The sequence below is a fragment of the Tinamus guttatus genome, unplaced genomic scaffold, assembly GCF_059628265.1.
Source record: "Tinamus guttatus ecotype Peru unplaced genomic scaffold, ASM5962826v1 Tinamus_guttatus_pri_ptg000227l, whole genome shotgun sequence".
NCBI classification, from domain to species: Eukaryota; Metazoa; Chordata; class Aves; order Tinamiformes; family Tinamidae; genus Tinamus; species Tinamus guttatus.
The window spans coordinates 4,360,231-4,432,319 of record NW_028288761.1 but is presented as its reverse complement, the minus strand read 5'-3'; the positions used below and the strand labels follow the sequence as shown (position 1 = coordinate 4,432,319).

The following is a 72,089-nucleotide window of genomic DNA, read 5'->3' as shown; positions in this document are numbered from 1 at the left end:
ATAAAAACACTTTTCTTGGACATTTGCCCTAAATTCATAATATATGGGTGAATGCACATTTGCACCATCAGTGGGCTTTAATAAAGAGGATAAAGAAAATATTTGATAATACAGTTATTTAATTTAATTGTTATCTAAACAACTATGGTAAAACAGCATTTTTCACACCTCTCCTCATCTAATTCCTTTGAAGTGTTAGCTGTAGATGATATAACAGCATTTAAGCAACTATCCTTACTAGGTAAGGATATAAAAAAGTAAAAATAGTGTTACTAGACCTTCATACAAGTTAGCAGGATAAACTATGGTACTAGATGTGTTAAACTCCAAATTCTGACTTCGTACTCAGTGTCTACAAGAAAATCGAAAATATGTTGCCGTTCTGCTGTTCACCCTTAAAATATTGCTTTTGCAATAGAATGAAACTGCATGAAATAATATTAGTAAAAGATTATTTAATGTTCTGTTTTGGTGCTAATTCATCTAATCCAGCTGTACATATCACTCATAACACTGGAATGCCTGCAACCCTGGTTGCTTCAGGAAGACTTTTTTTTTCATGTGGAAAAAGGTTGCGATCATAATATCTCAGACTCGAATAACGTCAAGATACAAAAATCATCCAAAAATTATCCTTTTCTAGAGAACTTCTACTATTGAATATGCATTTTTTACGTACTTCAATAATTCTGAGTTTAAAAAAGAGAATTCATCTTAGCTGATAAAGTGTTCTTAGTTTATGCAGCATACCATAAAACAATTTCTAAAGAAGCCAGCTAACTTCACTACAGACTGTTTTGATCCAAAATATCAAAACATTTTGCAAATGAACAGGCTATCCATTGGTTATTATCTATTTAATGATTCAAATCATTTCACAACAGTAGGATTTAAATCACAGATATACCATTGGATAAAATATATATGAATACCGTAATACAGTATTTAATTTGCAGTTGTTGTTCCTCAAGATTATCTTGTGTTGTGGAGCCAAGTAATTTTGAATTATGAGTTTGCTGCCTGTACTTGAGTTGATAATGTTGCTTGTGAGCAAGTGGCTGAGACATGATTAACAGTGAGAGAGGAATGTATATTAAAAAGACAGCTGCAATGGGAAGGAAGACAACTCTTGTTCCTTAAACTAAGTTTGGAATGGATTGGGATCAAAACTTGGGAGTTCTGAACAGCCCCAAACTTTTTGGAAGAGTAAAATTGAATTATATTTTGTAGCTGAGACCCATCTTTCAAGTATATGCTCCCTGCAGAGAGCATCAGCTATTCCCCTTGATGGAAAATGCAACTATAAACCCAACCATGAGCTACAGCTTTTCATTACTCTTTTTCAAGTAAGAGGCCTGTTTTCTGTGAAATTCGGATAGCCTGTGCACGTGAGCAAACTTATCTGGTCAAGATGTTTGTAAAATATTCCTTATTTTTTGTGCAGTTATACTATGGTCCAGACTGTATAACCTGTCCAGCAGCAAGGACAAACTCTGGTCCTGAGAGGACTCAGTGAAGAGAATGTGTAGGTAAAGATCAGGAGTCATACATGAAATTAGGATAATTGGATAATGGACAAAAAAATGGGTGAACATAAGGTGACTGTCAAAGCAGGACATAACATATTAGCAGTAATAAATAACTCTGAAATCTAACTTCATGGAAACAAACCAGTGTAAACACTGAAGACAGCCAACACTAAACACTAATTGGGTATAATTGCATTTTCAATACGATTTAGCAGATCAGAGAACCATGCTCTGGCAGTACCCTCCTAGAGACTTGGACAGACACCATCAATTTGCCCTCAGACCAGCAGGACTTTGTAAAATGTGCCTGAGGAACCAGAAGCTATTTCAGGGATGCAAGGAGAAAGGAAATCCTTAGTGAGGTGCAGACATCAGAAGCACACATTGCACTCCAGAGACTTCCTTTAGCCCCATGTTGGGGTCCCCCATATCCTTCGTGGTCCTGCATGGCAGTATCCGGAGAGCTGTGTGCACGTGGGAGGTGTAATACCACTGAGCAAGAGCAGAGGTTGTGATTTCATTAGGTTATTACAGATCAATGTCCTGCGCAATAATATAAATGCAGGGATGTTGCTGGGTGGTAGGACACAGGCTATGTCAGGGCTGCAGAATCTTTGATATTCACCCAGAAATCTTCACCTTAGAGAGTAGACAATGGGCTCCTTAATCTGATCCAGATCTGTTCTGGGACATTTTTCCTCCTTTCTCCTCCACAGACAAGATTTTGTACCCCTTTTGTGGCCATTGTGGCTTTTTGATTTTTCAAAAATATGATGTGTAAAAGAAATACCGAAAAGAGATGAATAATTACGAAATGGCTTTGACTGCTTTCACTGTGTTTTTCTATTTGCTACCTCCACCGCCCTGTTGAGTTTGGCTTTATAGTTGTAGAATTCAAAACGGTTTAGTAATGTTTCCTTAGAAGATACTGATCAAAAACTTTAGAAGGCATTTGGGGAATAACAGGAACAAAATACTATGCTTTAATGCAAAGAAATGCATGACATCTCCACAGACCACAAATGAATGAATCACCTTTCATTAGAAGACCCCAGTATAGAAATTACCATTCTAGAAAATGTTACTGAACTAAGTAACTATTTTGAATAATAATTAGAACTAGCATATACAGATAGCTCACATATCATGCATGTTTACAGGATTTCTTGCCAGTGGTGAAAATTAGTAACTTCAGTAATTATTGGAGAACACTGGTCAAAACTGGTAGTCAGGGGAATAAGTGTTCCCTCCTCATTTCCAAGGAGAAATACATTTGTGGGCCTCATGATCCATGCCTAGACACAGAAAAGGAGAGAAACAATAACAGGGAATAAGAGTGAAGGCAGTTAGGGAGCTAATATTGCCTCTCTAGCCCAGTAGGGAATTTCACTACCAGCCTTTATGTAGTGCCTGGTGATTCTCTCATTTGATGGCTTATATCCAAGGGTTGATCCAAATCTTTAGATTTGGTACCTACTGAACACAAACAAAGACAACTACCTATGAAGCAGGAAAAAAGGCCATTCAGCAAAAGAATAGTTACTGCAAAAAGATTTTTTCCCTTTTTTCTGTCTACATGATTAAAAGTAAAAACACTTTTTAGTGCTCTGTAGGGACTATTTTTTTCAGTATCCTAATGTTAATAATACATTAAATGTTTAAGTCTGCTGATCACTGTTTAGGGGATGTCTGCAAATTTGAGGTATGGTCACTGTAAACATGGTGGGCTAGCACTGTGCAGGATGAGAAACAAGAGAAGATTTCACCCTTAAATGTTTTCCTCTGGAATTTCAGGCAGCTGAAACAAGTTGCTGATGTGATTGCTGATTTTGGCCTTGAATGTTATAATTTAAAATAATTAATCCTACTTCTGGCTGTCTCAGTTTCTTGCACAAACAGTTAGCAGTTGAAAGCGTAAGAGGTCCAACAGGGGAGCATTTGGTTCTTGTTTTTTTTTTTTTTTCTTTCTATCTTATGACAAGCAAGTACCTAGCTGAAGGCAGGAGACTAGAAATGACATAGTGAAATGTCAAGATTTGTCACCCATAAGCAATCACCTTCAGGCAGTTGTTATCTGAACACAGCAGCTCATGGCCTCTCCTACATGGCTGCTTGCCATCGTTAGCATCAATAATGTCTCCCACCTGTATAGTCTTCTCTGTCTCTGAGCGGATCAGTCTCGAGTAGACCAAATTCCCTGTCCTCTCATCCTAGCGCCCCACTGTTCATGATCAGGCATCAGTAATGTTTATTTTCTGCCAATCATTTGATAGCCAAGAGGTGTGTTAGTCTCATATCTCGAAGGACTTTGGTCCCTCAGTGCTGGGTGTTTAAAATGGGCAAGTTCATTGTCAATAGCACAACATAAATCATGATGCAACAAACAAAGAGGGGCATATCCAGACTTTCTGTCCTCTTTTCATAGCCTACTGTCAGGGCCCTTCACCACAGTGGCTTCATTACAAACCTTCATATAGCCATAATCCAACAGACTAGGATAAATCCCCTTAATTTGAGGGTTTCATGGCTCAGGTCTCACTGTGTGGATAAGAACATACTTATAGCCTTATTTAGATAAAAGTACAGAATAAATAGCAATGATTGAATGGAAGGTAATAAGGTACAGAAATTCAGTGGACCAAAAGGTGCAGTAGTGAAAGGTCACAAGATTCTTTTTTTTAAATCTGTCTTTTGAATTGTACCTTTGTTTTGATAGAGGTGAAATGGATTTTGAAACAAAGTTTCTGAGCACCCACAAGTACTTGTCACCCTCACAGTGAGGGTGACAGAGCGCTGGAACAGGCTGCCCAGAGAGGTTCTGGAGTCTCCTTCTCTGGAGATCTTCAAACCCTGCCTGGATGCAGTCCTGTGCCACGTGCTCAGGTGTCCCTACTGGAGCGGGGCGGGGTGGACTAGATGACCTCTAGAGATCCCTTCCAACCTTAAGAATTTTATGATTCTATGATTCTATGAATTATGCCACTAATAGCTAAAGTGAAGTCTACCATTCGTAGCAAGTGAGAGCTTTCAAGTATCTTATGTCTACCTTTCATAGGAAATACAAATTTGACTTTCTATTTGGAATGAAAATCTGGAAGCTGTTTACTTGTGTGTTTCTTAGAGCATCTGGTCAAAAACGCTGATGTTTTTCAGTGCTCTGCTGAGCAAAAGGCCTCTGTGTTTGCTCTGCACAGTGTAGAGGTGGCGGCAGCTTGAGGTGTGTGAAGGTGGCCACAACACAATACCGCTTCTTGAGACAGGGTTGCCATGAAAGGAAAGGCATGAGGCCATCAGCAGAGAGCAGCACCATGGCCTGATCCAGGGCCTGGTCCTGCTTGGTGCCAGGGAGTAAGGGAAGAAAGGACTATGAGACAGGAAGGCTGGGCAAAACAAGGGTTCGTTTGTCCTGTGCTGAGAATTAGGCTGTGCGTAGTGCTCTCAAGAACCCAGCTCTCCTCTGTGGGTGCCTACATACAACCTCCCACCTCGAGGTACCTGCACAAAATCCTATAAAAACAGCAAGGCTGCAAGGTGCTAAATATTTGAAGCTTAACTAATGCGCTCAGGGATAATAATAACTGACGTATTAGCAGAGAAGAAATCCTTAAAGTTCAGTGGTTGTAAATGGATAATATATTAACATTTCAGTATGTTTATTAAATACTTAACAACGTAATTTTTAGAAGGCTATCCTAGAACTGCTATCTTTTTGCATGTGCTTAGTTACCATTTTAAATAACTACAAAACAGTGACATGTGGTACTGGAGATTTCCTAAGCATCCCAAAGCAATATATGTGTGTGATATATGACATCCTTCCATAAATCCTAAATTTACACAGTATGCTAATGCTTGATTCCATAATTTCTTTTAAAAATGATTATACCCTGCTGCTAAGAGCAAAGGCATACTAAAATCAGTTTTCTATGCTTTTCCAACAATGAAATGCAAGCCAGCACACCACATAACCAATACTTACCATATGTTAGAAGATAATCCAGTAGGCTTCAGACACTGACATGATTTGCTTAAATAAAAATCCCCTTTTTTAAAGCAGTAACAACAATCTACCATTTTTATTATTCCTTTAGTGACCTACTATAGGAACACTAATATTAAATATAAATATTTTTATTGTAAAACAATCTAGCCTATTTTCCTTGCCTTTAATGTGGGATGACTCTGGCTTAGTTGCTAGACTAGAGGAAAAAGCCTGCAATTAAATGATGGGTTGTTCGAAGAAATTCTCAAAAACATAGAAAATATTCACCAGATCAAAAGAAGTCTGAAGAGCAGCTTCAGGATTTCTCTCATGCATTGCAGAAGAGATGAAACAGTTCAATTTGGCATTAAAATAATTAAAGGTAGTCTAGAAAAACAGCTATAAAATATATCTGTAGAGCACTGATGTCTCTTAAGTATAGTTCACTCCTTTCCCATTCTGTATCAAATGAGACTTAATATTAAGCACATGCTTAAGTGTTTGCAAATTTGGGGTATAAGGAAAGAAAATGTGAAACGCAATTTTTTTATAGTGAAAGGAATGAATTCTTCTGACAGGTTAAGATTAAGGCTCTGTGCGCTAATGTGGCATCTTTCATTGTTACAGAATGATAAGAAAATAGAAAAATTGTATGTAGAAGGTAGCAAATATATGAATTCCTTTTTTTTAACTTTTTTTCAGATTCACCAGGGAAAACATGCTTGAACTGCTTATAGGTGGAAAATAAAAATTTTTAAAGCTGAGATGCTTTCAATTTTTTTCCAAATCATTAGGACATCAGCTTTGAACTCTTGGCCCCTCTGAACTCAGTGATAGATGAATTAGTGGAAAATACAGGTCTAAAAGAAATTTATAGCTATTATCACTAGACTGTTTCTCTCACATCATACTTTTAAATACTGTTATTATTTCAAGTCATGTCAATATGTGATCCTTAGTAAAACAAATTTGCACCTGTGAGGCAGTGCTTTATATTTTCTTCTCATGCAAAAATTACATAATAAATCTCTGCATACTGGATTTATTAACAGCCTAGTTTCTTCAGCATGATGTGTCTGAATTTCTGATGCCCTGTTTTTCGGACCAGATTATTGCAGCTGGACTAGTGGCTAGTGTTATGGAGTAATGGACTGAGCAAAACCAGTAGTTATGGAGATACAAGAAGTATGCCCAATGGGAGTATTTGGCAGTGTATCAAAATATTTGTAATATGAGGATCTGGCACGGCTCCAGCATCTGTAAAAAAATGCAGAGTCCTCTTTTACTTCCAAAATATGTAAGGGGTTTAGAGCCGAGAAGAGAAATGTGGGAACTCCACATCTTGACACATTGATCCACTCCCAAATTGCTCACAACTGCCTACGTGCTTTGGAACACACTCTGTAAACCCCAACATTTGGATTAAGTATTTGTTAGCTCTTTTTTTTTAATTAATAGCAGAGTGGATTATTTTGCTCATTATGTAGTTTGCTCTTTATTGGGCCAGATCTTCAGCTGGTATTAATCAGCTAACTCTTGATCTTGATGAAACTACCTGACATATCAGTCATAGTTACAGACATTTTACTTCATGTAATTTTATAAAAATACACTGGAAATTACAAATAGAAACATATATTTAAATATTTATGATTATATACTTAAATTCCAAAATTTGATGAGTACAATCAATTATACACAGACATTACATTTGGACTAGATTTTATAGGAGCAAAATATGATTCATTCTTTCAGCTGCTGGGGTCATTGTGTGCAAACATATTTAAAATCACTGAGTCAAGTCTTTTGTGGCATAATCCCATGGAAATTAATAGCTACATTATGCAACTCTAACTAACCAACCAATACCTTTTTTTGACATTTGGAAAATATTGCAGGTTATCTTAACCTTCTGTTCTGTCAAATCTTGTATGTTTATTTTGCTATAATGTACTTTATTTAAAGATGTAGATACTATGTCTTTCTCAGTAGTACTGAAAATTAAATCATGTTAATTATTCATAACTTCTTAGATTGCTAATGTATGCCTTGGGAAAATGGATACAGAAAATGATGCAAATGTCCAATGTTATTATATTGTTGACACTTTTTCTAGTGATTATTCTGTAAGGATGCCAGTCCCCACTTCATAGGGACTGCTGTAAAATTGCCCATAGTACATTCACATGCTAGCAGGGCCAGGTTTTGATTTTCTATGACAGAAGGCTGTCATGAGTGATCTTGGAGCATTAACCCTTAAAAAACATCTCTGAGGACTTCTGTTACTTAAAGGAGGGACCACCTCATTGAAAATTAACTACAACAGAAAGCGTTCCTTCCACATTGTCATCTAATTTCTCTCCCTAAAGTTCTCTCTAGAGAGCTTCAGGACGGTTAAGGCTTTCTGTACAACCTGAGGACCTCTGTATGGACTGTCTGAAATGGGGCTGCACTGTGTGCTCTTTGGGAGCATCTGAGGTAGCTTTCTTATATGCCAGTGTCACAATGTCACTTTCCAAAAAAAAAAAAAAAAAAACCTTACAACATTACAACACAGTAAAATGTAAGTGTATCCCTCAGAGTCACCTGTGTCATGCTGTCAGTGATAAGAATGATTAGTCGCAAAGACTCAGAGGCATATTACTAGCAAACATGTATCCTTGCATTTTAGTCAGACAAGATTTACTCTTCCAGCTGCTTTTAATACAAATCGCATGGCTAAATCCTAGGCTGTTCTTTAAGATCTTTATATGTAACCAATAATTATGCTAACAGCTAAAGCATTGTCTCAGAGAGCTGTAAGTCAGAGGTGATCAGTTAGATACTGTGTCATTCCCAATCCATAAGCAGGAGGCTATCCTCTAATGAGGAAGCTAGAAGGTTGATTTTAAGTATGGCATAAATAAGTTGTCAATAACGTTTAATTACAGGGGTTAAATAAACTAAAATCAAACCTTTCAAAATGGCACACGTCTAATGTTCCTTATATCACTTTTCTCATCTTTCTGTTTGTACCATGATATTTATCCTTGCTTTAGAAAGAGTTTATCACTGAATTACAGTGATACACAGTGCTATAAAATGCACTGTGTAAGTACAGATTCCTCTCGGTATCCTTAGGCCCTGATCCTGCAATCCTTTGTGCGGCCAAACACTGGGAAGAGGCTCCTGAGAATTTTGAGGGACCCTCTACATGCAAAAAATAGCAACTTCCGAAGCTTAGTACATACAGGGAAACAAACTATGGTGTATACAGAGACAGCATCCAACAGTTTATGGTATTCAGTATCAAGTTGCAAACACATTGCAATCACCTGTATCACTTGAGGATTATTTTTTCTCTGCTTCTTATTTCTAGACTAGACTACAGAAACTCTGAAATCTACTGATCTGATAGATGAGTAGGCATCATTAGTCCAAATTCAGAGTTCATTTGGACTATTTTAATTTCTGGGATGAATGTTGTATCCACTGTGACTGTAGAGGAACAACAAAAGTATCTTCTATGAGAGGAAACTCATTTCTGCAGAAGGCAGAAATTTCTTGAGAATCAGTTCAAGGCTTAGTCTACTCTTAAAATGTTTGTTGCAGCAGCTTTATCAGCAGACCTTCCTCAGGTAGATTCACTGTATACCAGAAAAAAATGTCCTTTTGTCAGCATAATTTATGCTAGTTCCCCAAGTGGAAAAAACTGCTGACAAAAGGACTTTTTTTGACAACAGGAATGTTTACCAGTATAGTACCACCTGTCTGATGGCGATACTGTGCAAAACATTAAGACAAAATATCTAAAGTTTCTTGTGAGCTCATACTGGAAATACAAAGCTTCACAAATCTGCCTTCCCTTCCAAGAACAAGAAGTAGCTCTTTCCTAGTCTTTGTTCCTGAACACTTGGCCATGTAAAATCAGAGCAAAAGCATCCAACCCAAAATCCCACACCTCACTTGGTCCTTTCCCTGTGGGAGAGGGCAGGACGGAGCAGAGCCAGCTGATATAGACCCTTGTCCATGTTACAGTGCATGAAGCTCCTTGAATGTTACTTTAAGGAGGGTGTTGAAAGACATATATGGAAGAGTAGGACCTGGGAGTCACTGACATCCAGAATGTTAACTCTTCTCTTTGAGATATCTGCGGTCAGCCTGACACAGGCCCATTTAAATTCTTCAATTTATATTTTGTTAAATCATTGAAAAGAAATCTGTCCCTTCCTGGCTTGGGCTGAGATGCAATAACCCTGGCACAGGCTACTTTAACCAGGCCTCATAAAATAACAAGCTTTCTTATAGGAGCAAATGGCTTGTTTGCTTTTCTACACAAAACCTTTTCCTCTCACATATATTATTTTACCTATAGTTATGTTAAAGATGCATCTTAGCTGTATTCTGACACAGCTTTCTCATTAAGCACCATATAAGTCATTACAGTCCCAGAGAGGGTTTTTTTTTTTTTCCCCATATTTCATCCTACTGTCACATAAGAAACTGAACTGCTAAGTATGGTAGCCACACTTCAGTTGGCATGCTTTGAACATGTGATTGCCATCATTTCACATAAAGCCAGGCAATCAGCAGGAGTTCTAATCATTACGAGATAGTTTATTTTCACACTATTTTTCATATAGGGCTTTATTTTGAAATTCATATTGCTGAATGGGTGAGTAAAGATCAAATTAGACAACATAATGATAATCAAGACATTGTGCTGACTGTAGAAGTAGTAACTTGATTCTTTAAGAATTTGGTGGGGCGAGAACAAAAACTAAAAGTTTACAGTAACTGTGAAACTGGGGCAGTGAAAGAAGACTGTTAAAGGCATACCTTTATTCAACTGAAAAGGGATTCATAAAAAAAAAGAAAGAAAAAAAAGGAAGTTTGAAAATTAAAAGTAAAAATGGCCAAAATTTATTTTTTAATTAAAAAAGGTTAAATCAAATAATCTTAATTCTATATGGAAACAGAAGCAGTCCTGATTGCTTACAAGAATAGGCAGAGGGCTAAAATTAAACAGAAAAAGTAACAATAAAGTAAATAGAATTAGTAAAATAAAAGAGTGAAAAAAGCCTTGGCAAAGAAATTAGTGCACTCTGGATTTGGCATTAGTGCTTTAAGGAAGCTCCAGCTGCCTGTCAGAGCCCCACTGGAATCAATGGGTTACTGTAGGGGTGTGGATATCAACCAGTTCTGTGCAGTTTGCAGGCTCTTGGCTAAGATGTGAAGCTATCATCACCTTAACCACTGTGCTTGTATGCTATATCACATTTCCCCATCTGGATTTTTTTTTTTTTTCTTCTTAAGCTAGCAGCTCCTTGGAGCAGGGACTGTCTCTTCTGGATAATCAGCATTTATCACAATGAAACCTTGATCCTGACTGCAACTTAGAAGAACAATAATTATTTCTAATGATATCAGACAAAAAAAAATCAAAGCAAAGAATAAATTCAATTGCAAATAATCCTGGACCGGCAAATATGATTTGGGGCTTTTCTATTCATTCTACTTGATTATTTACAGCTTTTGCAAATATTTGTGAATACTTATGTGAAACCCAAATGTTTCAGAAATGGTGCTGTCAGTTTATGAAGTTACATTTGAAAGTTTTGATGTATAGAACTGTGATTTTAACCCTTCAGACAGATTTTAATCAACCACTCATGGGGTAGATATGATACTACATGAATTAGGACTGTTTTGGCTTTTCTTCACAGAAAGCCAACAACGAATATGAACAGCACTGTGTGTGCAATCCATAGACTATGTGCAAAACCCCTAGCACTGCTGCTTATGAATGCTAGGAAGATTGAATACATTTCAAAAAGTCAGAACTGGTTTGTAATCTTATGACTTTTCCCAAGACTGTAAAATAATGATTAAAGTTGGTGTTCCTGATCATCCCCCATGATCCTGAAGTTCTGGGGTGGCCAAGCTAAGATCCATTTAAGGGCTTTGAGAGGAAACATTTTTTTAGCCCTCTAAGGGCTAAACTACTGAACACTACTTGCTTTTGCAAATGTTGACCTAAATTTAGCACAATGGTTAAATACCAGTTCAGCAAGTTCACACTGGGAAATAAACATGTGAAAATGTGATCTTCACTGGATCATTATATGCATTTATATACTTCCATAGATCCTTTATTTCATATTGTATAAGCAATAACAATATTTTCATCACCTTTTTATCCCTGAGCAATGGCACTCTTCTGACATTAAACATTAACATTAAACATTATCTCTCAATATATTGCAGAGCCCTTTTGGAATAGAATGAATGATTTAGTTAAGAGTCCCAACAGGTACAGAGAAAGCATCCTTGTGACTTTTAAAGACGTTTAGAGAAGTTTATAGGGGCCCTGAACTGCACTCATTTCACATTTATGACAACATCTTTTTCACTTTGAAGTCAACAACAGAAAGTTGACTGAGTTAACAGGCAAAAGGTTAAATGTTATTTCAATACTATCTGTGCTACTTTTATGATTTTATGGAATCTGTACATTCAATTGCTGTTATACAGTGACATCTAAACAGCACCTAACAATGTCACCTAAAAAATAAACCACATAGCATCCATTTTCATGGTCATAGCATTGTTAAGCTTGGGTAGGCAGGGTAACTTAAGGTTAGGTACAAAACTATACCTAAAAAGTACAATGGTGACTTTTTCTGGCCAGCAGCAGTGTTGCTTTATTGCATATCTTTCAAATACTGCCATGTCCCTTCAGATTTCTACAGCTGGAGAAGGGTACAAGATAGGTCTGCTTTGCTTTAATACATAGATATGAGTTTTAAGATGCTTCACATGGGCACAAAACAGAGTGACTCAACAATGTATAAATTATGAGATCATGATATTTCTGTCATTCAAGATGTGGTACACAGGTAATCCTAGAAAGCTGAAGATTGACAAAAACCATATGGGTAAATCTTACAAGTGTTGGTTATTAACAGGAGAAACATGGTAAGCCACTGGGACATGGCTGAATTTACATTTTTGCAGAACTGTTGAAGATATGTATCTGGACACACTGCAACAAAACCACACACAAAAACCCAGTATATTCACACATGCAGACTAAAATTTTCAAATGTTTAAGAAGAAAACTATATCCTAAATTGACATTATGTTTTCTAATTATGAATGGCTATGTACCCAACACTCAAAATTCTCTGCTGCAGTCAGTTTCCATTTGATCTCTGTCTGTGAACACTCGATCAGTTTTATATAGAAGTCTGAGTTTGGCTATACTAGCCCTACTTATCTTAGATATCTATGATAGCGTTTATTTTATCTGCGTGTTTCTCTGTATGAAAAGTTAAGCTTTCTAATTTATATTGTAATAAGATTTGGCTTTCTTATTTAAAGGCTCTCTTGTCTTATCCAGAGAGCTGACTATAAGAAACAGATCTAGACAAGGCCACCTCAAAGCTCTGGCTAACCTGAGGTTTTCTTGCAGGGAACAGTATATTTTTTCTAGCTGTAGTCATATATGAAATAATACAAGTTGCTATCTATTGGACATGCTGTCCTTCAATTATTTGTGCCTATCAAAGACTGTCTGAATTTGTCTGTTGTAAAAACTAACAAAAAACTAACAGGTCTGCATAGAGTTTTACACAATGACTTTTTCTCTTTTTTTTTCATGATTAAGGAGTAGATGTTGTGGGCCACACAGGTCAAATTATACTCCATCGCATATGGAAATCCAGAGTAACTCTCTTTATGTTTTGCTGGAGCTGGTTCAAATTCACTGTGGTCCACATATGAAGAGCAGAACTTGATAATTGCTGTACTGTGTCAGGAAACACAGTCAGCTCTGTGAGTGCTAATAGGCACGAAGGAATAGGACACGCCACTGTGCCTGTGTCATCAGCTCTGTGACTGGCCCCCGCGTGAAAGTCCCTCCTTGCTCACTGCAATAGCAGCAGAGCTACTGAATTGCTGTGATCTTTGTACATGGGTGGGGGATGCTGGCAAATGAAGTTTCTAATGTAGAAGGACCATAAATTAGTGAGATCAGGTCTGGAGAAAAAAAGAAGTAATATTGTTTATTAAACTGAATGACAGCATGAGGAAAGACAGGCATTTCTGTTCTTCTGTGAGAAATGAAAAAGGCTTGTGTAACAGTGGCCTGCCAGCCTTAATCAGCTTTAATCAACTACACTGGATTGACAAAAAGAGGATTAGTGTCCTTCCTTTTCCTAGTTCATATCCTTAAACCATCATCCTAGCCCACAGTACCCTGTAGGTGCTGTGTAGCAACAACAAGTAGGTGGTGGCTATTCAGATGACAAGAAGTCAGGTATGAATGGCTGTGGATGTGTGCGGATGCCAGTGTCTCTGCAGTCAGGACTGTGCTTCTTTGCTCAGAACAAGCTCTGTGTCCTCTGGAGTTTGTGCACAGTGAACTGCAGGGGTGCAAGGCAGACAGGAGGATGCTCCCGGGATGCTAGAGACCGTGCTCGTGTGCTGCAGGAAGGAGCGCGGTGTGACACGCTGCCCTCCCGCCCAAGTGCTTTAGAAGCTCTGCCTCCCTTGAGCAGCCCATCAGCCCCGCAGTGCAAGGTGCTGCAGCCAGGGTGAGTAGCTTTTACAATCTGGAAGACACTGATGTATGTTTCTTTTATGTGTGAGAGTTAGCAGGGCCGGCTCATTTCTCAAATATCAGAATTCACCAAAAGGGACCAAAACCCCTCCAAACCTTCGAAAACCAAATGAACAGCAAATACCTTTCTTCACTGGGAGGATATTTCATAAAATGATTTCCCCATGTAATTGTCTAACTCTACATATTAAGCCACATTTTTTTTTCCTATTGTGCAAACATTCAGGTAGATTTATATTAGGAGCATTATAGAAAGTGGAAATGGGTAGTAAAGATTATATTGATGTGCATAAGATAGAAGACAACAACACATGGAGAAAAAAGATATATGACTGGCTGGAAGCACTGCAAGCTAACACTTTGCTAACTTGCCACATGTGTAGATCACATAAACAGATGAAAATATTTAATAGTGAAGGCTTGCACATCTACAGTGCATTCCGTTTAAGGGGAGGTTTATGCAGCTGTTATAGATTTAAGTATTATTTTCTTTTCTTGTTAGTGACACTGAAGCAACTGAGCACCTATACCTGAAAGGTTATATGTTAAAGAGAGAATCTAATGAGGCATAATATGGAAGGTAAAATCTGTGTAGTGACAAAGAAAAATACTGAATTTTCTGAAAGTATATAGTATTGGGTTTTAACTCCAGATGATCTCTCTCTCTCTGAATTTCCTTATTGAAGTACTTGTTCAGGAGGTTTTCCCAAATCAGGCTACCTAGTTATAAAATTGCATTTATAATATTTACAATAAGTACATTGAGAAGGTACAAATTATATTCTGTATACCAAAAAATTAAAGTGTGGTTTTTCTTTCTTTCTTTTTTTTTTTTAATACAGGGTTGGCTAAAAAATAAGTTTTACTGCTTATGATGTCCTCAGTGTCCTCAGAGCTTGCTTGCTATAGTCTCTTAATTTTCCTTACAATCAGAATCTAATTTACTTATATAAAAGCATCCTCCGTGAAAAGTAGCGCAAAATGCTTTGCAGAGAGGCAGATAAAGAAAAGAAGGAATGTTCTACACAGATTGCCACAGTGACTCTCAAAGAGGCAAAAATGAAAGAAAATCAGAAATAAGGAAGAAATACCAAAAAAATTATTCTTTAAACCTAGATTCAGTGTAAAGGCTAGAAAGGAAGAGAAAAAAGAAAAGAATGAAAAGGAAATGAGTTGTGTATCAAGGAAAAAGGGAAAGGGAATTGAAAACTTTTCAGCTGAGATTTAAAAACAGAAGTGTTTCAGAAAAAGAGCGATAATGTGGGTGTACAGACAAAGGGAAGAACATTTTTATGGTATAGGATATCACAAAGGAAAGAAGAATAATCTAGTTTATCGTCAACAAACTGAAGACTTAAGAAAGCTAATTTCAGCTCTCTGTGTGCTCTTGGGCAAATCACTTGCTCTCTCTGGACTTTGCTACTTTTAAAATGGAAAATTTCTTAACAGAAAGTGAGAAGATGAGGCATGAAGGTCCAGATGTAAAAGAATTCTGAGTGAAGAGGCTGAAAGGGACCATGGAGCATATGAATAGAGGTCAGTAAAAGTAGGGTAAGGCCACAATCCTGCTCACTTTCCCCAGGGAGATACAAATGCTGAAATGTTCTTTAAAGTTGGTTGGCAGCAAAGGAAAAGGAGTAGGAAATGGCTGTGACCAAGTCAAGAAAGATAGAGAGGAGGACATGGGAAAATTAGAGCATATAAAGAATATATATACTATCCTGAAGATAGAATAAGAAACCATGGAGGGAGAACAGAGAACAATGAATTTTAAAGATGAAAACTTCCTTCAAGACAGAAACAAGGGGACTCGACAAATCTTCCTGCTCTAACTGGAAGAAAAGCCCCACAAAGACACCGTCTAAATGAGGCCTTGTGCTCTGCCAGGTTTTACCATCTTTCTCCAGAATGGAGCTGTATAAGAGAGGTGCCCCATAGCCTGGTCTATATTGCTTGAAAATGAAAGGATGATGCTGGAGAGAGATGTACCTGAGATGGTCAGAACCAATGAAATACAATGAGTTACAAATGATGAGGAAAGAATGAGAAGCAACAATTGGACTCCTCAAGTTCTAGAGGTTACTTTCTCCTCCTGTCATGGTGGATTGCTCAGAACAGGGCAGTCCTGCCCTAGTGATTGCACAGGACCATGCCAGCCACCTCAAATACAGTAAACTGTGCGATACTTTTGTGATATACAGTGCAGTGATGTAATTTGTACCATGTAACTAGCAATAGGGATGAATCAAATGAAAAGACTTTCTCTGCAAGTTATTAAAATGTACAGACAGATGATACTGGAGCTATCTAAAAGAGCAGCTAGAATAAAAGAGGTAAAGCAGAGTGAAGGCTGTGCGATCAAAGAAAATACATCACCAAATGTTCAGGGATGAACAAGCTTTCTTAAGATCACTCCTTATGCTATACTTATTCTGTACCGATTAAATAAAATTAATTTTGGCCTGAACTGCCATTTAAATGTTACCTAGTGTGATAAAATCTATTGTACTCAGGTAATTCCATCATAGTTCACACAGTGCTGGATCCTTTCTGAGGACTTTTCAAACTTGCAATGCCTAACAGAATGCAACATTTGCTGCTCTTCACTTCATGACATTTTACAACCACCTTATTTCCCTTAAAATGTTTCTTTCCTCTTCTTTTCTACTCTATGTTTTATTTTACTTAAAAACCTGAGATGCCTCACATTTAATGGAGTCCATATGCTGTGTGGATGAGAGAGAGAAATGTGGCAGTTATCTCTGTGCCATTGCTCTGTCCCTACTCTTTGAATAAGTCCAGACAATGACACTTGAATGAAAGCCTAAGTAAATTCTGGTTGATAACTGCATGGAACAAATGTGGAACAAAGGAGCTATGTTCTACTCTTTATATGTCAGAAGAATGAACTTGCTGCTGCTTGATCAATTCCTTGTCCTTCACTAGTACTTGAGTTCCTTCTTTTGCTGAAAGAGCATGGAACATTGCAGTTCAGGGTTGTGTTATATTTCCTGACCTTTGACACTTTTTATTTTGCAGAGATTTAAAGGAGTTAATATGGGAAGCAGTTTTTGTCTCGCTTTGGCTTTTAAATAGCAGAGTCTATTTACTCCTCATTCAGTGAGCCTCAATTATTTGTTTGTAAAAAATCATTTGGTAACAGGATTAATTCATCCTTCATGTAACTACACTGGAAGACAATAACGTTACACAAGAGATGAATTTGCCAAATATATAACTCTTGGAGGGACAAAAGGAATTCTTTCTAGAGCTGTGCGAAAGGTTTATGATACATGCCTGACTTAGTATATTGCTGCAAACTTTAATCTTAGAGCCCATTTGCCTTTATTCAAAAGTACTTAATGTGAAACCAGACCCAGGTGTTAGACCATCAAGACGATTTTAAGGAAAAGTGATTTGATTATGCATGCGCTGAGGGTGTGCCAAGGTTTTCTTGCTCCTGCTAAGTGCTTCTTCTTGATATTTGTAAGGAAACACCACGCTGGGTAAATGCATCCAGATCCAGTCCAGGAGGAATATTTGGCAGATACCAGTGATGTGAATGTGTTTGGTTCTGCACAAGTTCTTGAGTCTGAGCGTAGCTGTGGTACGGGTCGGGGGACAGCCAATGGCCAAAGCCCTGTGCCATGAGGGTGTGTTGCATCAACCAGTGGAAATGGAGGAGGTGGGCTACCATCTTTTCAGCTCAGCAGTAAATCTGTCCCTGTTCTCACTGCCTGCTTTTTACCTTACTGTCTGTCTGATTTCCATTGAATGCACCAAACACCCGTCGCATCTGTAGCGTGCTGCTTGTTCTCTTCTCTCCCATGAGTAAGCATAAGGAAATTTCTTGCTTTTCAAAAGGTTTTTGCTCTTCTTAACTCTGCACCCATGCAAAGTAGGGGCTCCTTAAATTCAAACCTTGTCTGTGGCCATTATATGTTGGGGACATGGTATTTCTGGTTTCTGCATTGAGGAGGTTATGCCTCACACTACAGAAACCAACAATACATGACTCAGGACCCAAGTCTTCTAATCCTGGCTGTGCTGTCAACCTGCTTGGACCTAGGTAAATCACTTGACCCAGATCCCTGCAGACAGATAAGCACTTAAGATCTTCTTTAAATGCTGATGTCCAGGACAAACTTATCAGGACTGCTGAGTGCAACCCAGAGGCAATCACGTGATGAGGTAGCAGCTGGGTGACTGGGCAGCTTTCTCTCCTGTGTTTTTCTCTCCTACATTTATTTCCATATCTGTGCTTCCTCCAAGTCCATCATTTCAGCTACAACTAAATCCTTTAATAATACATCTTCCAAAAGGCATATAAATTTCTGTTGTGAATGTGGAAAAATGATATAATTCCACTATGGCTGGGGACTGGAAGCCCTGAAGGAGAACCTCCAGATAGACTCCTCACTGCCTTCATAACCTGGGGTTCAAGGCTGTGTCTGTATTTGAGGCTGCGGCTGTCGTGTCTGTGTGTCTTGGATGAGCTACATCTGTGACTTCCCAGCTCTTTGTCATCTCAGGGACAGGTATTTGTGTGTGGGTGTCCCCAGGCAAAGCAGAGCAAAAGAACTGGATGTCGAGGCGGAACAGGGAGAGAATTCCAGCATGAGCTGAGCCATTTGTTAGGGCAATGCCATGGGACACAGGAACACAGGGATGCCAGGCTCCTTGGAAAATCTTGGTAAGAATTTGCACGTGACACATGAAATAATGATTCATGTCATTCAGCTCTTGCCTTGTTCTTACAAGTTCTGCAAGTGTGCCAGGGTAGTTAGTGGTCACAGTTTCGGATGACAGCTGAAGTGGAGAAAGCATTCAGAACTCCTCAGTGGGGTAGAGAAGCCTGGTAGAGCACAAGATGGAGCCCATGGATGCTAACAAATACGTGTTTTATGGCTCAGTCTGAGAGAGAAACAGCTGACTGCCTCCTTCAGTGTAGACTTTTGTACATGGTCGTAGGGTAACTGGGAATCCATGAATCCACACTGACATCTGCACACTTAGAATCACAATGCTGCAGGCCCAAAGCATATATTTAGTCTGCATCTACAAACCTCAGAGAAAAACATTAAATCAGCAAAATGAAAAAAAAAAAAAAAACAACCAAACAAAAAAGAGACATAAAAATGAGTTGGCTACTCTAAAACACAGATACAGTAATTATTTCAGTCTTTTGCTTAGGGGTGTACCAACTGTTTACAATTTACTGTTTGGCAAGCTGGGTGTTCTCATTTCCCTCATGGTTCAGGAGTCAAAAACATATGCTACCTTTAGTAATGAACTCTTCTAAGATTTGAAACTATCCATATTCATGTCACAAGAAATGTTTACACAAGAGCAAAATGCTCCAACATCAAAATAAATCAGTAACATCTCAGAGTTTATATTTCCATATGCTTCTTTGGCATAATAAAGCAGAGGAAGGGCTGCTGTTGTAAAATGGAGTTTAATTAAAAACAAAAGAAAAAAAACTTTATCAGAAATCACAGCCCTCCAAAAATCATGCAGACTAATGCACAGTTTGAACATATTCTAAAGATTTATCATCTATCAATAGAAACAAGAAAATGTAATATAATCATATCCTCTACACACCTTGCATATTTTCCATCCTCTGTGCATAAATTATACATTCATTTTCATAATTATAGTAACACTCTAGTTTTCACATAAACTACTATTACTCCTGGGTACCAGTAAGTTTACATCTACCAAGGCTACACGCTAATTACATTTTCTTTTTATAATGTTATCTATTTATCAAATTTAGTTTCATGATGGAAATTAATTGATTAGGTCTATGCAGAAAAAAAAAAACCAAAACAACAACAAAAGATAATACATGGATATTTAGGTATATTTTTCTCCTTTCATTTTATTCAAGAGTTAAAGTCCTTAGGAAGTGAGCATGGTGCATAATGGTTTAGATAAAGTACATCCAAGAGATGGTAGGGAAGGAGTTAATTTTCTCCCTTTTGCTAGAAGGAGGGCCACAGCTGCCTGAACCCAGTGCAGGGATTTTCAGGGTAGCCAGCTGTGGGGATTTAATTGATTCACCCGCCAGTCTATAAAGGGGGGTACCACAGGGTAGCTCTAAATCCTGTAGTGATTCAGGGAGGGGGAGGAAAGTTGGGGCAGTTCTGAGAAGACCTAAACAGAGGTAACTAGCTGAAAAGAATAAATACTTAATATTCCTGTTTTCTTCTGAACATTGAGTGAGAAAAGCAAGGCCTTTTATATTTCTCTTGAGAAGCAGGGTGCTTTTTCTATTTCTTTTATTCCTTTTACATTTAATAGAACCTCACTATGCTCTCCCCTGGCAATGTGATCTTTACTCAGGGCAGTAGGAAAGCTTATCTAGTTGGACTGAAAAGGGAAAAGAGTGAATGGAGGATGTGCTTTAGCCAAGCACAACAGATCAAGTTCAGTGGAGGGATGTGGGATGCCAGAGGAATTCTTATTTTCTATATATGCAGGAGAGCAGGCTTGATTATTAAATAAGGATTCTCTCATATCTGCAATGTACTTTTTTTAAAAACAAACAAACATATTTTTCATTTGAATGCAGTTTGGAAGTAGGACTGCTTACTTTTCCTAGACACCTGAATGTATTTAAGAAGGTTTATTGGTGTTTGGCTTATTGTCAGAGTGGACTTGTTGCCTCTATCTCTGAATCAGAGAATTCATGTCGAAATTCTGTGTGATTAAAAACCAAAAGTTATTCCACATGGACAACATTGATGTTTTAGTACCTTCTATAAGAACAAGTGCTGACCGCATTGATTTGAGCCTCGGACATCTTTTTCTCTCATCAGTTTTGGCTTGCTGATATATGCCCTAGGGTTTTCCAGGCTTCACCATGATAACTTATCTGAAGATGCGGGCATTGGTCTGGATAACAAGTTCTACATAAATGTAAAATACTAACACAAAGCAGCACCTCATTCTGAATGTTGCAGTATATTTAGTTGTTGCATGTTCTGCTTCTCATGTACTTTAGAAATTGTCTGCATATTTCAGCCATTATTTACATACGCTCCTTTTTCTTCTGGCAGTAACTCTCCTATTGTTGCAATATGAATCAGCTCTTTACCATGCTCCACAGAGAAGATGTCATAGCTTTCGTTCAGCAGTGTCCCTTCAAATAGCACCCTTTGTGTGAGGCAGGCTTGCTTATATAAAAAGAATTGGCTTGCTTTATAAAAAAAAAAAGGGCGTTCTGTTTAGTACCTCATTCTAGTAGCGATGTGCTCCTTGACTAAGTAATAAGAGATCTCTCTGATGCTTCGCATAAATGTAGAAAAGCCTTACCTGTGTTCTGCCTATTTAGAGGCTGGTACAGTATGTCATACTTGAATAGCTTCCAGTTAGCACTTTTTTTTTTTTTTTGCTTAACAGGTGCGTATTGCCATGAAGGTCTGCATATGTTTATCTAGTTACAGCAACACCCACTCCAAGCCTGTTCTGTGTGTGTGTCAAAGAAGGGCATACAAGTTATGTAGTGGTATTAGTGGTATTTTGCCATCTCTCACAGAGGATTTTTGTAAAAAGTTCTGCTTCTGCAGAGACAATGTGTTACTCAGGATACTGTCATGGTTGAAGACTTCCCAGTCTGCTTTTTTCCCCTTAAGATTTGAAAAGCTCACTTATCTTTTGCCCTCATTAAGGTCAGCTATTGCCTATGAAATACCCTATGTATTCAAAATACTCAGTGAAGTGTTAATCATTGACATAGGAGATGTTCCAAGTGTTGTGCGTGTTGTACGCAAGCCAAAGTCTCATCATCCCATGAAATCTGTTCCAGATTCTCTGACTATAATTTATTGCTGGATTATTCTTTATTAATCCCTGACAGGGTGCCTTGCTAATGTATGTAATGAGAAAGGGAGATGGTACTTGCTCACTTAAGAGGCAAACATTGAGAAAAGACAAGGCTCTTGATGTTGACCTATATTTGTTTATTGGTCAAAATTTTAAAGGAGTTACTCCCAGCACCTTATTACACTGGTATCTCTTGGATGTGCTTTTAAGGACATAGGGTAAGTGGAGCCTCAGACCTTCCCCCTCAGGGTCAAGGATTGCTCACCTAGATTCAATATGTTTCTGAATGATCCTGAGCATAATACATTACAAAATTGAGAGTCTGCCTTAAAGTATGTAAAGCCCAAATTGGATCTAATGTGCAGGAGTGGTTTAGGTAAGCAGTCTTGTACATGTGACATTATCTCTAAACCGATTTATATTCTGAGTTTGCCTCCTCCTATCAAAGTCTTAGTTGTCCTTGAATTATAGAACAGCCTGAACACAGAGTCTCACACTTGTTCCTTTCTCTGCTTGTGATTATGCTCTTTAAAGACATGACATTGCTCAGAAACATGCCATGTCTTGTATATTTTGGTTAAAATGTTCAGAAAGAATTTCTTAAGAGCAGCTGTACTATTTTGGGCTGAGGGCTTGTTTAGCCAGGGCTCTGTTTCCAAGAGTGGCAAGAACTGGATGTCAATGGAAGATATACACAAAGCAAATGTATAAATTATTTCCACTGGTCTCTAACCTCAGGGACTCTGAGTCCATTGTGTACTGTCTGTTTAGTAACTATCTGTAGATCTCCCTTCCAAGTACTTATCAGGCCTGCCCTTGAACTCGGTAAGTTTTGCTTCTACAACACCTTTTGGCAAGACTTTGTATAATTCTGCTGTATGTGAATGAGGAACCACATATTGATTTTGAACTTGGATCAGCTAGCTTCATCTAATGGCCTCTGTTTCTTGTATTGGAAAAGGCAATGAACAGCCAGTACTGCCATCATAACTACTCGTGGTTTTGCAGTCCTCTGTCATTTTTCCCTGAACACTCTCTTTTCTATGATGAAAAGTCCTAGCCTGCTCAGCTGTTTCTAATATGGAAACCATTCTTCCTCAGTGCCTTTCTCTGAATCTTTTCCAATTTTAAAACAATTTTTTGAAGTGGAGAATTTAAAAGTGCACACAGGTGTACAAGGTGTAGGAGAAGCGTGGATTTTCACTGTGGCATGATAGATGTCTTCTACTTTTGTTTTACATTGCATTCTTGATTATTCCTAACATTTGAATGAACATTTTGACTAAGACCAAGCATTGAGCTGATGTTTTCATGGAACTATCATAATTCCAAGATTTCAAGTCAGAGTGGCAGTGGCTTAAAGCCAATCATTTTATATAGAGAGCTAGGATTTTTTTTTTTCCTGGCATGCATTTGTTTGCCTCTGTCTACATATTAGCAATGCAGTTTCATGACAGCTGCTAGTTACTTTTCCTGAAGTATTATCCTGACATTCATTCTTTGTCTTTCATTTTCAGTGTATCACACAAGTTGAGTAGTTCTAACATTTCTTGTTTTAAACTGTTCATCAAGCCCAGTTCTCACCAACAGACACCAAAAAACTTTCCACCACCTAGTCCTCTTAAGTATACATCTAATCCTTTATCCTAAGATTTGAAAAGTATGTATTTTTTAACAGAAATAATTCAGCAAAGAAAGGGTAGTTGGGGCTCAAGAGCTGGAAGAGTTTTTTCTGTGTAAAAGTGGCAGCATTTAAAAAAATCATGAGAGAAGGTTATGAAGAAGCATTAGGAAGAGCAGTATAAGAGCACAGCCAGCGGGAGGTTTACTGTGAGGAAAGGAGGGCTGACACACAGGAAGGACTGGTGGAGTGCAGTGCCTTGAAGTAAAGATGAAATACTAGAATAGGATACAAAAGGTGAAGGGGAAGCCGTTGAAGGAACTTGAAGAGGAATTTGTATGCTGAAAAGTGGGGAAAGATGACGTAATAGTTCTTGGTTTGATCAGGGAGCAGGTTTAGGATAATTTTTCAGGTATTTTCCAAGCCTTCCAAAGCATAGATAAGAGCATAAATATGCAGTGTGCCTCATTGCGTGGGGTCCATCAACACTTCTAGGATAATATTAATGCTGATGCTTAGGTTAGGCCATAGAAATCTGAAGAGAACAGAAAAATGTTATCTGCTAGTAAAGACAGGGATTTTAGAAAGTCCAACCAATGAGCTGGGCACTACTGGAAGGGCGGGAAAACATCTGACAATGTTTCAGAGAGTTGTAGAGAGCTATCATCTGTCTTCCTCATGAGGATACATCAGAACTGGTACTCATCCTCATCACTCATTAACAGAGCCCCATGGGAGATATTCTTTCTTCCTGTCTTTACTTTCTCCTTGGAGAGGTTTCCCTGACTTGAGTTGTTTCCTTTGTGATACTTGGCTCACATCCTATATATATGGAGCTTTTCTTAGCATTCATTCTCATCTGATGACTCCCAGTTATGCTTTTATTTAGAAAAGTTAAAGGGTATCTGAGATTTCGGCTAATGTACATTGACGTAAGAAGGTCATCTTTATCATATCTGTGTCTTGGTTCCTCTATTAGAGGATATGGGAATGATGACACCACCTGTAAAATGCTTTGATGAAAAATGCTCACAAGAGGTTAGTATTTTATTATTACGACAGGTTTTTCTAGCTGGTAATATCTATGAGTGTTCCAGGCACTTTACCTATTGAAAATGGGTGAAGATTTGAGATATGAGGAAGGAAGAAATAATTTATTTCCGAGCCTGGGTCATTCCTACTTAATAAGGATATACAAAGTACTAGACTTCTTAACAAAGTATAAATGGAGAAGAAACATATTTTTACCAGATGCAAAGGATACAAGCCAAGATATGACTGAGATGATATTACTGAAAAAATAATTTGTGACAGTAAATGGATATTCGAGGCTCTTGCTTTTCCGTTTTAGAAACTTTCCTGCATGAGGTGACACTGAAATGTCTGTGGGGCTAACTAAATATTTTTTTTAGAAATGATTTCAGATTGCTAAAATTGTATCTGATTAATCAGGGTTATACTACCCTGTTTATGCGTTGGTAATAACACAGGTGGTTAGTGAAGTGTGAATACAGGCGAATATAATATTGTTCTCCTATATTTTGATAAAACTGTCTGCAAAATTGTTTTTTAGTTTTAGTTTTTTGTTTTTGCTTATGATGTTGTATTATCATGCTCTTAAAATAGATTGGTGTTATTGCCTGTATAGTAGTTGAAAAAAATCAAACTACAACTGATCTTTCTTGTAATGTTATTACATAGAAATGGCACAGAAAAAAATTAGCAGAGCTTTACATTTGAAATAAAATATTAACAGCTAAAGTGCCTGAATAATTGTGAATGTACTAAAAAGGGAGTCAACCTGAAGAAAGGGAATATCTTATAAATTATTGAAAGCCTACAGCTCATAGATCCTGCATGAGCACAGTGTACATAGCTATGTTTCTGTACTGACTGGGCACAGTAGACCAAAATGTTTATATCCTTGGCTGCTTTTTGAAAGCGTATGTGGCATTAGGCCTTAACCTTATCACAGTTATTTTAATGATGATGTTTTTATGTTTAATTTAACGGTAAATCATGTTAGCAGAGTTTTGACTGCTGTGTCAGAGAGCTTAAAAACTGAGCTGAAGTTATTTTCAAAAGCTGAGAATTTGTCTAGCCTGTGATGTTTAGTCAATATGATCCACTCAAGTGTGGAGCTGTCAGAAAGGACACCAGCGGATGGTACTTAATCTTTTCAGTTTTGAAGAGAAGTTGGACTCTTAGTATGAAGTTAAATTTTTGATCTATCTTGGTTACAGTTAAGTAGCCAATTTATGAATTTGTTAAGGGCATTAAGGGAGACATAATGGCCTATAAAACATTATGTGCTATGCCATGGTATATCTTCTAGTCAGATATCCATGTAGTATGTATTTTTGCTGTATGGGAAACTATTTTTTTTCAGTTTAGTTCATTCCCTCAGTGATGTCTCATACAGAACTGAGTAAATAGTTCAAAAAGCATGCTGACCAGTGTTGGTTCAGATGAAGCCTGCACATATGTGTTGGCTATCATGATGCTTTTTTTTTTTTTTTTTTCCCCTCACAAACATTCAGACACATGCAGTTTTTGTATGTGCCCACTGACATAAATCCCGAATGGCTCTGTGGTTTTTTTCTTCAGCTTTACTGCAAATGCAAGGTCCCCTTTGCCTTTTTGCACCTGCTGATGTGCTCGTGATCTCCCATATTTCCCTGGGGACACATAAATTCCTTGGAAGGTCTGAAAAGATATAGGATCATTGCAATGAGAAGATCTTTACTTGCCTGTGTATGGTTATTTTCTCCCTGAGCAACATCTCACCCCACACACAGGCATTTTTTTTTTTTTTTGCCTTATTGGTTATAAATATGCAAGCTGATGCACCATGCTAACGATGAGGAAGGCACGCAGGGCATCGTTGGCATTGGAGGTGCCCATTTTGCTGCTCATGTTCTTTCTTGATTTTGCAGGAAGAGAGTCTGATTAGACTGTGCTTGTGCCCATGTTATGGCTTTGAGAAGTTCAGCTTTCAGTCAGATTGTTTCCTTCACTATTCAGCTGTTTTGGACAGTGCTCCTGAAGGTGTTGAGACATAACCATTGATAGATCTTAGAGGAGAATAAGGAAAGTATGTTCCCTGCCTTTTTACAATAAGCGATTAAAAAAACCTTGAATTTAAAACTCAGTGAGTTGGGAGGTGTAATGAGCCCCATTATTGTCTCCCCAGTCGCCCCCTGAAAACTACTCAGACTTTTGAAAAACAGCCAGCTCTGAAATTGAAGCTGTGCAACAGCAATGCCTCATGTACTGGCTACAAATGATGTTTCACCCCAAATCTTGGTGTTTGCTGGAAAATTGGGTTTGGAAGCTGTTTTTTTTTTTGTGTGTGTGTGTTCCAGCAAACAGGATTTTCACTGTAAGCTCTGTAAATAAAGAGCATCTGCCAGAGACCTGTTGGACCATTGAACTGAGTTTGTACCTGTAGGAAACAGCTAGTCAAGGCCCTTTGTATTAGCAAACAGTTCAGCCCAATACCACTTAGTAAACATGCAGGTACATGCATTCAATGAGGAGGAGAGAGCGCATGAGCATACTAAAAGACTCAATTCTGCGAGTACTCATAGTGGTGGACCTCTCAACCATCCAAAATTAAATCTGAGCACACAAGTGTCTGAAGATTCTTGCATTTACAGCACTTTGACTTAAAACCTTTTTTGCCTGAAGGTTTTGGAAAGTTTGCTCAATATGTTTTTACTTTTTTTTCATTTTGATTCATGAATATTATTACAAGTTTTTAAACTGAAATTTGGAGCTACCAGGATAAGTTTCCTGTCTTTCCCTCTTAGCATTGTTTGTATTTCTTCTCAATGTTTGTATGCTACATGACATTGTCTAGGAAAAAGTATGTGGGATCTTAATTGCTGGGTTTGTTTTTTTTTTTCAGAAAGAAACTGGTAGAACATTTATAGTAATTAACATTTTCTCTGTTCTTCTCATTTTGTTAATGATATCTTTCTGAAGGATGTGCAGTAATTAATGCCCACAGAGGTACATAGTCTGAAATAAATTAATGACCAATGACCTATAATGATTATAGATGTAATTATCTATTATGAATTATGGGGGAAAAAAAAAACCTGTTAAACTGTGCTGTTCAGCAATGCTAAAATTGCTTTAGCAGTTGATCAGAAAAATCTACAGTAAGTTATTTTCTAGCTATAAGCTAAATTAATCATTTTTTGTTTTTTAATTTCCAAAATTTCTTTGTCTGCTACACTAGGCAGTAAAAACCCTACACAACCTTTTTTTTTTTTGAGAAAATCTACTACACAACCTTTTTTTTTTTTTTTGAGAAAATCTACTTTAAAGATGTTATACCTTCTTGTTAAATTATTTTTTCTTTTAAAGAAGAATTTTGAAACCAAAATTAGAACTTAAATTTGATTTATTGCAAGCATGAGTTTGAGAGGCTTAAATCCAGAATTCTTTTGGTCCATTTCACTGTGTAAAGCAAAGTATTGTAGATGAACCCCCCTACTCCTCCCCTGATTTCTGTCTAATTTAGGCAATGTAAGATTGATGTTTGTAGACAGAGCAAAAAGGAGGTATGTTTCTGTATATGAATATGCTTTTGCTGCTCTAACTAAGCATAAAAAGCATTAATTTTTTAAAAGGTTTTGCTGGAGAGAGCAATTTAGCTTTAAAAATAGAAAAAAAAAAACAGTAAAAATTTCTTACTTGCTAAACCTATAGTATTTTTTTTTAAACAGTGTAGTTTAGGGAAAGTCATGTGGAAACTCAATGGGAAAGGAACCAGGACTTTTCTCTCTTGTTCTTTTCCTTTTTCCCCTCCTAAAACATCCGACTGTACCCCAAAAGACATCTTAAAATTAAAACACTTGTTTGCCCTTTTAATGTATATTTTCTCTTTAGAAAACGGCAACCTTCTCTGCAGTTTAACTGAAAATCCATACTGTCCTTGCACTTCTATGGCCATCCTGATTTCAAGAAATGTAGCTTCTGAAAATAAGCTCCCCAGGAGGAGTCCTGTGGCTCACTGTACCACAAAGCAATGGGCAGGGCAAGAACAACCCTTTCCTTAAACCTTCAGTATTTCAGTACTTTCCTCAGTATTTTTCTTTCCTTTTTTTATTACAAAAAAAAAAGAATTTTTGGGTAAAATCGGAGACATCTACCATTTGAATTTTGACTTGGTATCTGAAAGTTGCTTGAATTTATCTAAAATGATGGATTGGGTTCTACTTGTAGCCTTGGTAAGACGCAGGATCTTACAGTGCGTTAGATTCTGATTTTACATTTCAGGTTAACACCAGTGTAAACGGAAAACACTCACTGTTGAGTAAACATAATGGGGGGATAAAAAAAAAATCTATAAAATTAAAATGTGGGTATAAGCAGCTCCAAGTCCATTATCTGAGGTGGTTATGTCATCTTACACCAGCAGAAAACTGAGCTCGCTGTATTTGATTCCTAAATCTCACCTTAGATCAGATGTTCAAAGGTTCAGACGAAAAAGATATGTTTCTGTAAAGTGTGTTTTAAATTAAAAGCTAGTGAAAAACATGTCTCTCTCTTTCTGGATGACAGTCTTGGAAAATGTGTTTCAACTGGCAGCTGCCCTCTTCCTATTTTACTCCACCCTCACCAAGAAACCAGTATTCAGAGGCACAGGAGCTGATATTGTCAACAAAAACAATAACCTCTCTTTGCTTCATCATCCTCATTTTGTTCAGGGTACTGAGAGGTGGCTTTAAAAGGGCAGCATCTAGAGGCAGCAATAGTTTGTGAGGGTATAGGGAGGATGTTTGCTTTTTTGAAGGAAACCAAGACTTCCAACTGATTTTAATTTTATTTTTAATGTTCATGGGAACCAGTCTTACATGCCTGGCTGAATTCAGACTTTAGATTTTTGGCAGGTTTTTATTTGAGCCCAGCTTGGCTGTTTTTCAAAATGTCCAGATTGCTCACATTAAATCTGAATAAGCACTACCCACTAGTTTAATCAGAGTCATCTGGTACACCTCTAATTAGTGTTAGTTAAAGCTGAAATTCATAATAACAAAAAATGTTGCATTTTTGGGATGTATTTAGTAAACTGCTGAGTGTAAAATTGTAGGAGGGAAAAAAATTGCAACATTCAAAAGTTTGAATACATGAGTTGCATTGACAATAACACAAAGGTTAAAATGTAAGCTTTAATTCTTAAATTAGTCTTCATGGCATTTTTTGTGCATTTAGACATGCATATATATACACACACAAATATACATGCATGCATATATAGTATCTGCAGATACTGATACATTTCTGAACTTTAGTTGTTGGTCTTGCTAATGAAATAATTCACTCTAACTGTTCATTGTGCACAAATCAGTAAAATGTGTACACATCTGGGAGTATTTCAGCAATTATCAAATAATCCAGTGACACTTTCCACTATATTTAGATATAAATTATTTCCTAGGCTTAACCCATTTGCATGTAACCAAAGTGTTATAAAAATATTTTTCCGACTGAAATTAATACAAGTTGGCCTTCTCCATTTGAGTCAGAACCAGATAGCTCGTATGCACGTTACTGCAGTCTGTCATAGAAATGTAGCTTGAAAATTACTGTAGTTGTGCAATTATTGGCTATAAAGGATCAAAAACTTACATGTCTAAACTTTACATATTAGTTTTTATATGGTGCTTGTTTATCTTGAGTTCTTGCCTGATTTCTTGACTTTGAAGATAATGGTTTAACTTTTATTATATCAAGGCATTATCTAATTAAAACCAAAGCCCTGTAATTTGGTCTTTTTATTAGTATATTAACCAAATTAAGAATAGTATGTTTATGAATCTGATTTTGCACATGTTTATGAATCTGATTTTGCACATGCTATTACTAAATCCTAGAGAACAAGTGAAAAAATGCTTATATTTTGCAGATGAGCTATTGTTTTTACATGTACTGTTTAAAAATAGTGCGGAAAGGTACCTAAGTGTTTACTCAGATTTAGTTTCCATGTCAAGTGTTCCTGTTTCTCATTCATGCTTCAATTGATATTCTGGACATAGAAATATCATTTATATTCCCTTTTTTTTTTTTTTTCTAGACATATTTCAGCTTCACTATTCAAGGACTGAATGAATCAGGATTACAGAGTTGTTGTTGTGCTGCTTTTTTTTTTTCAAGGGCATCTGTTCTTAGCCACAGCTGAGGATAGGGTCCACAGAGCCGACTGGAAGGATCCACCTAGAATTTGTTGAATTAAGTCCTTGCACCTGGATATAATTGTCATGCTGCTGTGCTGGGGTTTTCTTAAGCTACTGGTAAAACAAATTAGCTCAATTTAAACTGGCATCCAGTAGGGAAGCAACAACTCACCTCATATAATGTTTTTCAAATAATTATTTTTCTATTGCCAGTTTTGCTTCATGAATATTTTCCTAAAGGCAGGATGAATTGTTTTTTTTAAAGTTAAGCATAAGAAGCAATGAAAAAATTCTGATTTGCATGTCTGTTGAGTTACAACTAATATTGGAGTAGTATGTGGTTATTAATTGCATGACTATACTTAAGAATATTTACAATAATAAATAAAAAGGTAATAGCAGGTCCAGCAGACCAAGATATACACTGTAAAAACAGCAGCCAATTCCCTCAACCTCCAAAACCACCCCCAAGAATACATACACTTTATCTTTTGTTAGTTTTAGTACAGTAATAATATAACCACTTTTACATTTGGGAAAGATTCATGCAAGGTTTTTCTTTTTTTTTTTTGCTGAACAGTAGACAAAGGTATTCATTTATGTCTGACATGGGAATTTGTATAAATACCATGGGATCTCATTTCCTTATGTATTTTAGAGCTGTTTGAACTTGGCAACAAAATTCACAAGCTTCCTGGAAGGTCCACAAAGGTTCATCGCCTCAGTCGGGCTCACAGTGGCAGGACTCTGTATGAATCCCTGGAATGTGTGCATCTGTCTTAGTTTCAACTTTTCATAATATTCTCCAAATGTAGACTCTGGAGAAAAACAATGAAAAATCATCCTTTCAGCTGGGCATTTCAGGATGACTTCTGAAAAGGATAAAGTAGTACTGTACAACAGTGCTTTAAATATTACTTTTACATTTTATTAACAGGTTATTTATTATTCAGAGAGAAATATACTCACTAACTGTGGATGGTATTTTTTGATGTGTTTCTAGGATCATTAGGGTATATCTGCCTCAGTTGCTGAGCAAAGGCACTGAGAACTGCTGAGAATTGCTTATGTCAGTGTGGATACCAACTTAATTTGCTTTCTAAGACACAGCTGAGCTGGCTAAAAATAATCATTGAAATATATAAAATGGACTTAAGCTATTTGTTTATTATATTTTAAAGAAGATTCAAGAATATAAAAAAAATTGTGATATCAAGAATATATGTCATTTTAATAAGTCGGCCCCTGATCATCCTGTTACAGACAGTGGCAAAATGTAGATGTACACATCATAAGCTATCCTGTAAGTCACACATTCTTTTAGAACTGGGCAGACTCAAATGCAATGGGAATGTGAATTAGAAAAGCACTGCTTTTTGAAGGATGGCAAAATATCCAGAGATCAAAAGTTAAATGCAGAAGCTGCTGTCAGTCCTTCAGCTGTGCAGTGCATTTCAAAACTTGGAGAGTGTGTACATGCAGCAGCAGGGACAAGTATTTACATTTCTGCGGCTCTAGATAACAATTTAACTTGTGCCAGTGATAGTTTAGGGTTAACCTTGGTATGTCACAAATGCAGGTAACTGAATAGCTGGTTATGTAGTCCTATAACCAGCATGAAAATGCTAAATTCACTCTGCAATATAAAGGCAGTTAGAACAGTGTAGAACAGTGTTTTTTCTTTTTTTTTTTTTTAAGCTTGATTATCACAGTTATAAAGCAAATTTTGTATTGTGAGAGGCCTGATTCTTGCTTAAACTCCAGGCTGCTTTTTCCTTTTGAGCAGTGTAAAGAGAGCTTCCAGGGAAAGGGCATTGCTGTGGGCCTGCATGGATCTTTCAGGGGCCCTAATGCAATCCTGAGGTGCAGAAAATTCACAGAGCAAAGGTGGTCAACACATAAAACAACATTGACTGAATTATCATTATCTGTCTTGTGTGGGAGAGTGCCACGAGAGAGCTGCTCTATCCTCACTCGTTGTACCAATGCACACCCAGAGATAAGTTTTTCTTTCAACTGAGATAGTCCTGAATCAATGCATAAGAGAATGGGCAAGCCAGTTGCTTTCATACAATATTCCTTTTTATAAGCTTATTTTTTCTTGAGCTTCAGGGGAAAGAAAAAAGCCTTCAATTTTCCCCAAAGTTATGTAACAAGTGTGGCTGGTTTAAAGACTGCCTTGCCTCCTCTCTGCACACACTCTCCTGTCTCAGATTCCAGTAGCAAACTGAGTTTAAGATTTCTTTCTTTTTTCACCCCCCCTTCGCCCCTTTATGTACTGATAATCCTAGGCCTGCTCTTAGAGAGAAGCTTCCAGTGGGAAATTAAGCTAAACTGAAAAGCATAACAAAACCCAAATCATCTAGACTGCAAGAATTCCTCCAGTGTTTTATTCTTTAATGCTTATTAATAGAGACAATACTAAACCCAAAAGGAAGCTAGCAATATCCTGTTCTTTTTCTTTTTTGTTGTAACATGGATTTTTGTTTAGTAAACTCCATGTCAGATCTTCTAATTTAATTATTGAACTCACAATGTGCATAAATGTACAGACATGACTAATAGCGTTCTTTTATAATTTCATTAGGGGGTAATAGACATGTGGTTTGTAAAACTGATTTTTTTTTCTGTTAGAGTGTTTATAATATAAATGAACTCTTGCATCCTGCTTTCTTTTTCTCCTTACCCTCTCTTTTCATTTCTTTTTAGATTTGATTCATTGAAAAATGCGAATGATGTGTGCCACTGATTTGGGTCATCTGCACACAATTCAAAAGGAAAAGGTGATTTTTTTCATTGCCTGCCAAGTAAGTGGGAGAGGTGCAGGGAAAAGTGGATTTATGCATAAAATGCAAAACTCCAGATGAAAGAACGGACCTCTTTTATCATCGTAGAAAGAATTCATCTGCAATAATTACCAGTCAGACTATCTGCATACTCTGTTACTTCATGACATCTAAGAACTGCTGCACTTCTTGAACCAATAGCTGTTATATAGCAACCAGTATCACTCCTGAATGAAAAAATTGGCCCAACCACTGCTGAATGGCGCTCAGTAGGTTTCCCATTGAACCATGCTGCAAAACAATGATGCACATTGGTAAATCATTCTGTGTGCCTTTCACTTCTTATGCATATCCCATACCGGACAGCTTCCATTCATCCTGGCACCCACAGCAAACAAATGTAACTATGCATCAGAGATGAAAGTGAAAATGCATATGTTAAATCCCAAATGGAAGCAGAAGAGTGTAATATATACATAGTTGCTTAGCAACAAACATGTTTTGGCCACAGGAACTGTGACATCAGTCAGAGAAGCGTGAGGGAAGCTGTTCTGCCTTCCTTGTCTGTCTCCCTAGAAGCTTCAGAAAGGTCTTTCGTTATTTCTTTCAAAGTAGAAAATAGAGGACTATTGTGGACATTTGTTTATGCTATTAATGCAACAGACTCTAGGACAATAAGATTTTTCTTTGCACTGGAAAACCTGTTTTCATTCTGGGTATCCGTCATAATGATGCATGCCCTCCCATCCAGCCAGGTGTTTTGATCCTTGGGTTATGGCTCATTGCAGAGTCCCTCTTAGCTGAAATGCTCAATTAGGAAAATGAAGTGCTAAATCCAAAATTACAAAATAAATAATAATAAAAAAACAATAACAAAAGAAAATAAATAAAAAGCATTGGTATCACTCATTCTGTTTTTGACCTGATCATGCCTTTTACTTCAGGCACCATAACTACTGAATGTACTTCAGGTTCCTTCTATTGATATTTCATGTTCATCCAGTTCTGCCTTTTTTTTTTTTTTTTTAAGGAAAGAAAGCAATGTTTATTTCAATAAATCATGCAATACCTACAATTAATAGACAAGTGTTAAAATGGACATTTTACAGATCTTCAGAGTATCTCTTCTTTCCCTTTCCTTCTTGCCATTTCTGGCACACTGTCAGGCCTTCTGAAGGGGGAAGAGAAAGGAGAGTAATGATAGTAAGTCCTGGTCCAAGTTGTGTGTGTCCTTTCTACTAAAACCAATGCAAGTTGTGTGAGTACCTGATGGATAACGTGTTTTGTGCTTGGAGCAGTCTGCTTGCTCCACTGGACTATGGCTTCTTGCACATACAGAAATTTGAGTTCAAATCAATCTGCCACCCTAGGTTGCTGCAGATATGACCCTGAATATGCTATTTTTGAGTGTTTCCTTTTAATTTAAGGTAATTAATGTACTTTGATCCCGGGGAAGGCAGGTGGAGAGGAGAACATTTTAGGCATACACTTTTCTCTGTGAAGAAGGCTTTCTTGACTGTGTGTGAGACACACTGGGATGCAAAACATATTGAAGAACTCAAATGAAATTAAAAAAATGGATGAAAGCAGGGTTAAAGGAGCATTTTGGAAAAGACCTTTATTTCTACTCATGGAACCATTATAGAGCAAATATTTAATTTGGTCTTACTTTCTGTGAACTCATATAGAGCATTTTTTCATGTGCTAGCACATATCTAATTCACCAGGTATAACCAATAATCTGCTGCATTTACTATCAAGCTATTTTTTTGGGGAAAAGGGAGTCATTCTGAAAAATATGGAGCAACTTGATATAAAGTTTGGTCGTTCTTTTGGGTGGAGAAGGTAAATGAGATCACCATGGACAGCTGAAAGGTGGAAGAGGAATGGATCAAAGCAAGGGAAGCAAAAGGGCATTCTTGAGCTTAAGCAATTAACTTAAAGCAATTCTAGTAATAGGTTTCAGCCTGAGTGGGAGTCTGTGTAGCTTGTTGGTACAGAAATTAAAAGAACATCTGATCTGAAGTTCATGGGTGGCTTCTCAGAAACAAAACAGATGAAAAGTGGTTCCTATATCTGAATCTGGTAAAGCTGGCAACTTGATCAACGAACTAAAAGTTGTTGTCTGAGGATCAAGAAATTCTACCAATGTGCTGTTATGCTTTATCCTCTGTAAACTCTTCTTTTTCAATTTGTGAGACCAATTGGTATACCAGCTGAAAAGATAATAAAATGAGCAACCAAAACAGATGCTTTAAAGGTTTGTCAGATGCCAGTATTTTAAATGTAAATAATCAAAATTTGTAATGGTAACTGCTCTCATCAAGTAAAGCAAACTATTCTATATGTCACATTAGTGACTGAACTCTAATTAATTTCCAAATCTATACATTTTAGTGCATTTTGTGTTTCTACCCTTTAAAAAGAAGCTCAATAGTTTGTCAAGTGTTTGCTTTTGGAGAAGTGAAATTTACAATTTTCCTAATAAATTTAGCTTCTCTAAATCTTAATAACATAGATGGACTGATTTTTTTTTTTTAAAGACATACCTTAACAGTAAGCAAAGACTATGAATGCATCCATGCTTTTAGTTGTTAAGTTGTGAAGTTCAAATCAAATGTGTATTTGATATTTGGTAAAAATAACAGATGCATATTAATATATCTAGTCTATATTTTATTCTGCCATGGGTTTCCCTGAAAGAGGGGGTGGGAAAGGAAGTAGAAATAGAAGGAACACAGCATCGGAAACTACCTGAAGATTCATGTCACAATTTTTCTGACAAGTTCACACACTGGGAAGTTAAGTTTGAGTTTGTTCGCGTTTCACATCTAGCATATTGTTTGCTCTTATAAGGGTTGCATTCATTCCGTTATTTCCTTCACAGCTAACTCTATGTATGGCAAGAGTAATTGCTTTGAACACTATCATCATTTCTTTGGTATTCTACCTGATTTCAAATACTGACCTTTCTGTGCTAGCTTTTAGAGAAGATTATCTTTATGGTGGAAAAGAAATCAGTATTCACTTACAAGATTAATAGTAAGAGAAAAAAATGAAGAGAAACCATACCAGTTTTGAGTGTCAGCAAGTTTTCTAGTTTTCTGTGCACGCATCTTTTATATTGGGGATTATCTCTTCCCCATCTCACTGAATTTGTTTTCATGTCTGCAATAAGCTCTCTATGATCTCCACAGACAGTTTTTTCATGTCACTTAGAGTCACCACTTTGATATTCTTAGCAGCTTTACTGGCTCAGTAATGAAGCTGGAAATCTTGGCTTGAGGTAAGGCCATTTCACTGCTCACAAGCAGGCCATCTAGATTTGTAAAGTGTCTTAGAGCAAAAATAATGAATAAGTCGGCCCTGTTCCACTTCAGCCTGGGAGGCCCTTCTGTGCCATCTTCTCTTTCCATCCCTGATGTTCTTTTGCATTTCCTTCTCTGGCATGTCAGTATGGGAACTCCTGGCAAACAGCATTTGATTCTAAAGCATGAGAAAGTCATGATGAGTTCAATCTGAACATGAGCCTTCAGCAAAGAATGTTCTGAAAGACAAAAATATGTTACTGAGTTTTTTCTTTCTTTTTAAAGGGTGTGATTTGGAAGGCAGGTGTATGTGTCCTTCTTACTTGCCCACGATGGGGAATTTGCTGGGTGTTGCTTTTGAAAAATGATGTGAACCAAAGGAGAGCAATGTATCTTTACAAATCTTGATGGCCTACAAGAAAATTGGAAGAACAGGGGGCTATTCAGAGTATACATAAAGGAACATAACAATCTTCAAATATGTAAAAAGTTGCTTCAGGGAGGAACAAAATGAACTATTTAATACATTTTCTCCAAGTTGATAAGAAAATATAGACTTAAAGTACTCCAAAGGAAACTTAGATTAGCCATAGTTAAAGAACAGAACACTGTATTGCGAAAATCATGTCTCTATTGCTGAAGGACTTTAAAAACTAGTTAAACAAATGCCACTTGGATGTTTGCTGGCAAAGGCAACAATTAAAATGTAAAAGCACAAGCATAGAAGATCTCGTATGGTTTCTGGTCATGCCATTTACCCTCTAGTGGAAAGTGCCAAGATATGTGCTTTGAAAGACGCTTAGGGCACATAGCTGCATGTCAGCCTATTTCAATTACTGTATTGAAATGGTGGATTACACATCTCTATAAAAATTAAATTGGTCTCATCCCTGAAATTATAAAAAGCCTGAGGATCCAATGGAAAAATCAAATTTTGATTACCTCTATTTAAAGAGCCTCTGCAGCACTTTGTACCACTGCTTCTATGGTTGCCATCGCTGCTTCTTTCTGGATCCACTGCCAGTTGTCCAGAGGGTCACAGAGCAGGTATGAACTGCAGACAGCAGCTTCTTCTACCTGACTTTCTGTTTGCACTATGTTGGCTGCTTAGACATTGGTAAGAACTTGCAGCCCTAGTTCTAGTTGTCTGAAAGCAGTCTTATGCTTCGTCTAAAACACTGATGTACCTGTATTCGCACCATTTAAATGTGGGGCTTAGGTGGATTATAGGTGTTGAGCGATACAGCTGAAGCTGCCTCTTCTGCAAGATTTAGATCCTGATTAATGTGCCATGTGTTTACAATCATTATGTGCCCTAGTTAAGAGCTCAGATGACTTCATGGCTTGTAGTTTACCTTGTACGCCCACCTACTTGCCCATTCAGAGCCCTTTTCTTTCTTTCCTCTCCATTCGTGGTGCAGTTTGCTGGCCCAAGCATATGCCTCTTCCAAGATCTGCAGAAAGCTATTGCATTACAGACTGAGAATGAAAGATTTCTTGGATTACACTGTTGTTTTAATTTCCTGATAGTTAGATGGCATGCTAGTATCTCTGAAGCTGCTGGTCACTAGCTGCTTTGACCTGTTGTGTGCTCAGATGTGCTGTCATTCTGAGAGTCCTTCTGTAGGTGCTGGCTGTGTCTCAGCAGGATGGGAAGAGGAGCCTTTGGGATGGTTTCTGCAGTGCAATTGGTGGATGAACCCATTTGTTGCTTGTTTGCAAATTGGAAGATAAATTATTACATTTTCTAGTAAGCTTTCAACGGTCAAGAAAAATACAGAACTGCTCCTGACATTGGCCAGTCTCTGTTACAGTGCTAGTCTGTCCCTAGTTAAAGAATGTCTGAACACGGCCACCTCACTGCAGTCTCACATATTCACTTCTGGCAAACCATATAAGTTCATAACTTAGTTGGATGTACCTCTGAAATCTGAGGACTTCTGTAATGTCTGTGTTACGTCACATTCTGGAACTTCTAATTGAGCTAATTACTTGTACTTGTTCTGCTGCAATATCCACTGCGTATCATTAGGTAGCTCATGAAAGGGATCAGAGCACTGAGGTGGTCCTGTCTTGTGGCTGTGCCCCTTCTGTGCCTCTGCTGAAGGTGAGGCTGCAGTGATGGCCAAGCAGGTCTTGGACAGGCCAAAAACTTTACACCAAAACTTTAGCACCATGGTGTAACGTGCGTCTTTGTGGGGGATGCGTCGCTGACATGTGGCTTATCTTCCCATCCCGTGTTAGATGGTGACTAGGGGAAAGCAAATGCATCCCGTGTTAGGCGGTGCTTTTCCTTAGGGGAAAGCAAATGCAGGACTGAGAGGAGGCACAGGCCAGCTGGATTCCTTGGGGCTGGAAGCTAGCTGTCCGTATGTGGTTTGTGGATGAATGCAGTGTTTCACAAATGTTCCTGTCTCTTTGATATCCCCTCCAAAAATTGTGCTCCAGGATGTCTTGCTCTTCCTTTGTTCTTCAGTAATTTTCTGCCTGTGTGGGTGGACCTAGAAGTGTGTTTCTTGTGGACTGAGGCACAGAGTTCCTGGGAAAGGGTCTCAGGAGACATTATTTCCATAAATCTGATCTCTGGGGATGGCAGGGAGAGCAGTGAAGAGACTTGCAAGACTAGTTGTTATAAAAAGAAAGAAAAAAAATTGCCTACGCTATTGCCCCGTGGTTGAGGCCTAAGAGCCATGGTTTCTAGAAGTGTAAAAGCCAGCTATGTTCCAGCATCATTGAATTTGTGTCCTCAGCTTTGGGAGGCGCAAAGGTAACACGGGCAGACGGCCTAAGAGCTAGGGGGACTTTCTGGGTTGCCCTCCCTCTGAGACATGGTTCACCAAGGAGAAGTATTTAATTGCCCTCTGGTTGATGCTTTTCTTTGCTTCTGTCTCAGCAGAAGGGACAATTTGGCACTGGCCCTTCTGAAAAGAAAGGCTCGGAGGCCCATCTTCTGGCACAGATCAAAATAATTTGTATTTTTTAAAACTTCCGGGCAAATGAAACTTCTGCATTTTTAAAGATGACTTGAAAAAAATTTTAAACGGAGCTGGTCTGAAATGAAAAAGTTCTGTTCAGACAGAACATCAGCCAAAGATGGCTAAGGCCAAAATGAAATGCTTTGAAACTTCTTTCTTCTCTGTTTAGTTTAAAAAGTGAAAAGCTGCTGAAATTGGCATATTCCTAGAGGAATTTCTGATTTTGAAAAAGCAACATTACCTGCCTGAAATGCACTGCTCAGCCCCACTGAGAAGCCTAACAGCCCTGCCGTCTTGCTGCGGGAGTTTTGTGAGGTGCGTTAATCGCCTGCGATCATTCTACTCAGGACCAGGCTTAGTCTTTTCGATGTCTAAAACTTTGATCGAAGAAACCATATGAAATTCCATGTATCATGATTTTTCCTAATTCATTTTGTAGTTATAGTATTAATCATTCCTTTGCATTTAATTAAGGGCTCTTAGGCTTCCTGAAGCTGGTCCTTTAAATTAGCGTATCAGACAAGATCTCTATTACCCAAATCAGACACCGCCACAATAGCTGTGCAGAGAGGCCAAAGAGGCACAGAAGCACAGATTCCGAGAGTATCCGCAGGGATCTGACAAACAGAAAAGTAGTATTTCAAGCCTATATCTCGGTGGAGCGAACAAATAATAGTGATATAATTGGCAGTATATTTGTGTGTCCTTATAGTTTAAAAACCTCATGCCTCAGCCGCACTAATGCTCTGAGACAAGGATGGTGATTATATGACCAATTGTTTAGCATGTGTTCCCAAACTGGTTTATAATTACCAAATTAATCTCTCCAAGGTATTAAAAGCCTATTTGCACAATCTTTGTAAAACTAAAAGGGAAGCAAGCACTTTACCTGTGTTGATACAGAGCCCTGCAAATAGCAACTATTTGTTTTTGTAGCTGTTGTGGCTCTGGGAACAAGTAAATATAAACAGCAGGAAACACAAATACAGAGGCAGTGCAATTGGAGGCTGTCAGGAAGCAGTATGGTGGCTTCAGGAGCTGAATTCTGCTTGAAATAAGCTTTGTCTCAGTATGCGTAAGAGGCTTTGGCACTGTATCAGACCTCTGGGGAAGCCACTCAGCAGGGTGGGGATTACTATAGTTTGTGCTTCCCAATTCACAGCAAACTTGCTTCCCTGTCATAGCCATGCATTAACTCTCTCTGTCCCACCTCGCCACGCTCAGACAACATTTATTCGCTTTCTAGCAAAAGAAGACTGATATCTGCGTGTTCAGGGCTGGTAAGAAAAAGCCTGTGCGCAGATGCCCGCGTGTGTGCAGAGAGCTTGTGGGCATGGCTTGGGAGGAAAGCACAAACATGGCTAATTTTGCCCAGCTGGGCAATTCTGCTCTGCAACTGATGTGCTGTAGCTGCTTTGACAATACCATCTAAAATGCAAATGAATTATGCCTGCATATAATAGCTGCTAGCATCGTGAAAGCCCGCCGGTGATATAAACTTCCTCCTAATGAATTTTTTTTTTCCTTTCCAAACACATGGGCTCCACTCTGTCTTTTGAGGTCTCTCAAGGGTTAATTTCTCTTAGCGGTGGGAATATTTTGTGTTAGGAGAAACTCCATGGTTATTCCTAACACATGACTATCAAAGAGTCAGATTAGCGGAGGGGGAGGGGAGAGGATACTGAGTTTGCACTTCCTGTCTGTTAATAAAGCTGAGATTCCAGAAGTATTTAATATCACTGTGGTTTACATAGGAAATTGTCTGAACACTCTTAGTAAGTAACTGAATATATGGCTGCTATATTGAATACCATTTGTCCAAGATCGTTTTTCTTTCAGTTATGTTAGATATCCGGAAAATGTTGTAAAAGCAGGATCTTGTTATGGTGCACTGCTAGATGAGCAACTATAAAATACAGTTTTTAAAATTTAAATATCTAAAATGTATTGAGAAATGTGAGGTGCACCAGTACTGAAGAAACAACAGCAATTTTTATATGCACTGCTAAGGCAATAAAATGTGGATTCCTTATGTAGGTCCAAATGTAGCAGCTGGATTTGGCTTTATGAACCATGAAAAATAGTTCCCATCTGGAAGTTGATGTTGAATAAAGATGCAACAGTAAGGCTGCATCTTACATGTAACATTTATACATTTTCAACTCAATACAGCACTAGTATTGGAAAGGAAAGAGAAGGAGGGAGGGGGAGATGGGAACATAAAAATCAGAAGCCTCTGGCCAACATTTTTATATGTATTCTCTAATTTAGGAGTCTCAGATTTTGGATGCTTAGTTTTTGGTAGGGGGACCTTACCAATATTCAATATTGTGTAAGCAAGAAAAGGTTTCTGAATGTTTCCCACCACATTCATTACTTCAGAGAACTATAGTCTTCACGTATCTGTCAAATAGGTGACAAAGTGATTATATCACTGTTTTGTGACATGAAAACCCCAAAGCATCCCTGCAACACCCCTTCCCCCAGGATGCGGCCTTCAGAAGTGTGTTCTCAAGACTCTGCAAATCATGAAAGTCTGTTTCAAAGTGGCTGCAAGCTGGCCTGTAGGTCCGCACCTGCAACTTTCATGGTCAATGTTTGCAACATGCAAATCCCATATTTTCATATCCCAGTCCAGTCATAAGGTGGCCAGGAGATCCTACTTCCTCTCATGCAAAAATACCGAGGTCCAGTTTAGAGGGCTGCTTTGAAAAATCTCATCCTATACCACATTCCATTAATACATAAAGACTTTTGTTAAATTCTTAGTGCACCAAGAATTTTTAAAGTTCAAATTATAGGCAAGCATAGTCTATGCCTAAAAGCGTACACTGTAAATAAGGTTGTAAATACTTATTAGTAACACAAGGCAACAAAAAGCCAATAAAGGAATAAAGTTTGAACATTTTATTGGCTCTTTTTTCATCCTTGAGCAAGAATTATTTCTAATGCAAAACGAAGTGTTAGGAGATGTGATGATCCCCTTTGGCTTTTGCCTAGAAGCTGTTGTGAGGTTTCTTTAGCTGTGAGACTTTCATGGTGGCCCCAGTGCTGCAGGACATCTGGCTGAGGAGATTTCCTGTATTTTCCTAAAAGGGTGCTGTTATAGTTCCTGTTGCCCTGGCTGTTTGTAAGAGTCTTTAAAGGAACCCATGTCCGTAACCAATGTTGCGGTGCTGCACTTTTAAAGTTTCCCGTTAACTTTGATTTAAAGTTGGGTGTTGCAGGTATTTGCAGTCATACATATCATGGGAATCTTTGAATGCCCTTAATCCACTTTTACCCTGTATTCAAAATAACGATGCACCCTGATGCTCGCAAACTGTATTCTTTTAACATAGGAAATGAGAACCACATATGTTTATTATATTAACATGTGCAACACTCACTTGGTACATGTGGCCAACCGATGTGATCATAGGCCTTCCTCAAGCTAGCTTTTCAAATCAGAGAGCTGTATCACCCTTTCACCTCTTGATATACCGAGCTCCTGCACCTCTTCTGTGCTCTAACGTTCATGCAGACTGTGGAGGGCTCTGGAGACCAAGGTGGCAGGGCTTGCGCCAGCAAGGTGGCTGTGTGTGGTTGTGGGTGCCTGTGCTATGGGGAGGGCATTCTCCCCCTGTGACAAAGTGTGACACAGCCTTTTTTTGGAGAAGTTTCCATAGTTCAGGGGAACACATTTGACTTTAGCTGATTTTCATGGGTTGTTCTCAGTGTTTCTGATGAATATTCCTCAGTCCGGAATCCAGCTGGCTGGTCTGAATTTGCTAGTGAACAGCAGTCAACCTATTCTGCCTTGCTCCTCAGAAAAGGAAGAAAAGACACTACTGTTTGCTGTTCCTTAGCTAAAAGCATCCGCAATGGTAAGGCCTGATAATACCGTCATGAACAAGTTGCAAGGTGATTCACATCTCTACATTCAATGCCTCAAAAGTGGCAGTGCTCCCAACAGTGCGGGATGTAGGAATTCAAGAAATCGGAAGGGAAGCATTGGTGACCGCTGCCCAAGGGACACCAGCTCACACTGTCCTTTGCGCAGCACTGGGAGCCCATGAAGGCTTGTCTTGGTAAGAAGAGGTTGTCCTGCCTCCAGGAGGTAATTCCCACCTCTCTGGGCCAAGGCAATGCAGGTGAGATGAGCAGAGCTACCTGCCTGCTCTGCCGTGAGCCCAATCCAGGTGCTATGCAAAGACCATGAACACCCACTGACTCCCCTGTCCATTCTGCATGAGAAAAAAATATGTATGTTTACAGCTCAAGTTAGTTTTCTAATTAAAAAATTAAATACCTAGACTTTTTATCCTAAAGCTTATGAGAAAAGCCAAACTTTTTTTTTTCTTTTTTCTTTTCTGTACAGTGGCTACTTCTATTCCCACATGCAGAATCTACAATCTTTTTCATTGTTTAATTCCCATGCAGGCAAACTTAGGGCCAGGGTAAGTATTGGCAGTAGGTGTTAGGAAGCTGTTTGGAGCTGTTTGGCGAGCAGTTTCAGTAGCAGTTCCGTTTCATGGATGATGGCAGTCCCTTCCACAGCTGCTCAATCTAGGCCAGGATTTAGGGCAATCTTGTGCAGCAGTATTAGAAAGCATAGGCTGTATGCAGTTAGCCGGGGAGTTGGAGAGCAAAGAGAGCTACAGTCCTGCCTGTGTCCAGTGGCTTTAATAAGGAATCCCATTTATATTCATTACTGCAAGCAAGTCCTGTCTCTAATCTATCGCAAGGGACACTGCAGATATATTATTTCTTTGTAGTCTCAAAATGCTCAGATGGTTTTTAACCTTATTAAAGCTAAAAACCTTAATGTTCTCCTGAAGCAAAACTTTTAGCCATAAGCGTCCCAAAAAGTGCAAGATCTACAAAGCAGATTTATAGCTGTGTGGTGAGTTAAGCAACATTTCTCTCAGCTTAGCGTTTGCCAAAATTAGGAGAAACTCCCTGCTTCAACTGGACAGGGTACATTAGGAACATCTATTGCGCCTGCAGATCTAGCTGTTAGCATGCTCAGAAGAAAGACAGCAAAGGCTTAGTCTACCTAGATGATTTTCTAATAATTGCTGCATTTCAGGAAACAATACAATTTCACTTGAATCAGAAAATTCACCAAAGGGCCTTGGGGTTTCTGGTGTACTATATGAGTATAAAATCAGCCACAAGCGCTCAGAGAAAACATCTTTATTTTATAATAGAAGCAAAAGCCTGGGCCTCTTAAAAGGTCATGGTCACGTGCACCATGGGTCCCACGCAACTCGATGGCTGCTTTTAGCTGTGCAGGTAGCATCTCAGTATTTACAAATAAAGGAGCTGATGCCAGTAAGGGTCAGTCTTGGGTGTCCAAGCTGCAGGATGCGTGGCAGTCCACTTCACATGAAGCAAGGCACACAGATGCAGAACGTCTAGGTAATGAGGAATGCTCTAAAACTAAGCGCAGTCACATCCTCCAAGTTAGATTAGGATGTTTGCCAAAAATGTTATAAATAATCATGAAGGCAATAAGAAGACTCAGTGTGATTAAAATAAAAACAGTGTTTTTTTTTTTTTTTCCCCAGACTGTCAAAAAAACAAGAGAACTTTTTGATGTTTGTTACAGAAAGAGGAAAGATGATATAGACTGGACTTTGAATTCAGCATTTGGTAAATAGTATGGTAATGAAGATGTTTGTTCATTTTTCTTCTGCGTTTTGGGGCCATAGGTTCTCAGTCAAGGTCTGAAGACTTATTTTCTGAGTTAAGTGTATTCTTTAAATCTTATTTTAGATAAGGCTAGCTGGAAACTGAGGAAAGTGGGAATGACTAAAATCATTTCTACACTTGCAGTACTTCATTTATGTTGTCAATAAGAGTAAAATTCTGAGAGAAATAAAGAATTAGAAGCTAATTGATAGAGAAAGAAAAATGCATGTTTGTTTTCACATCAGGAGGAATGATTCCTGGCTGCATTTTCTAGGTAAGGAAAATTCTACAGCTGAGCTTTCTCCAAGCACCTGGCTCTAGGGAAGAACATGTATATGTATATATGTTTGGCTGAATATACCCATTAAAAATGAACAAATCTACACTGTGAAACCTTGTGGCCAGACAAAACAGGAAAACAAAATTGTCTGTTTCTAAACAGACTGGTGCAAAGCATAACTGAGAGTTATGTTTTCCACAGACGGAGAAAGCAAAAGTTGGATGTTTTCTCTTTTTGCCTATTTTCAATAATAGCATCTGAAGTGACCAGGAAACGTTTTAAAATAACATGTAAGTGTTCCTCTGCAGCCATTTCCACTTGTTTTAAGTACATTTTCCTCAGTGGGTACATGCTGCTTTGCTCTGCCCCATCAGCCAATAACACCATGTTACCCGCAGCAGTTTTCATTCCCTCAGTGCTGTCTGTCCTCTGGGTACCAGCAAGAGGCAATTCCAAGGAGAAGGTCTTGACACAAGCCACACTGGTTTATAATATTAATCCATTTAAAATACTTTATATTTGAAAATATTATACTAAACAGAAATACATTAAACATAGTATGAATCAATATTTAAATGGATTTATAATATGCATTTATATAAATATGAAGACTTGATGTAAAATCATTTAAAGCAACTTTGTTGTTAGTTCTTATTTCTTTGAGGTCCTTTTATGTATTCTTAAAGCAGTAGGTGTTAAAGTATCCACACTTTAAATTGTATTCTGACTATAAGCTTTTAACTTGGAAATAGATCCATCTGCAATGAGGTCTGTGTTACTTGAGAGAGAATCTTGTTCTAAATATGTATTGCCTTCAAAGCAATAGATATCATCCTTGAAGTCTGGGTTTGTTGATACCTTGTCAAATACTTTAAAGAAGGAAGTCTCAGGGTGTATTTGCAAACTTGGCACTTGGCAGAAAAAAGATTGTGAAGGTAGAAAGAAATGGAATATCAGGTGCTTGGTCTGGTTTCAGGTGATAGCCCAAATGTGTGAGTGGGAAACCTGTTTTTTTAGACTTGCATTGAGATTAATCAGAAAAAAGTCCATGGCGCTGATTTGTGTGTAACTTGCAACAAAATCCATGTGTACATCTGGCTGCGTTTAGGGTGAATTTGGGCTGAGATGATCTCTGGAGGGAAAGGTGCGACATAAGTCCCTATGCTTTGTCCCCAGCACAGCTTTTGGTGATGTGAAGGCTCTCTGGTGAGCCTGAGGATGGCACAAGGATGCCCGGAGACACATGAGATCACTGTCCTGCTGCCATGCGTTCCTGTGGCACTGATCCAAACCAACCAGTATCCAGCTTCCTTCCTGCATGGAAACTCAGAGGGAAGGGTTGAAATATTTCTGCAGGAATTCTGCCAGGTATTCACATATCTATATTTTCTGCTCACTCAAGGGGAGCAGTTGTAACCAAAGTACTAAAAGTCTTCAAATGCTGACAAATACAATTTAGCTTTGAAGGCTGCCAGCAATTCTGTGGTAGTAAATCCCATTTGCAATCAAAGGGTGAGTCATTAGCCTTGACATTTGAGAAATGGAGATTACTATGAATTTATGAAAAAGGTTCCCTAAAATGTTTCCTTAGCAACTGCTACTGAGGAGCCTGGGGCATCTCTCAGGTCCCCAGGCTCCAAAGTCAGCAGCCGTGGAGCAGGCTCTTTCCCAGCCTCGTGCTCTACATTACGCAGAGCCCTCACTATCCCTCCCCGCTCAAGTCTTGTCTAAACTAAGGAAAAGGGTGTTTTCTTCATTTGTTTTTACTGGTTGGCTTAACGCAACTAAAACTATTGTAGTTAGCACAGCTCACTGCATGATTTAGGAGGTTGAACTTTAGCCTCTACAGGACTGTGGGCAGTTTTGCCCGTCCCAAGTACATAAAACTCATATGAAAGCTTCTTGACACCTTAAGGAGTATGGAATTTGATTTTAAAAGTGTTTAAAAAAATAGGGAAGGCTCCTAATTTTCCACTTGTTTTCTATCTCTGGAATGCTCTGAAGTCATAAGGATTAAAAACTTCCTTTTATTTTAAAAAGATGGACTATCCATCTTTAGCGAGACCGCAAAGTATTACTAGACCTTCAATAAAATCACAACCATTGGCAATATGGTGTAGGTTATAGGTCAGCCTGTTGTATTAAATTAATAATTTATTAAATTAGGCTAAGTTAACTCTCAAAAACATACGTTTCATTAAAATAAGATCCTTATCTGGCTGCCATGAAAAATTATGAGAGACCTCAAACTGAGTGCTTTCGGAAAGAGAAGAGAGAATGAGGGCACCCGAGGAGGCCTTGGTGCTCCTTGGAAAGGCAAAAAGAATATATTGGCTGGAGACAGCAGGTCCTGGGAGTCACATGGGAAAAGGAATCTTGAGTGTAATATGACAGGTGTTATGTTTTGCCTCTATTATAAAACTAAGGATTTATATGTAATTCAGTATACAAAGACTGAAGTGTGAATGTTTCTTATAGACCTAGGGAACAGTACTCAGTAAAGAAACACGCAGCCACCTGCCTGGCACATACTGTCCCTTCTCTTTTTGTTTGGTTGAGTACTTTCCTTCATTGAACTCTTCTGCAGATTCTCCTCGTCCGCTTCCAGCAATCAAAGTTGCATTTGCATGATTTCCTATGCTTGTAGCATCTCACAATTTTCATGTATATATGATAATGTATATTTTTCTAGATTTTCCAATGTCACTTCATATTTAAATAGGACCATGAAAGCACCTAGTAGCTTCTGAGGGAAAGATTTTACTGCTGGCATAGCCCATAATAAAACACGGGCACAAATCATATATAAGAGTCTTAAAAATTTTACAGGACTACAGAGTATTTTGAGGAGATTGGTTCAGTTTTTTGACATTTTCACCAAATATGGAAAGTACTTTTTTTTTTTGATAAATGAAAATAATCCTTTCTTTCTTTTCTATTCCATGAAATGAGACACTCCCCGCCTTTCTACTGCTTGCATGCCGTGTATCCGCTGAGAACGGCCTGTCACTCTGGAAACTCTTATGTGTTTTACAGAGTCAACATTGCTATTCATCTCCTGCAACTGCAGCCAATCTTGGCTGCCAGGTGAAACACGATGTTGAAATGGAGAAGCAGTCTCGAAGAAATACATGCTCTTAAACCATGAATGGCTTTGTGGATCAGAAATGCCATTTTGAATTACACCTGGAAATGAAGTGGAAAGCGGAGGAGCCTCTGGAGCACCGGTGCAGCGCATGGGGAAGAGGAGCGCGCAGGGCAGGCGCTCCCACCCGCGCTCTCCAAGGATTTTGCAGGTCTGCTCTGAGCACACTGGTTATGATTGGGAGCAGCTGCAAGCTCAGCCCAGTGCAGCACTCGCAATACGTTCCAGATGATGAATATGATGCAGACTTACTGGAAGAAAAATATATTTCTGGGGAGAAAAACAATTACTTCTCAAAGCAAGACAATGAAGTTGAACTGAAGCTACGTGGGCATAAAAAAAGAACAGAGCTTTTGGGCAGTGGCTTTAACTTATAATAAATCACCCACCTGGAGATTCTTCTGCAGAGTTAGTTTGGATGTCTCAGACCCAAAATATTTTCAGAGTTACATAAAGATGAAAAATTACTTCTTTCACTCCTGATTTCTCCCCAAAGGGACAAATATCTTGTTCTGCTGTTGCATCTGCATTTCACCACTCACAGAAAGGTGCCTTTGCAGCTCAAAACAGCACGTGGATTGTTTCATAGAAGTTATGCAAACAGGCTTAGAAAAAACACTTGATACAGTGGGTTTCATTGGTTGAATCTTCAGAGGGGACTTGAAGGAAATTTGCAAAAACATGTCAAAAGTTAAGTGGTGAAAATCAGCTTAAATGCCTAATTTTAATTTTGTTTGTGTTCTTTGTTGCTACATTGTGGGGAGAGGGAAGGAGCTGTCTTTTTCTCCCGGTCCTTTCATTTTCCTGGGGAGAAAATGGATGTTGGTGAAAAGAAGAGAGCTCTGACAGGGACTGAGAAGAGGTTGTTTATTCTGTTTTGTTTTCTTTAGAAAGGGGCAGCTCTTCTAAAACTGGTGATGATCCAGTTGAAGGGGGGCTTGAGGGAGGAAGAGAAAAGAAAACTAATAATCAGCCTCTAAATGACAAGTTTCCTCTTGAACAAAAGAGCAATGGGAGGCAGTGCAGGCGGGGGGCCGATGCCCAGAGGTAAGGTAGTGGCCTGCACAATGGCTGGAGAATGTGTTGCTTTTGCCACTCCACCATCTAGCCTTGGCTGGTCGGCTCTGAGGAGCCAGACTCCACCAAATGCTAGGCCACGTGTTGATGCCACCTTGGGAGTCCTCCAAAGAGGAGGAAGACACAAGAAAATAAGGACTATGAGAGATGCTGTCCTCTCTGCTCTGTCTGCTCTGAGGAGGCAAAAGCCTCCTTGGTGGAGCACCTACCAGGAAAGAGGCTAAAGGTGTATTTTAACATGACTAATTACAGTCTTTTCTATGCTTCTCCTTTGTTTGTTTAACCATCTGCAGGGAAACATTAACAGTGGTAGATAAACTGAAGTTAAACAATTTCAAAGATTTATGAGGGCTCACACAGAAGTTTTGTTCTGGTTTAAACGGAATTGGTTTTAATTTAAATTCTATGTAACTTCTATGTAGATGAGGTCTATGTCTTGCTATTTTACAGCGATGGCAGCGAATGGATAGTGTATATGATCCAAATGGACTGTCATGCAAATTCCCTTGGCATTTACCCGGAGTCCAGTTCCAGCTGCTGGTGGAGATGGAGGAGCAGAATGGACCGCTTGCATGACCTCCCATGTAATACAGACTGGAGCAACTGCAAGTCAGACGGACTGGTGGTGTGGGAAGCCAGTTCTTTCACTACATGGTGTGCAAAGCAATGAGGCAGACAAAAGCCGGATTTAAATTAGGGAATATTTCTGCCAAATTTCATTCTCCAAAGCACAGAAATAAAACATTTAATGCATCTGGCAATGCTTATTATGTGCACAATGTTCTAGCTGATCATAAAAGAAAAGCTACGTGTGAACATTATCTAGAAACTTCATCAGATTCTGAAGAGGTGAGAGAGCATGACTCTACTGCAGTCTACTCTCTGAAAATGTATTTGACTGTGAAAGCAGATGCAGTTTGGCAAGAAAACAAGACAACAATGAAAAAAGGATTCATTTTCATTATGTAGAAGTTACCAGTTATAATCTCAGGAAATTCTTACATGCCACACAAACTCCATTTTGAAAATTATCAGTCATTGACTTCCTGCTGAATGACTGATGGCTTTCCATTTTTTTGACACGTATTCAAAGGGTAACAAGATTTGAAGGACTGGAAAATGCTGCTCTTGCAGAAACTATGTGTGCATGAAACTAAAAAGAATTCCTTGCCTGTGCACAGTGAATATGTATGCTGACAACTGGGCGGGAACTCTTACTAGGTACATATTGCCCAGTTGAAAATTTGTCCACGAATTCTGATGGTGAAATGTAACTCTTAATTTTCTGTGACTTTTCCATCTTCCCAGAACTTTGTGCTAGAAACATCTATTACTTTGATAGAAATAGATAATAATGTTAAAAAATAATCCAAAAAATAGCACTACGCTCCTTTTAATTACAAATGATTGAAATGGCAAATATCAGTTAATGTGAATGAAAACATAGTTGTGCAATCTGAATAAAAGGAATGTCAAGAATAACAACTCTATAACTAGATTTGGAAAAATAAACAATGCTTTCCTTTTTACGTAATAAATGCGGTGTGAGTAGTGAGAAATAACATTTTTAAAATGTTGTAACATGTTTTTATTTCTACTGATTCAAAACAGCATTTGCTCCCTGAAATTAAATGGAATCCAATTGAGGTTCTGTCCATTCACAGACTAGTCCGGTATAAGGTAATGCATTAATGACTACTCTATTGATATTGTAATCATTCTCATATACGTGGAAATTCTCATATTGCCAGTTGCTGGGGCCCTTGATATTTCACAAATTGGGGATCAATAAGAATGTTTTCCATGTCACAGCTATACTAATTGTGACTGTGTCGAGGACATGCACCATTCTACCTAAATTGAAAATCGCTGCTTACTAAAGAAGTTGGACTCTGAGCTTAAGTCCTTGGTGACTGATTTGATTAGTCCATTTGAGTGAGAATAGGGCAACACAGGGGCTATGTTAATGGAACTTAAACAATAGGCCATCACTAATCAGAGACCTCAAGGTTGAAGTGAGGTTAATTGTTATGCGGGTGGTATTTGAAAAGAAGTGTTGACTGGTGTAATGCACTATGGGACTCTAGTATTTGAACATGCAGCCCTAAGGCCAGAGGTTTTGTTTAGTTTCCCAATGAAATTTAAAGCTACATTATGTACATCTCTAAACAACAGCCTATATGCTACTGCCTTTTGATACATCACAAGAGCAACTCTTAATTGATAACAGAAATGAGCCCCCAGGCACAACATTCAGATCCAAATCTAGTACTGGATTTAAATCCCTTTCTAAAGTTGTCGAGATGGGAATTGATTGAGTTTTGATTAAGCCCTTCACGAAATGCACATACAAGATTCAAAAAGACGTTTCCCCAAAGTTTAGGAAATTCCCAGTTGAGAGTTTCAGTTTAGTTCTATGGTGCATATTTGGTGGAAACATGAGCTATGTCCCTATGTAAAGTAATTTTGATATAATCCTAGAGAAGTCTCATTGCTATTTCTATGCAAACATGTATTTAGATTTCAGCATGAGTGCCATTTTTTTTGAGGAAGTATAGCTTGTATGTATGTATGTAGTAGTCCTGTCCTTTCACAAAATGTGAACCAGTGGGGGCAGAGATCTGAAAGTGTGCATATTCTTTGTGAAAATAGCCTAGAAAAGGATGGAGATTCAACCGACAGGAAGACTGCAGACTTTGCAGACATTTTTGCCTATGCCTTACTTTAGCCTGTAATTCAGTGCAACAGAAATAGATCTACTTGTAGATGATACCAGTCTACGCTTAGGTTCCTCACAACTCCATTTTATGTGGCTTTTAATTAAAACTAGTTAGGATCTCTAGGATGAATGCCGCCATTGCACACGTCATACAAAAATTTCTGGAATGAATATATTAGTTGTGCACTGGAAGGCTTCTTGAGGATGCCCTCCTTTTGGTTTGGGCTCACATTCCACATTGATGTTAGAGCATCAGTTTTGGCTTAGTTTCCTCCAAAAGGAATCTACTTTGCAACCACAGACTGGCGAACGAAGCTCCACTGGTGTGAAAGCTTTCAAGGAAATGAATGAGAATAGGAAAGAAAAACATCCAAGCCAGGGATTTGGGATGAGCAACTCCAAAACCAGTCAGCAACAAATCTCACTATCGTTTCTTCCAAAATGTAGAAGAAGATTGACAAAGACAAGAGACCAGTGCTGGTATAGGTGGGAAGAGACTTTCTGACCCTTCCTCCCTTTTCCTATCAGTAAGCCATTTTTTTCAAAATTTGCTGCACAAACCCAGTTAGGAAACCAAATTTTCCATTTCTGTGCATGTACAACAGCATGGGAAGAGGGGCAAGGAGAATGTGCCGGCACACATAGAAATCTAGCATGAGCATGGGAAACATAAGGACATTTTAACACAATCGCATATGGAATTTACAAGGTCCTAAGTCATGAATAAGTGCCTTATTCACAGGAAGCCAATATTTTGATGTATTCCCATGGCAGAAACAAAATGATGGGCAAAAAATGGATAGACACATAATACACACTCCAGTTGTCCTTTGCAGTCAGTGCCTTTCCCTAAAAGGAATCCTTTCTCTATTTTCATTTCTTCTATCCAAATAATCAGTCCTCCCAAGCATACCCAACGTTAGCAAAGTCTTTCCAATGTGTTCACATGTATTACTGGGTGCTGTGGATAGAGCAGCTGGGGGCCTTACAAAAACCAGCAATTCAAAGTATTTTAGCATAGTATCCCACACACCAAATGACTATTTAAATAAAAGTTTAATTGCCGCCCCCAGGGAAGGATGAAGGAAGGGTCAAACTGTTAGACACATGTGCTTTGTTCTTTGTAACAAAAGCCTTCAAGTGTAAGTAAATGAACTTTGAAAAATAAAATGAAATTTTGTTTTGATGTTTTGGGTATCTACTATAATGGGAGCAGGAGTACAGAACAGAGAGCAAAGATCAGGGGAAAAAAAAGAGTTTATTATCTATTGAGCCATATTTATTTCCTTTAAAAAATCTCGGCAGTGTACAAACTACTTGCTTATATTATGCTCTCAGCAAAGTCAGGGCTCAGGGTTCACTGGGGGGGATTTGTTTGCTTGCCTGCAGTTTATTACCGCCGCTATTGCTGTGATTCACAAAAAATCACTTGTATGGGTTAGTGCGTGTGAACTCCACACTTCCACCAGGACTCCAGGTGTTCAGAGTTGTACAAATACAGAAATAGGTCCCAGCCTCAGGGAGCTGGATGTCTACAAAGTGCAACAGGAGCTAACAGGTGGTGGATAGAGTAGGTTTCTCACTAAGGATCTAGCTCCGCAATGCATGTCAGATTTGTCCCACTGAAGTCAAATTCTCAAGATTCTCAAACTAAAATGTGCTTGAGAGTTGCAATGGAAATTTCTCACTATGTGGAGAGACTTTCTCCCCAAAAGAGATAGTAAAGCTAAATATTCTGCCTCCAGAAGGTGCAAAATTCTTCCCTGATTCAGCGTCAGAAGATGCAGGTGCTAGGGGAGATGGAGAGGAAATGGACATTATAGAGCAGAGTTCACTGTGGTTGGTTCCCACTGATCTTCCAGGTATACCTTTGCTCTGAAACTGCCATTGCATTGCCATTCATGCAGCCTCAGGATGACTCTATTTCCCTCTCTCCTCTGTGCTTGATCTCTGCCTTGGGATGATGGAAAATTGAGCTCAGAGGATCATCTCATATGTGTAAACATTTGCAGTGCTGGTATCTCTCAGGCAACACTTTGAGGTGGTGAAGACCCTCTCTCCTGCTAGCTTTCACTGGGAATCGGTCTGCCCAGCTGCTTCCAGGAGCAAATTAATTTTGCTTCTTTGCTATGTTAATTAATAACTGTGGTTTATCTCTCTAAATAGTGTCAATGTTGGAGTTTCCTTCACACCTTCTCAGACCACAGGTCACAGAGCTGATTTACAAGTCACGGGGGGATTCAGGAGGACTGAAATGAACTTAGTTATCCAGTAGAGTGCCACTAATTGAACAGCTATGGAGATGCCAGTTACATCTGTTTGGAAAGTATTTTGAATTCCAGTCCCACTATTTACGCAATTCCGTTCCTTTGGCTCTAAGATATGTAAAAACAAGTGTTAACCATGGCAACTAATGGAATAAATAGACTTGCTTTCCCTGGAATTTGGAATATTTTCACTCTATATCATAAGATGGCCTGAACACCATAGCCAGTATTCAGAAACTCCCATGTAAATACGGACTTTCTGTGGTTGTCACTCATTGGCATCCCTTATTTTAAAAGCAAAATGTAGGTTCTAAATTTCTACCTCTTCAAACTTTCATACTTTATACACAAGCTGAAAGTGTGGAATAAACTCCACTGGCAACAAACAGATTACTACCCACCTGACTTTGCTGCCCATCATGGCTGTTTTCATTTCAGTCCACATCATTTCTGCTAATCTCATTCATTTTCAAAGCTGTGGATACCCGTATCTTTGCTAGGAAAGGCCCTTGGAATTATCAGTTCTCCATCTAGATCCATTTTATTAGATTATGTACTCCAGCCTCAGCCAACACTCTCATGGGATTCAGTGGGAGATCTGATAGTGCTTAAAAACTACATGGCTTGGCCCATGTGCTCTTGCTGGAAAGTGCGACAAGAGAGGCATTACGTTTACCAGCTTTACAAGAAAGAGGAATGCTATGATGTATATGGCTCATGCCAAAAGCAGTGGTCCCCTTTTTACCTTTCTTTCTTCTGTAAAAACCTCTGGATTAGATTAATGTGAATATTGGAGGCATCAGAAGTTTATTTAGCTGGTTTAATATTAGTGGATTCAAAATTTTTACTAGAGTTTTTCTTTTTTTTTCATAAAAACAACTTATGAGAAATCCTTCTGATTCACAGCAGAACTCTCAATTTCCTTAGTACACCATTCACCAGAGCTTTGACTCGTTGTCCAATGACTGTAAGGGCTTTCAGATGCTTTAAATAATTAAATATAAAATTAATCTCTCAGATCTAGATATACTTTGTAAGGCTGATTTCGGCTAAATGATCATATTTTTATCAGCACCAGCGTAGTAATGCAATGTTTTCTAGCTGCCAAACTGTTTTTGCTGTTACTTTCTTCTGCCTGATTTGCCTGTTTTTCCAGGTAGTATTAATAAAAAAAAGAAAAAAAAAGGAAAAAAGCACACTAAGCAAACTAAGTTTTTTTTTTTTTTAAAACAGATGATTTAAGGTGTTTCTAAACAGCCTTCAAAGATATGCTTTATGTCCCAAAATTGCAATCTGTAATTTAAACAAACCTTCCCCTGAGGTGAAGTAAACTCACGCCGGACAGCAGACATTGCTAAACATGCCAGCTTGCCTGCTATATGGCCAAAGTGTTTATTCAACAGAAGCTTGGACGACAGCCACCACATCAATGTCACAGCCTCTCAGCACATGCGAAGAAAATACATGTGATACATAGCAAATTAGGTGTCCTGCTCTAGAAGGAGTGGAATGGGATTGATTTGCCACTTTTAGCAATGCTCTTTTACTGTCAGCTTGGCTTTGAGAAAAGCATTAAAGATTCTTGTCACAGATGTTTCTTTCATAAACTGTTGTGGGAGAATGACATTCTGCAAAAATGGTTTACTACTCTGCTTTCTTCTCCTGGGAAAACAAAGTGCGCTAGTCAGCCTAGCCAAATGGGCTCAAGGAACGCTCTTCAGTTATACCACAATAGCATTAAGGATCATGACATTTACAGAGCTGATCTTAGAAGCGCTCTTGGCAAATGTACAGTGTAGAGGTATTTATCCAAAGTGTGTGCCATTGATTTTTTTTGTCTTGCATTAGTTCAGTGGGGTAAAACTGGCCAGTTGGGTGTTCAAAACAGAGAACATAAAAAGGGCTGAGCTTACACACCATGTATTAAGTGAATGGTTCACATTGCATTTGAGTAATTAATCACCTTTAAACAAAACAAAACAAAACAAAAACATTAAAAGAAAAAAAGAAAAAAAAAGGGAACTCTCCTACAGTAGTTAACATTGGAAACCTCATTTGATTTTACTCTAAGTTACTGGATTGCAAAGTAGGTAAATGTAGCCCTGAGATAAAATCACTTTTAGATCACAGAGTAAGTCTTTGATCAGGGAAGCATATTTTGAATTGTATACATTAAGCCAAGAGAGATGGGGAAGGTAAAGACAATGAATCTATTATTTTTAGGTCATAAACTTTACTTGAAAACATTTTGAAAATGCAAATTTTTTTACTAAAAGTCAAAAGGTTTTGTATGCGTATTTGCTCTGCTGTAAAAAAGAGTTACTATAGCAACAGCAACATCATATAGAATCTATGACTTGCAAAGCACATTCTGGAAAGAACAAGTTATCCACATGTCACATTAATTTTCATACTTTATATAATGTTAAATAAGCAAAAAATCCTATAATGACCAGGAATTTCTCATTTTGCACTATTTAGTTTAAAGCTATATTTTTCTTTTTTCTTTCTTTCCTTTTTCTTTTTCCTTTTCTTTTTAAATCTAAATAGTCCTACATTTGCATGATAGTTTAAGACTAGAATAAGGCTGTGGTATTTCTCTGTGCAACCACTGTGAGTTCCTAAATGAGTTCCTACCAAAAACAAACAAACAACCCCCCCCCCAACAAAAAAAACCCTACCACTATGGAAACATGAAAGAAGTTATTGGTTTACTGTGATTATAAGTAATGTAAGTGCTTTGGAGAAAAGACCATCTTTCTGTCTGTTTGAACAGCTCCTAGAACAAACCTTGGCATGTGACAGGGGTCCTAGGCTGCCAGGAAATAATGTTGACGATTAGATATCTGTTGTTGGAGTGTGTGTGCAGACAGAGAACAAGCACAGATTTGCAACTCATCTGCTTCTCTTTTCTTAGGACAGTACTTAGATTGTAATCTGCTTGAAAGTGTGGGAGACTTGTTATATAAATAAATATTTTCTAAAATATGAGTGTGTCTGACTGTAGAGATCAGTTACAGCTTTGAGCAACAGCAGAGGGAATGCATAGGAAGCCCTGCCTAGAATCAGGTAGGTAGATAAGCCGCTGCTGCTGGTGAGCAAGGTGCTGTAGAAATTGTGCTGGTAAGTGGACAAGACTAATTTTTGCCTGTAGGACAGTCCAGCATGAACCAGTTCAAGATACTCTGGTGAATCAAAGGTTATGCAAGGCTTACAAAAGTGAAAAATTAATATGAGTAACTCTTTACTAAGCTCTACCTGGCCAAAAATCACAAAAGAGTCTGACTGTATCCTGGTTTCAGTGCTATACAGTAGTCCATGATCAGGTTCATGAATTAGTGCTGTTTCTTTCTGAAAGCTGATGTCATTTGTTTTGTTTTATGAAGGTGCTGCCCAGTGTCCTTTATTTTAAAAATAGAAAGATTTTATTTAATTTAAGCTGTGACCATGTGGTCCTGTCATTATGAACACAATTATTCTGAAAATATATGTTTTAGTTTCTAAGCTGGCTTGATTCCCAGATTGCAATGTGGTAAGACTTTCAATTTGAGATATTAATCAAATGACAGGAATTTCATGCAAGACCCTATAGAGGGTCTATGTAATCTGTATCTTTCTTTTCTACACCATTAATGTATTTAGGGCTGCCTTGTTTTTTCCCTCCATCTAAATGTCAACAAGTCTGAGTATAAGCAAGAAATTAGTGTTCCTTCTTCAGTAGTATCTCAGCACAGAAGAGACTTTCCAGAGGAGACAGTGTCATCACTTGTAGACAGGCTGTTCCCCAAAAACATCATTTCTGGAATTCTGTGGCAACTCCAAACCAATGTTCTGACTGGGGTTGGGCGATAGTTCCCTGGCTGCAGTCCACAAAACAGACCCTTGGCCAAAGAATTCCCCGGTTCCACAGCCTAAAAATCACTCCATAAGCCCTCATGAAAGAGCTCCAGTGCATGTTGACATAGCTCCTGGGGAGGAACAGCCAGCAATAGCCTACACCCTCTCTGTGCCTGCTCATTACTCACAAAATACACACGCATGAGATAGCAGCCGACAGTATCTGACAAGCTGCAGTCACAAGCACTCCCAGCACATCAATTGGGTTCTGTGTGACTTTGTCATGAGAGGACAGACGCTACAGGATGAACTAGATGCACCTGGCACTGCTTGGGGTGACACGATAACTCCTGCGCTGGGTGCGCGTAGTCAGGTTTTGCCTCATTTCTTTAGCATGTGGTATGGGATGTTTAATAGAAAGCTTTCCCATGAAGTGCTGGATGATTAAAATATGTCACATGTGTTTCATGTGGAAAAAAAGACAGGAAAGAAAAAGAAAGGAAAAGAGAAAAGAAAAGAAAAGAAAAGAAAAGAAAAGAAAAGAAAAGAAAAGAAAAGAAAAGAAAAGAAAAGAAAAGAAAAGAAAAGAAAAGAAAAGAAAAGAAAAGAAAAGAAAAGAAAAGAGAGAACAGAAAAGAAAAGAAAAGAAAAGAAAAGAAAAGAAAAGAAAAGAAAAGAAAAGAAAAGAAAAGAAAAGAAAAGAAAAGAAAAGAAAAGAAGAAACGTAGAAAGGAAAAGGAGCAGACATAAGCAGACCTGTCTGTTGACATGGGAGTTGTTAGTCTGGATTTCTCTATTAATGTCAGGAGTGATATGAGACTAAAAACTAAACAAACTAAATGCTAACCCACTGCTGCTGGCAAAACTGGAAGGAATATGAAATGCTTTTCAGCAGTCTTTTTTTTTCTTGTCACATTTCATGATTTTATATAGAGCCTTCTCTTATCTATTCATTGCCATTTCCTCAAAAAAACTTCTAGCAGGGAAGTCTATCTTAAAATATGTTTGAAATGATTTTGTTACATTTGAGATACAGTTGAGACACTGTTTGTCTGAAATTCCTTGCCTGGTGCTGCTATTTTGACAGGTAAGAAAAATAGAGAAAAATATCTATTTAAAGGCTTTTTTCAGTGATGTCATCATTTAAAATAGTGTGATGGCATCTAAAATATTATCAATATTATTATTTCTTGGCTGGTTGCTTTTCTTTTATTAGGTGTTATTTATTCCATATCACCATTTTGTTTTAAGATTTGTATTTTGTTAGTGCCTAATATATGATGTTAACAAAAAAATTGGATCCTCCATTTAGACAAACAGGGACTAGCTTTAATAAAGTAAAATGAATTCTGCAAAAATTGTAGATCCACAAATTGTGTAAATTGTCTTTAATGAAGTTCAAAAACTTGAATTAAGTCCCAGGAGCCTCTACAGTTTGACCTCTCATTCCTCTTTTTTTTCTGTGAATACTTGATCAGGGGTTTTTTGCAAAGCTAGGTTTCAGGAACAAATATTCCTTCGATGCAAAGCCGAATCGTCATGAGAGACATGTTTTCTTGGAAATGATTTCTCATAATTAATTATTCTTTATTAGGAATTCATTACTTATTTATTTCTAAATTCATTCACTTTGTCTGCAGAAACAGAAGAATATGAATTTAAATAAATATAGTGTGGAAAACCCACAGATACCTAGAGGTTGAACGTTGAAAGCTATGGGCTCAGTGGAGAATAGTCTGGAAAAAAAAATGTACTTTTTTTTTTCAAAACGGAAGAAAATGGGTACATTTAGCTGACAACATGTTCACAGTGAATAATGTCAATTTCTTTTTCTCCTGGATGTATTATCTTCATTGCTTATGACACCAGATTTCATTTTTTTCTGTTATACGTGCATCTTTTTCTTTCCATAAAGCATTACACGGCTGTTGAGCCTATTGGAAGTTGGAGAACTAACATAAACTCATAAATGATAGACATCTATATTATAATGAAAAGGTCCAACCAGTTGATGGGTGGGCATAACGCCATTCAAACAGATGGGTCTGAGCACCAGCAGCCAAAACATCAAGTAAGTCCATCAAATGGAGATGTTGAGGCTGGATAGAATTCACAGCCAGGAACACTGAATGATAAGACTGTGTAATTAGCAAAATATGACACCATTAAACCATCTCTGGGCTGGATTAATTCTGAAAAATATAATAAATACCATCCACATTGTGGAAGGGAGAGAATGAAAAGATACTGGCCTTTAACAAGATATGACAGATGGAAGTGAGGATATCCAAATCAGGAATCTGAGGTTTATCTTTCAAGCAGATTCATAGTGCAATACTGCATTAAATATTTCCAGGGTTATATAAGGAAAAACCTTTGCTTGCCTAAAGTGGATAGCATACTACTGGTATGGAGGAGTCAGCCATCCATAGGAAGGCCTCAGCTAATAAAAAAAGCACTTCCTCCTGGCTAGTGTTTTGCCAGACAGAGTAGAATAGTGTTTGAACACAGCTTTTACTAATTAAAGATTAAGTTATGATACATGATAATTCAGTCATCCAGTAAGAGAGTAAAAAAACAGAAAATGTGACTTTAACTGAATAACTGGTGAAAATTATAATGATAAAACCTGCAGGAATTCAAATCATATTTAAATTCCATAAACTTGCCACCCCAGAAACTATGAATTACTCCTCTTTCCTAACACAAAACAGATTTTCCATGAGATTTATGTGAAAAGTGCATTGTTTATAATAACTCAGTTTTCATAAATTAGCAGTCATCATAATCTGGTTCCCATTTGCATGCTTGGTTTGTCTCACTCCCGAGACGCACAGAACTCTGCCTGTCAGATGTTGGCCAAAATGGCAACGAGATGCACTGTGGCTTCGCAAGCACCATCTTGTCAGTGCTCCTCTTAGGTACATTCCTCTTAGGGAGTTTTGAGCTTCATTTATGGCATAAAAACACTTTCCTGAAAGAGATGCCAGGAAGAATGTTCTAAAAGATGCCTCCCTCTTCTTCACTGTGCTCGTTCCCCCGCTGATTGTCCAGCAACAAACCAAGCCCTTAATAAGTGATTTATAGTGAAATGCTATACGAAACCACAAGAAGAGTAAATGGAATAGCATTTTCAAGCAAAAATTTAGTGTCTGGAGAAGATTTTGGTTCCCAGTAAATGTTAAGTGTTGAGAGAGGCTTGGCCCAATTTGTCCAAAAGACTGGGAAAAAACAAACTTATAAGTAGCAGACATTCAAATTTGGGGCATGCTTACTGTGCCACTATATAGGCATGGCAGAGTCTGAACTAAATATGGTATCCCTCTTGCCATCCATCCTACTGCAGTCACATACTGACTTAGACAGGAAGGACACCACGTCAGTGTCACTGCTGGACTTGGAAGACATGTGCTAAGTACGATAGTGAACCAACATGAGGGCATGACACAAGGCTAGGGAAATGCAGGTCAGAATCCAACACATTCTAGAAATATAGGAGATTGGTTTGGTGATGCAAGAGAAGGATGCAGAAATCAGGGCTCTAGGGCTTAGCGCAAAGAGCTGTTATTCCCCCCTTCTATCACCAGTACTTGATAGAAACTCATCTTATAGCCAAGCAGTACAACCATATCAAGACAAAAGTCTTTGGGAGGCTTGTTAAAAACAGGGCAGGTGCAGTGATTGCACCTGATTCAAATCAGGTGGTTCAGAGAAAAGTTATAAAAGGACAGGGAACGAGCAGGCACTATTGTGAGAGCTACGAAGGTGCGGTTGGTCAGGAGCAGCAGCAAGACAGTATCAAAAGAGGAAGAGACACCAGTTTTTCTTTGTGTTTTAGCTGTCTTGCTTTATTCCAGCATTTGTATATAGTCTTAGTCACTTAATAGGCTTCTAATGTCACCATGGGAAAGCAAGATGATATAGCCACAGAGCATGTTAATGGACCACTAACCTCACGAGAACAAAATTTTGGTTGCCCTGGGGACATTCCAGCAAATGGTAAGTGTTTATTTTTATTATTATTTGTGTGGCATTGTATTCACATATAATATTCAGAAGCAAAAGCCCAATCTTGGTCTGGCCGTAGCTGACCTGCTAAAAATGAATTAGCAAACTTGCTCTCAAGGAGGTTTACAGTCTTAGGTGGGATGTGATAAAAACAAACCTAGCACAGCATGGGTGCAGACTTTGCAGAAGATGGAATGTTAATATTAGTCTTTCTAGAGATGGGAAGTTTGGGAAACCACAGAAAATACCTTATTTTTTTCCTTTACACTATATGTTTTACTTGTAGTGGGTGGAGCTGAGGTGGTAAAGGTTAACTACTCTTACTTTTTTATACCCAGTAAGTTAATCTAATATGTTCTGACAAAAGTATAATGCCATTGCTGTAACCATGCTTAAGGACACTTAACCTTTGGCTTTATATTTCACTGCCTAACCTAGTGTAGTGTTATTTTCATAATACCATGTTACCCCAATTTATCTTGTTAATAGCAATAAAGCTTGATTCAATCTACTGTAAATTATGCTAATCATGGGCTTTCCTCGAGAAATGTCTCAGCTGAATTATGCGGCAGAATAAGGTAGAGGACTGATTCACTGCAATTTGGAGAAAAGGGAAAGCAATTACTAAACATACAACATGGCCAGTATTGTTTAAGAAAGTGTAGCCGAACAGGTTTTGCAAGGTGATATAATTTTTAAACAGAAATGTTCGTAGAGATGGCTTTTGAGTAAACAAGATGGAATGCAAAAAGAACAATTTCTGTCTTTTAAAGACCTGAAACAGGGTAGAAACGGGCCTAAGGTATTTCTGCTATACTGCTGTCTTTTTGCTGAAATTGGCAGTAGCATTTCCAGACATGATGCTTAATACCTGATTCATAAGACAAGAATGCTGTTCTTTTTTCTTTTTTTAATTTTTCCTTATATTAGCTGCATGTGGTATGTTAGGCATGTTGTTTATCTTTGTGAGTTTCAGGGAATTAACCTACAAGTTACACACATCTGATGACAACTAGCTGTATTCCTGCTGGCCACCCCACGCCAGGGTTAAAATCATTGCACTGCTTGGATTACTTATGAACTGCTAATTTCCTATGGCTTGTCTCCCTTGCTGAATTTTACACTTTAAGATGCGGCTACTTGAGATGGCACAGTAACTTCTTCAACACAGGGGATGTCTTTTGCAAATATTTAGCCACAAACATATACAACTGCTCTATCACTTCACTCTTTAACACATGAAGTGCTTGGCTTGTATTAATGGTCCTATAACAAGCATGAAGTATTGTAAGAAAAGAGAGTCTGTTTTCTGTGTTGCCTTCTTATTATTTCATTTGGGCTAAATAAGAATAGGACTAGCAGATGAGTTATTCATATAAAGGTTGTAAGAAATATCACTCTTGGTTCCAGAACCCCTGCAGATATTTGTGAATTTTACCAAAATATTTTTGTAGATTCCCATTGTTTTTTACTTAAAAATATGGCAAAAGTGAATGAAATGGATAGGTCTCTTTCAAGAGTAAAAAAAAAAAAAAAAAAAAAATTCAATTTCATTGCCCAGCATGTAACATTTTTCAGTGTGTTTCAAGTATGCTGTAAAACTAGTTCTCCATGTCTTTTTAATAGAGAAACTTAGCACTTTGAAAAATTACAGTCAAGTATAAGAAGACTGTTGATGATTCAGCTTTTTATAGTTTACTATTATGACATTTTTCTACTTTGTTTTCTTTTGTTTTCAGTGAGTTTGACCTAAGGAGGAAAACAGAAGCTTTTCAGAATTAACTCATATCTTAAAACACATATCAAGTAAAAGCCACATATACAGGGATTTAGGTATATGTGGCCAGTAAAGAGATAAGTCCCTGCTACCTTACGTGGTGGCTTTAAGGCCAGGATGACTTTACATTTCCTGTAAAGGTTATTTAGGCAAGCTAGCACTTTTGGGATCTATCTCCTAACAGGAAACAGCAACAAGCAGGATGAAAATCATTGAAATCACTGATTTCTTTTCTTGGCTGCTCCCCTGTAGGCACACCCTGAGAACACCTTGTCTAACAGAATTTGTTGATAATCCTCTGGTTTGTTAGGTGTCAGATTTGGACTTTGTCGTAGGTCAACGTGTTACAGCCTTTCTGCCTAAACCACAGTGTGTGCAGAAGTGTGAAGAACAGGAAAACACGCTGTTAATACCATAAAATAGCAGCTGTTTAAATGTACCTGGAATTAATGATAACTATTATAAAGGTCTAAGCCTATATAATAAAAATCTAGTGTCTGTAGAAATCTGAGAAAATTCCTTTTAAAGCATTAAAAGCATTTTAGAAATAAAACATAATTTTGGTAAAATCATTATGTTTTCACAGTCATATTTAAAATTGTCTTCCTCGGCACCTGGTCTGTTTTATTTAGATGGAGACATTTATTACCTCCTGAATTTTAATCTAAAACTTTAAGTGGCATGGAACAAACCATTTGCCTCCACACTTCTCATGAAGCTGCTTTGAACATGGCTCTGTGCTTGCAAAGAGTAAATCGGTGACATTCACAGATTTTTCTATACAAGGCATAAGGTTTAACTTCAAAACATATTTAGTCCTTCTTACAGCCATGCCTTGCTTGGAAGGAAAAAAAAATCATTTTTGTTTTAGTACTTTTAAAGGAGGTGACTAGAGCAATAGCCTCAGTTCTGAAGTCCTCCCTTAACTAAGGCAACAGCAAATACAAATCTTGTGTCATTTTCTCCCTTGTGTTGTCTGAGCTTAAGAATCACTATCAAGGAGAGTGTGCTGAGACTTTGTACTGAGACTTTGAACCTGCTCTGTCCTGGTTGGTGGTGCCTGCCAAGAGGGATGGCAGTTGCTGCCAATTGCCAGTGGTAGAGAGGCCCCTTGGGAAGCCAAACAAGGCTACTGACTTTGTTTTTTTTTTAAGCTGTTCCACTCTATTCGCTCATACCAAACCATACTTTCTTAACTTTTTTGGCCTCTAGGTCAAACTGGGATTAAAGAATAAACAAAATGCTCTAGTTCTTGTTTTTTTGAGGTGAATCTTGTGGTGGCTGCTTAGTTGGAGTTTGTTTTACCTGCACAGCTGCTGGTACTTAGCTGGCTTGCTGCTTGTTTGCTTAGCTGCTTGCCGGAGCGCTTGCTGTGGCCTGTGTGTTTTCCTTTGGGGGTGGCTGGTCCTGTGCTGCCTGCCGGGTCTGACATGGGGCTGTCGGGACATCTGAACAGGCAGTTTTGTGAGCTGCTCCCATGGCTTCATGTTGTTTCAGGTAGGATTGCTTGGGCTTAAGCTGCTCTCACTGGTCCTTGGCTCTGTTTCCCTCCATTGTCAGCTAATTTATTCAAATCTCAAGCAACCCTTGTTCTATTGGTATTTTCTCTCGCATTATCTCTGAAGTTTTCATCAGAAGGAAGAACAGGGTGTCTTCTGTCATCCCAGTTATCATTAACCATTGCTCTAATGAGTGAGGACACAGGAAGAAGCTTCTTCAGCACCACCAAGGAGCAGGCCTTAACTCGGATTTTAAAAAGGAGTGCAAATCATAGATCCCAGACACCAGCACCACAGAGGTAATAACACTGGTTAGGGCTTAACACACACTTAAGGGCATCTGATAAACTCGCACACGCGCACCCTGATTCTCAGGGTACTGTAGATGCAAAAGATACTTAGTTTGGGTTAACTGTACTGCTATGTAAAAGTGATGAAGTCCATAATAAAGAAATTTAGACACTGGGTAACTGCTAAAGGTAATAAACTGTTGAAAGTGAGGAAATGACTATGCAGGGGAGGCTATAAGAAGCTGCTCTTGATTCCCACTCCTTGTCCATCAACAGAAAGGTAGTGAAGGAAGGTATATAAATGCTATTAACCTGCTTTAAACAAATGACAGCAGCATAAAGTTTAAGGTGGCACACCAAATCTCACATCTAGGACCAAAAGCTTCCAGCAAATTCTCTCTTAGAAAGGAGTAATGAGGAAAAACTTTGAAAATCCAGAGCGCCATGTCCTTATGATGTTTAGTGCCACACAGGATACCTGTGATCTGACTTATATAGGTCAAATTAAATTACTGCAATTCTCCCTTTGGTCCTAGCATTTGTTAACCTGCTACTTGGAAAAAATGTGTGTTGTTGAAATCAGAGAACATTAGAAGTTGACAGCAAGGAATAGAGACCAAAAGCTGCAAAATATTAAGAAAATTAAGAAAAAAAACTTTCCAAGTTTTGGCTGAGAGGCCACATTGGAGGGCCATATATTTTTACTGTACAGATCAACTTCTTTCTCTTCCTGTAGTAATTTTTTCCAATGTCTTACAGAAATACAAAGCCCATGCTACATATATACAAGAATTTGCTTCCTGGGTATTATCTGCCATTAATCAAATTTTTGAGATTATGCTGAGCTGGACAGAGGCAGCATGGAATTACAAATGCCACATCCTGGACTTGAAATAGTCCTGACCTTTTTTGTTAGTCACTGTTTCTGTGTACCTTGAGGAATGTGCCCATTTGAAGTAGGCATTCAGTGTATGGTGTGGTTTGAAAATTTGGCTGCTGTGATAAATCAGAAGGCAAAAAGAAGTATTGAACAGAAGTGCTCAGCATATTTTTCCATAGCTTGAACTACGTGTAAATATACAGATTTACCATTTCTCTTATTTTCAGTCAGATAAAATTCATCCAATGATTACATCAATTGCTTCTCTTGCACTGACATACAATATAAGGAAAACTCTGGACATATGTTTGCTTCTAGCTTCTAAATGATGTACAACCTAAAGAAACAGCCATGATGAGGAAGTCTTTTTTGGACAGTGGCCCCAGACTGCAAACAGGGGGTTGCTTTTACAATGTACATTTAGATCTGCGTAAACTTTTCAAGACCATTTCAGACTAATAGTCTGAGCTGCATTACCTCGGAGGGTATTGTAGTTAAGACTTAACCCACTCTGCCAATAAATTACAGTGATGTAGCAGCTTTTATGTCAAAGGATCCTGAAGTGCTTTACAAACTTTACAGTCCATACATGCATGAATCACTTCACCCACCATTGAAGTATGGCCAGCCCAGGGATGAATTGTGGCAGCTGTTTAACAGCACACAGCAGCGTGGCACAATGGCTTTAGGAGAGCAGGGGCAACATGCTCTCCCAGCGCCAGTCCAAGCAATTCAGAGGGGCACTGGAGAACACCTTGGGAGCAAAAAGGAGGGGATTCTTCCTTGTGCCCGGTGCAAATGATTGCTACTGGACTCTAGTGTCTGGGGTTGCCTGGACAGTCATCATGTCACTGTTGCCTTCTCAGGGATGAATTCAAGGATGAGAAAATCTGCTGTCTTTCGTGTGCTGAGCAGTAACCGCATACTGTGCAGAAGAAATAGCTGATGTGGGATCGCCCAGTTTGCCTCCGCTGCATGGATGTATATTGTAAAACTTTTGTCAAGAAAGTCCTCTATTTGGGCTAAATGGGTTGCTATCTTAAATGTATCATTTTAAAGATGTTAAAAGCAAATCTGAGTAGGTCGAAGAGATTGGAATTGTGGAACTGAAGGAAAAACATTAATAGCATTTGCTGTCCGTATCTGTGCAACTACTTGAACAGGACCCAAATCTTTAAAGAGTTAGATAGGAAATTAATTTATTTCCCCTCCCTTTCTGGTTACCAGCTGTCCTCCTAACATAGCAATGGTCCCCATATTTGGTCCCCATAAAGGCCTTCAGAAGAAACAAGCAATTTCCTGAATAAATCAAGTTACCCTTTCCTCCTTCCTTTTTCCCCCTTTCAGTGACTGGTATCTTTGGTGACAATGCTAAGCAGTCTTGCTGCCAGCTGCTTTAGGCTAGTGTTTTCATCATTTTACCTTGATATTTCCTTCCTCACTGTTTCCCCCAAGTGCACAAAGCAATGCCTATGAGTGCTGTACAGGGACTCAGAGCAGGAGGAGAATTGTTTGCTATGACATATCAAACGAAGGTTGATTCCTTGCACAGGAATGGGATTTATTTGTTCCTTGGAAAATATCTTTGAGTTTAACTTCTGCAAAAAAGAGTGTGTGACTTGCAAGAATTTATTGTTTCATTTTCCTTTGTCTGTGTAGATCCATGGAGACCGGTGGAAGTAGCTGTGAATGTGTGGTTGAAAATAGTAGTGACTTAATGCAGGGTTGTTGGTGTTGGACATCTATAGCCTCACTAATTCTTCCTGCTTAAGACTGTAATATTTGTGTGACTAGATGCCCAGAATGTACAGTGTTATGAATTTTTATCCAAGACTTCACTGAAGAAGCAGTAATTAATCTGCTTCCCCTTCTCTCTTAGGACCTCTTGATAAACTCTCCCTTCCCCCATTAAGCATCTGATGGGGTTGCATGTGAGTGTGAGCTGCTCAGCTGTGGAATCAGACCCTTGAAACCCTGAAACAGACCTTTATAAGCAGGAAGCAAATGTCTGAGATGAGAAAGCCCACCGACTTCCTTAGGCTGAGAGTCAAGCCCTTAAAGAGTTAAAAATAAACAAATATCCCAAGACAATATCCTACTTATTTTCTAAAGACTGATAATTTTCATTCTAGCACAGAATTTCTAAACAGAATTTTACATACTAAATACTGTAGATTTTGAACCTAGCTTATGTATCAACTTTGTGCTGAACTGAATCTTTTGCTTGTAAAGATACTGGGTCTTAAAAGCAATTTCTGTCATGTCCTCCTTCATATTCCTATCTTTCATTACCATCCAAAAGGAAGCACTCTAACTTCAGGCAATAAGAAGCTTTTATTTCAGATCTTAAGTTTACAGGAGCTAGCGCTGTTACAGTTTACAATGTTTTTTTAAAAAATCAGATCATTTCTGCTGTTTTGTCTGTATTAAAATATTTATAATAAAACTTCAATAAATTACATTCTGGGTCATATCAGCATCTTAAGAAAATGAAGTTAAATCTTTGTAGTAACCAGCAGCTTAATTTTCATTAGGCTAGCTATTTGATAATTAGTCATGCACCATAAATCAAGTCCCCAAGTCTTCTCCAGGTTTCTTAATTGAAAATTATTGTTTCTTGGCTAAATGTGCAGCAAGTCTGTGGAGTGATAGATGCTGAATCTAGCACAAACAGTTTGAAACAGTCAGAACTTGATAGATCATTGCCCTGAAGGGGCTTGTAATGGTGGAGAGACTGTGAATTTCAAAATTAAAGGTTTGTTCTTAAAAATCACAAGTGTAAAAGCTAGCTGTAGCTTATCAAATATGTCCTAACACTTTTCCTTTCATTACTAGTTGGATTTCAGTAGGTTTCCTAGTGGCAATTGTAATGAGTATGCTTGAATATATTTGAAAAGTTAAAATGTTGGCTAGGGAAGACCCAAATTCAGATAGTTTTTGCTCACTCTTTTGTTGGTGGTGTCTTTTTTCTGGTAAATCTCATTAACAAATATGGAAGTTGTTTCATTTTTGGCACTTTCAAACCCTGAATGAAATGGTGGCAGTCATCTCAGAGCCAATATGAGAGAACAGATGGGTCTGCTACACATGCCCCAGGTCATAAAATAATTTCAGATATGATGTAATTGTGGCTAAGTAAAAGACTTTTGCAAAGTCAGAAATATATTACTTCTCTGAAAGAAGGGAGCCGTGTGTAATGTTTCTTTTGCCAGCCTAGCAGAGATTGCAAAGAACTTGGATCGTGTTTGTCATCCTGTAGATAGTGGCAGCCACAATGTTAGCTGCCACTCATGGCTTGCTTCCTCGTGGTGTGGCAGCCAAGACCTGATGATGGCCACAGCAGGAAACAATGCAAAATGCTCCAGAAATTTGAATGCAGGAATTGGTTGATGCTAAAAAAATCTGGGCCTAAATTTTAGCTGAGAATTTCCAAACCATATTTTTAGTTTTCTATTGAAAACCTTTTCACATAGTTTTGCTTGGAGGAAGAAATGTATATTTAGGGCTTATCTGTGGTTTATGTGTGGGTGTTTTAAATAGTGACTGACATTAAAGTTGTAGCAAACAGTCTTCTGTAACTCATGACAACATATAATTGAATGTGTAGGCTCTGTGGCTTTGGCTGGAGGAGACCTGACGAAGGCAGGTAGGAGATAGTGGACGTGCGACTGTAGTGCCAGCAGACATTACACACTGACTTCCTGCACAGATGTCCTGTTGTGTACTGCAAAAGACATTTTGCTGGTGAGGTTCATTTACTTCCAAGATAAGCTATGCCTGACAGTTCCAGGAATTTTGCCTGTGTAATAGATTTATAAATGTGGTACTTCTCTATGGCCTAGTAAAAATTATTCAGAAAAGACAAGGGTGCATGATGAGTAATAAAACTCTAAAGTGATTTAAGAGGGCCCATTATCAATTGGGAGAGAGGATATTAAAATATACAATCAAATAATTATTTGTGGACTGTGCTATTTTCAGAGGCCTTGAAATGACTGTGCACAACCTTATTTTTGTAAAGATTTATTCTTGGAAGGGAAAGTCATTTGCCTAAGGGATATATTGATTTCATTCAGCTGTCACCATCCTTTTGTAAGATGTTACAGACAAAGCCAAATTTGGGCCCTGAATTATTCAACTTTATTTTTGCATTCTCCTGAATCTAAACATGGTGTTCTGATTATAAACCAGAATCATTTTCTGGTAGATTTTTCCAGTCTCACAGCAGGCTGGATAGCCGCTGGGAAGCCAGGAGAGGAAGGAACAATGAGGGTGTGGAGGGTGACATGGAGGTGAGGGGAGTGGGTTGTGTCAAGGATGAGTTTGAAGCCCTGCTCCTGGCTCAGGTGAAGCTCTTGGTCTGTAGCAGTGTGAGGGACTTCACAGGAGGTTTGTGATGGGGAAAGGAGAGCAAGCCAAACCTGACCCCTTCTCTATCCTTTCGTGGGAGAGGCAGAGACTACTTTGCATAAGCACTTGCTTTGCTTTACACTACAGAAATAATCCTTTACATTGGTTTAAATTTCTTGATATGTGGAGATAGGAACTGCCGTTCCCTGAAGGCTGGATTTTGTGGAATTCTAGACTGGGCATCCAGAAGAGACTATTCTGTACAACTCCTGTTTAAAACAGGCTGTGAAGCTTTGCTGTATGAATTGTTGGGAGCCAATGTGTCTGTGGTGATGCGGAGTCTCTACCAGCACGGTGGATGCCAGCCTGCACCGCAGCCACACTAGGACCTTGGCTTGGTGGCTTTCTGGAGTAGGATGTTTTGGACTGGAGGCACTTTGTGTTGCTTATCCTGGCAGGAG

General features: G+C 38.3%; 1 long non-coding RNA gene across 1 annotated transcript; it reads left to right on the top strand.

Moving 5' to 3' along the window:
• The first annotated feature begins 33,159 nt into the window (after window positions 1-33,159).
• Window positions 33,160-49,461, top strand: LOC148594578 (uncharacterized). The gene is made up of 2 exons (XR_015913422.1): window positions 33,160-33,537; window positions 48,816-49,461. It is a non-coding gene; the product is annotated as an uncharacterized LOC148594578 (long non-coding RNA).
• Window positions 49,462-72,089: the final 22,628 nt, after the last annotated feature.